This window comes from Primulina tabacum, chromosome 4 (assembly GCF_025594145.1).
Source record: "Primulina tabacum isolate GXHZ01 chromosome 4, ASM2559414v2, whole genome shotgun sequence".
In the NCBI taxonomy this organism is placed as follows: Eukaryota; Viridiplantae; Streptophyta; class Magnoliopsida; order Lamiales; family Gesneriaceae; genus Primulina; species Primulina tabacum.
In genome coordinates, this window is record NC_134553.1 from 41,496,092 (window position 1) to 41,568,180 (window position 72,089).

General features: G+C 36.6%; 2 protein-coding genes across 2 annotated transcripts; one reads left to right on the forward strand and one right to left on the reverse strand.

Moving 5' to 3' along the window:
- Positions 1-8,588: 8,588 nt before the first annotated feature.
- Positions 8,589-9,176, forward strand: LOC142541999 (uncharacterized). The gene has a single exon (XM_075648446.1). It carries the CDS (start codon positions 8,589-8,591, stop codon positions 9,174-9,176), a length of 588 nt encoding a protein of 195 aa, XP_075504561.1.
- Positions 9,177-29,817: 20,641 nt separating this feature from the next.
- Positions 29,818-31,634, reverse strand: LOC142543275 (basic leucine zipper 34-like). Its single transcript, XM_075650438.1, has 4 exons — positions 30,934-31,634; positions 30,616-30,706; positions 30,418-30,544; positions 29,818-30,308 (listed from the first exon to the last, which is right to left on the reverse strand). Exons 1-4 carry the CDS (start codon positions 31,467-31,469, stop codon positions 30,199-30,201), a joined length of 864 nt encoding a protein of 287 aa, XP_075506553.1. The 5' UTR covers positions 31,470-31,634; the 3' UTR covers positions 29,818-30,198.
- Positions 31,635-72,089: the final 40,455 nt, after the last annotated feature.

Genomic DNA, 72,089 nt, shown 5'->3' on the forward strand with positions numbered 1-72,089 from the left:
CAAGTTCAAGCCTTCGAGCCTAGCCCTTAACAAACATGTCCAGACCCTATGAAACCTTCCTAGGACCATAGCTGAACCCTTAGAGCCCTATTGGACCGAGCCTAGTGAGCCATGCATGCACAACCCCCAAACCCGAGCCTGACAAGACTTGCGCGACCTGAGCCCAGCGTTCCTGCCCTTGGCCTTGCAGCAGTATTACCTTAACCAATCTAGGACCACTACAAAGCCCTCTTAACACCCCTGGACTCAGTCCCAGCACAAGCATACACCCAAGCCGCACCCCTCAAGGAAACCGAACCCGAGCCGTAGTTCCATAAAACCCAAAAGAACGTGCAGCCCATTCCCTTGCCTTGTTCCAGCCCTGAATTGTGCCCCTTATAACCCTTAAACCTACTGTATATTGACCCTATAATATTCCTACCCTGGCAGCCCTTTCCCTTGAACAATAACCATCACAACATGCAACAAATATCATGATTTTCCATGTTTATGGCATAAAAACGAAAATAATTAAGAGGATGTCATATTTTTCATGCAAACATGTATATTCACACATAATATGGTATGAACGATGAGCAAGAAAAGATTAATGCGTATCTTTGCGTGTTTAATACACGAAATTCAATTCTTGACGTGAAGAAAATTAGCAGAAAGACGGGGAGGTCTTGCTGCATTTTAAATCCTCAAAATCCACGTGAATTGAGCCCTAAACGTGGTGTGTGTGTGTGTTGCTGCTGTTGGGGAAAAAACCTAGGATTCTAGATGTTTGAGCGTGTGTTTGTGTAGGTTTAGGGCTTGTTAATTTCAAGGTTTTGATATAAATAATTGGATAGGAAATTAGGCCCAACAACCTTAGTATAATAGGCCCATTATAATGTATGAAAATTATTTCATTTAGGAAATTTTTCGAAAATAATAACCAAGCCTCCAAAAAGTCCTTGTTTTCTTCCAAAATCGATTATCGATTTAAAATACGACTCGGCCTGTAAAACAACACCTCAAAAACACAATTTTCGAAAATCACTTATTAAATAATTAAGAATAATTATTTAATAAAAATATTTTCACTTTACGGTCTCAGTCTTCATTCCTCGATCGTGTCTCAAATACCCCTTAAAACACAGTTTTATACATGCTAATAGAAAACCACATTTTTAAACAAATAAAAATGCCCACCACATTTAATCAATGCAATTAAAATAATTTAATTATCATTTTTCTATTTTCCTAGATTTGCATACAGTTGGATTACGTTATCTCCTTTTGGACCTAATAATTCCTCCCTCCTTAAACGAAATTTCATCCTCGAAATTAAGATTTACCGAACAATTTTGGGTAGCGACTCCTCATGTAGGTCTCAGTTTCCCAAGTAGCTTCTTCCTTTGAATGATTTAGCCACTTGACTTTGACCATATGAATGACTTTTTCTGGAGCCTTCTTTCTCGCCTATCCAAAATCTGCATAGGCCTTTCTTCGTATGACATATTTTGAGTCAACTACAGAGGTTCATAATTCAACACATGTGAAGGATTTGACATGTACTTTTGCAGCATCGAGATATGGAACACATTATGCACTCCAACCAGCATGGGTGGCAACACCACTCTATAAGCTAATGTTTCAATCTTCTCTAGAACCTCAAACGGTCCTATGAACCTCGGACTGAGTTTGCCTTTCTTACCAAATCTCGTAACACCCTTCATAGCTGCTACCTTCACAAGCATGTGGTCTGCTACTGCAAACTCTAACTCCCTTCGCCGCTTATCAACATAGATTTTCTGGCTGCTTTGAGTAGTCTTCATCCTTTATCAGATTTAGACTACTAGCTATGTTGTCTAGTTGATCAAGTCTTGTCCTAACTCTCCTCTTTCGCCGACCTCGTCCCAATGTATCGGTTATCTACACTTCCTCCAATAAAGTACCTCGTAAGGAGCCATAGATATAGAAGATTGGTAGCTATTGTTATAGGTGAACTCCATTAGAGGTAACTTCGGTTCCCAGCTGTCTTGGAAATCGATCACACAAGCTCGAAGTAGATACTTCAAAATTTGAATCACCCTTTCAGACTGATCATCGGTCTAAGGATGAAACGTTGTGCGGAACAACATCTTTTCCCCATAGCTGAATGCGGACTCTTCCAGAAGGAAGATGTGAACCTTGGATCTCTGTCCGAAACAATAGACACTAGAATTTCATGCAGTCGGACTATCTCTCGGATGTACAGCTCTGCATACTGCGTCATGGTGAATGTCGTCTTAATAGGTAGAAAGTGCACTGATTTCGTAATATGATCAACTATCACTCAGATGGCATTAAATCCCCTGATAGTCCTTTCCAATCCCACTACAAAATCCACGTAATATTTTTCCATTTCCACTCGAGAATAGGAAGTAGTTTAAGCTTCCCTGTTGGCCTCTGGTGTTCTGTCTTAACTTGCTGGTATGTCAAACACTCGGACACAAAACACAAGATGTTTCGTTTCATGTCCGGCCACCAATACAGTGTCTGCAGATCATTATACGTCTTCGTACTTTTAGGATGAATGGAGTACAGAGTATTATGGGCTTCCTTTGTAACAACTTCTCTTAGTAATTCACCACTAGGAAACCATAGTCGATCTCGATATCGAACTATGACATCCTCCTCAGAATACAGCTTCCAACCTTTCGATTCATCTCTCAGTCTCCATTTCCATAATTACTCATTGGAAGACTTATCCTTCGCAGATTCTATCCCTCAAGGTTGACTGAACTGTCACGGTAGTAAGATTAAGGGCCTCATATTCAACTCTTTCTGGGTGAAGAAGTACTTCAAGCTTTTATGATCAGTGAAAATCTTGCACTTCTCCCCACATAAGTAATGTCTCCAGACCTTTAGAGCAAATACTACTGCTGCAAGCTCGAGGTCATGAGTGGGTAATTTTTCTCATGAACCTTCAACTATCTAGACGCATATGCTATGACTAGATCATTCTGCATCAGGACTATGCCTATACCAAGTTTCAAAGAGTCTGTTTAGAGAACATACTCTTGTTGCCCTGATGGCATCAATAGAACTGGCGCTGAAGTCAAAATTTACTTTAACTTCTCGAAACCATTTTGGCAGCTTAATCTCCAGATAAACTTCGCATTTTTCTTCGTCAAGGCGGTCAGGGGTACTACTGCAATGGAGGAGAAACCTTGAATGAACTTTTGGTAATATCCATCTAGGCCAAAGAAACTACGGATCTCGGTCACACTCTTAGGTACTGGCCACTCTCTAACAGCCTCGACCTTGCAGGGATCGACCTCAACTTCATCTCTAAAGATAATGTGGCCTAACAATGCCACTCTCTCGAGCCAAACTTTTTGAACTTAGCGAACATCTTTCTATATTGCAATATCTGTAGAGCTGTTCTTAAGTGCTGACTATGCTCTTCTCTACTCCTCGAGTAAATAAGAATATCATCCATAAATACTATGATAAACTGATCTAGATACTGGTGAAATACGCGATTCATGAGATCCATAAAACTTGCTGGCACATTTGTCAACCCAAATGGCATCACCATAAACTTGTAGTGCCCATATCAAGTCTTGAAAGCCGTCTTATGAACATTTGGCTCCTTCACTTTCAGCTGATAGTATTCCGAACGAAGATCTATCTTCGAGAAAATCGAAAATCCTTGCAGCTGATCGAACAAGTCCTCGATTCTAGGTAAGGGATACTTATTCTTGATGATGACTTTTTTCAGCTCTCTATAGTCAATGTAGAGTTGCAGACTTCCATCCTTCTTCTTTACAATTAAAACTGGTGCGCTACACGGAGAACAACTCGGGCGAGTATAATCCCTGTCCAGCAACTCCTGAATTTGATCTTTCAGCTCTTTCATCTCGGCTGGTCCTAGAGGATAGGGTGAATGGGAAATTTTCACTGTACTCGATATCAATGCAATAGAAAATTTCACATCTCGGTCTAGTGGAATTACATCAACGCAACAGAAAAAATGTCCTCAAGAAAGACGCTAGGAAAGTCTCTGGCAACCTCAACATCCACCAACTTCTGACTGTCCGGAACAGGTACTGAAGTACTACTCGTTAGAAAGGCTTGGCAGCCTCATCTCATAAGCTTCCTCGCACAGATGCAGGAGATAATGTGTGGCATTTGTTTGTTTCTTACTGCATCAAAGACAAAAGATTTCCTGCTGGGTGGTCGAATGGATATTGACTTCTGCCAAAAATCTATCGAAGCTCCATTCGAAGATAACCAATCCATGCCAAGAATGATTTCGAACTCAGGCATCGAGATTACGATATAATCTGCCTGAACCACATTCCTCAGCAAATGAATCTCCAGGTTCCTCACAATGCTCGTTGTAACCATCTGCTCACTAGAAAGAATGTAAACTCTAAAGCCCAAATCCATATCCTCGGGTATAATCTTCAGTTGCTTGACAAATGCCTCGGATATAAATAAGTGTGTAGCTCCTGAATCTAGCAATCCATTGGTAGCTACACCTGAAATAAATATCCTACATGTGACAAATATACCATCAAATCCAATCGAGTCGAAAACTTAAGGAGGTTTCTATCATTAATCACCCAAAATTCTTGAAAATGCCTAGCTTAACCCAAAGTAAGTCTCGAAATTACCCAATTTACCAAAAATAAGTTTTGAAAATTTGCATCTCAGCCCCTTAAGATTTCGAAATTCTCCAAATTGGCCCTTAAAATTTCGAAAATTGCATCTTTTTCCCAATAAATTTTGAATTAGTCAATTCAGGCCATAACTTCTCTAAATTCATTGTTTTGATCCCTAAAATTCCATAAATTACAGAAACAGCCCCTGAATTTATCGACCTTGTGCACTTAGATCCTTAAAAATCTCGATTTGTGCACTTTGGCCCTTCTAGTTTTCGATTTATTCAATAAGCGCCAATAATTTCGATCCCTTCATTTTTAAGCCTTAAAAATCCTTATTTTGATTCAATTTGTTCCATTATATTTTTAAAGCTCAATTTCTAAAAGTTCAATGGCATCTCTTAAATCCAACTAAGGTAGTGCATGCAACCTAGTTTCTTTTAAGTTCCTTATTATCCCAATCAATTCTATTAACCAATTTAACATTCCATGCAATAAAAGCAATGTAAGAACGTTAAGCTATTAGGTTACCATTGATCAAAGTCGTATCTGGCTCTGCTTCAGCCTCCTCATCATGCATGACAGATGTCCTACCAGTAGTAGGTCCCTTATTATTGGACAATCCGCGGCTTTATGGCCCTCCTCCTTTCAAATGAAGCACTTAAATGATCCATGCATGCATTTATCGTAGTGTGGGTGATTGCACTCTTTGCACAGTGGCCCTTCTTCAGATTTTGGGGCAGCTCCAAACTGTGGTGGCTCTGCTATCATTTCTTTCATTGTCCTTGGGGATTTTGCTGCCTTTGAGCTTTGGGAGGTCCCGTAAACTGCCTCTTGTTTGGCTAAGAGTTCTGCTGGTGCTGCTGCCTCTTGTGCTGCATCTCAAAGGCAATATCTTTCAGTGCTTGTTCAGCTTGGAAAGCACAAGCAGTGGCAGCTGCATAATCCGCCGGTCTCATCTACATCACATCTTAGCAAATAGTGGGTAGGAGGACATCCAAGAAATGCCTCAGTTTCTCAGAGGGATACGAAGTAACAACCGCGATAAAACTTCCTTATGAACTCAGCCAAAGGCGTGTCTCCCTGACAGGGACTCATAAACTCCCTCTTCAAGCATCCTTTGACGTCAGCAGTGAAATAATTCTCATAGAAAATGTTCTTAAAACGCACCCAAGTAAGGGTTGCTAGATTCACACCTTGCCTAGCTCCTTCCCACTAAAGGGAAGCATCATCCCTCAACATATAAGTGGCAGACCTAACTCGATCAGCATCCCCCATATTCAGATAATGGAAATGCACCTCAAGGGATCTGATCCAGCCCTCAGCAACGAATGGGTCGGTGGTACCTGAAAACCACTTCGGACCCACCCTCCTGAACTGATCATACATGTCAAGCTGTGGTCTAGGAGCAACCTGAGCCTGCTGCTCAAAGAAACGTGTCATACCCTCCAGTACTCTTGTAGCAGCATCCCCATTGGGAGGTGGGGGTGCATTCTCTCTACGATCCTCATGAGTATTAGTCTGTCTATCAGTGTTAGGTGCGCATTTAAGAGGCATTAGATCTTTACGTATTCCAAATTCTAATGTAGCCAACACGCAATTAAATCTAAGTATCTAACCAATTAGCTTATAATAACTATTTATCCATCATCTTAAACAAAAACAATCAGTTAAGTTTTCTTCAATTCTGAGATAAGTTATGTGCTTTCAGTCTAGTTACTATCTTCTAACCATTTTTTTTCTTTTTAAAACCATAATTCTGAACCATTATATATATATCAAAATTCCAAAAGTGCAGTGAAAATCATAAAATCACAAACGTCAAACCAAACTTAAAACTAACATTTTTCAAAAGTAGCATAAATGTAAAACCCCTCTAAAAAACCACTCTTGCTACCAAAATGTCATCAAAATCTTTAAATTAATGTAAAATCATAAATGTGCTGAAAAACTAGCAAAGGTCCTCGGGTTATTGCACCATCCGCCCAGCCAGTTCAGTCAATCAACCCTCCTGTCTCAACATCAAAATCATCACCTGCATCATTCACACTTAGTAAGTCTATTGACTCAGCAAACCTTAACCATAGTAACAAATAATAAGTATACATCCACATGCAACAATGAAAATACTTTTAATATAAATATCTTTTCATGAATATGCATAAACTTAAATATTTTCTTTAATTATAAACATTTCCTTTCATCATATACATATACATATATTTTCCCCTTAGCTGAATTCAGATCATTAATTGTGACTTTCATATCAGGTGCTTATCGATTTATCCATCTTACATATTGCCATAGTACTAGGCGGTGGAAACATCAGCGACAATCTCACTCGTCAACTGAGCCTTGGCCTTACATGTAATCGTGTCATTTTGTATACGTATTCTTATTCATATTAGTCACAATCAAATCACCTCCTTCAAATATTTTATCATATCCATCACTTATAAAAATTTATGCATATAACATTTTCTTGAAACCAAGCATGCAACTGATTTTTAACATTTTACAATTTTCATCAGAAAATTCCATAACCTTTCACGTAAACATTTTAACATTCATTATAGCATTCAAGACACTTCCAGGTGTGAAGAAATTATTATTATCCCAAAGTTTTTTTGATTGACAAAGTCAAAACAGCACCTAACTGTTTCAGGAAAAATCCGCAATTTATTTCATCTAACAGTAACACTTCAAAACTGCTTGAAGCTCTACCGCCTACCGCTTGAAGAAGTTTCAACCGTTAGAAGACTTTAAACCGCCTGTTCAAAGTCTTTAAACCTCTTCATTAAGAACCATTCATTGCTCACTTAAAGAAAGACATTCATTGATCGACTCAGGACATTCAATGGTTTTGCACCACTACAAGTCAACAATGTCCTACACCAGTCCCGATAAAGATTTTCATTTATGTCACAATCCCATAACAGAAAGATTACTTAAACATCCTACAAGCTCTGAGGGAGCTAACAGTTATTACAAAAGAATGCTCAGCAGCAACTCTTCAAAGGAACGGGATACAAAGCTACACAAGCAAAGAGAACATTAAATGTTTGTTGAAGAACATTTAATATAGTTGCAGCTGATAGGGACACATCATTCCAGCGATACAGGTTTATGTTATTCATCTTTTCCGACCGTTGGGATGATAGCTTGTAAAAGAAGAGTTGAAGAATGTAGAATCCAGTTCGATCATTTTTAAGCTTTTCAACCATGAGACTGACACACTACTAAAACTTGCATACTCAAATATATGAGTGCAATTAAAGTTCATATACTTCATCGCTCATCAAGCACGCACTCAGCAGAAAGATATATGATCATTCAAGGATCAATTTCGTGCTACTCAAAACATAAAGTTTTCTTTTATCAGTAACCTTTTGGTTATTTGATTGATTGTGTTGTCTGGTGAACCGAGGGTTCTTAAAATCCAGAAGTTTAAAGTGATCACTAAGAGTTCCAAAACAGGCAGTGTAATAAGTCCTGATTGGAGCGAGCTGTTGCAATAAGTTTGTAAAGCCAAAGTCTTTTAGTGAAATTCTTCCTAAAGAAGAAGAAGGGGTGACGTTGGAGTTTTATCCCCGAACATCAATAAAAATCATGTGTCTTTACTTTTCGCGAGCACTTACATTTCGAACCGCTTTTTGTTAACAAACCAGCCAACCAGTTGAATGTATCATTAGAAATTGTGAACAATTTTCCGTACTTTTCAAGTGGTTCATATTTCTAATCATCCAAGAAAAACTTTCAACCGCCTAAAAACAATTGAAAACAAATTTTGAAAGCAAATAATTTTAAAGAGTTTATTAAACCCCTCCTCCCTCCTCTAAACTTTTTCCCGATCCTAACAAGTGGTATCAAAGCGAGTTTTCTTAAATGCTGATATCTACAATCAATATGGCATCATTTAACAAGATTTTTATGTTTTCTAAAGAAGATTATGATGACTGAAAAATTCGTATGCAGGCACATTTAGCAGCACAGAACAATGGCATGGGGTATCTCATCACTGACGGGCCTATGAAGATCGTGAAAGTCAATCCAGTTGTGGCTATAACTGAAGCTGCTCCCCAAATGGTGGAAAAACATCAATCCGAATGGACAGCTGAGGACAAGAAGATGGCGAACCTTAACAACTTCGTCAAAGATATCTTTTATAAAACTCTGGATAAAAATATGTTTGCCAAGATTAAAACTTGCTCCACAACAAAGGAGATATGGGAAAAGCTCACACAACTGTGTGAAAGCAACGAAAAGACCAAAGAAAATAAACTGACAGTTGTAATCCAGAATTTTGACAACGCAAAGCTGAAGCCAGGACAAACTCTCTCCAAATTTGATGAACGGTTTAGTGGTATTATTATTGAACTTGTTTCTCTAGGTAAAAAATACTCTAACCATGAAATTGCCTTGAAGGCAATGAGGGCACTGCCCAGAGAATGGGACGTGAAGACAATAGCAATGCGAGAATCAAAAGATCTGAATAAGTTGGAGCTTCACGATCTCTTTGCCGATCTTAAAGCGTACGAATTTGAGCTAGAAATATGAACTGAAGAAGAACCATCCACTTCTCAACCAACCAATACCCTGGCAGTTACCACTGTGACTCTTCCGGTTAAAGAATCTACAAGTAAGAAATCAGTCGAGCAACTGAGCAATTAAGCAATGTCCCTATTTGTCATGAAATTTGGTAAATTTATGCGTAAAAACCAATCTCAGTTTGTTAAACCATATTCCAAAAGGGATCATACAGATGATGGTCAAGCTTGTTTTAACTATGAGAAAAAGGGGCATTTTATTGTAGAGTGCAACAGGTCGAAGAAAGACGGAAAGAGACCGGTTGATAGGAGATGGTCCATAGATGATAAAAAGTTCATCAAAAAGAAAGAACAAGTTTTAATTGCAGAAGAATGAAAAATCAAATGGGCTGATTCAGATTCAAAAAGATCCATCTTCGATGAATCTTTGAGTGAAAGCGACGATGAGGCAGCAAAATGTCTCATAACATTTTTTAACGTAAAATGACCGTTTTGGCCTTAAAACCCTAACTTTCCAATTTATCCTTGGACACTGAAAGGACAGTCAGAATTCATCCAAACATACCATAATACCTTAAAATACACTCATAAACATTTCTTAGACGTAAACTTGAGCTCCTAGACTAAATTCGTAATTCGAAAACCCTAACCCCGACAAATTCAAGTTCTTCGAACCTAGCCCTTAACAAACATGTCCAGACCCTATGAAACCTTCCTAGGACCATGGTTGAAACCTTAGGATCCTACTGGAACGAGACTAGTGAGCCATGCATGCAAAACCCCCAAACCCGAGCCCTACAAGACTTGTGCTACCCGAGCCCTGCATTCATGCCCTTGACCTTGCACCAGCCTTTCTTTAACCCATCTAAGAATACTAAAAAGCCCTCTTACTACCCCTAGACTCAGCCCTAGCCGACGCCCAAGCCGCATCCCTCAAGGAAACCGAACCCGAGCCCTAGTTCCATAAAACCTAAAAGAATGTGCAGACCATTCCCTTGCCTTGTTTCAGCCATGAACCGTGCCCCTTAAGACCCTTAAACCTACTGTAAATTGACTCTCTAACATTCTTACCCTGTCAGCCCCTTGCCCTTTAACAATAACCTGCACAACATGCAAGAAAAATAATGATTTTCCATGTTTATGGCATAAACATGAAAATAATTAAGAGAATATCATATTTTCATGCAAACATGTATATTCACACATAATATGAAATCAGCGATGAGCAAGAAAAGATTAAGGCGTGCTTTTGCGTGTTTCACGCACGAAATTCAATTCTTGACGCGAAGAACGTTTGCAGAAAGATGGGGGAGCCTTGCTGCATTTTAAATCCTCAAAATCCACGTGAATTGAGCCCTAAACATGATGTGTGTGTGCTTTCTGCTGTTCGAAAGAAAAACCCTAGGATTCTAGATGTTTGAGCTTGTGTTTGTGTAGGTTTAGGGCTTGTTAATTTCAAGGTTTTGATATAAATAATTGGGTAGGAAATTAGGCCAAAAAATCCTAGTATTATAGGCTCATTATAATGTTGGTAAATTACTTCATTTAGGAAAGTTTTTGAAAATAATAACCGAGCCTCCAAAAAGTCCTTGTTTTCTTAAAAAATCGATTACCGATTTAAAATACGACTCAGCATGTAAAAAAACACCATTATCAAAAATCACATATTAAATATGTCATATATTAAATAATTAAGAATAATCATTTAATAAATGTCTTTTCTCTTTATGGTCTCCGGTCTCCGTTCCTCGATCGCGTCTCTAATACCCCTCATTTTTATGCATTCTAATAGAAAACCACATTTTTAAACATAACATGCCCACCACATTTAATCGATGTAATTAAAATAATTTAATTAAGCATTTTTTCATTTTCATAGATTTGCATGCAGTTGGATTACGTTATCTCATTTTGGAGCTTACAGTCAAACTATGAAACATATAATTTCTAACAAAATTGGTCAAGGATCTCAAGATTCAATCCAAAGATGTTCACTCGTTGTTCATCCAACTAGACTCCATGTGAAAGAATTGCGTTTCAACGTCACAACTGTCAAGTTCTCATGATGCTCTCACTTAGAAGTTGGATCTATTTCATGAAAAATTGAATTGCAAGATTGATTCAATTCACACTCAAATTTCAGCTAAGTCAGACACTATGTCGGCTCATATGACTTCAGTTGTGCACATTATGAAGAAATATGTGGTTGTTCCCTGGTGTCGACAAAAAGGGGGGAAGAAAAGTAAAAAGATGAATCTGCTGCAAAAAAAATCTGACAGAAAGGGTGATGAAAAGAAAAAATAGATAGTCGATATCGTTTATAAGATTTATCAGAAATTGTTAAAACAATTTATTCAGTTTATCAATTTCAGAAACTCACTTTATCAAAATTGCTTATCAAAATTTATTCTTGCCTACACTGGTCGTATTGCTTAATTTTTTCAAACACCAAAAAGGAGAAATGGTTGGAACATAGCATTTATGTTTTGGTGTTAACAAATAATTAAGACAAAACGGATCTAAGCTAAACTAAACTCTAAACCAAATGGAACTGACTATGTTCATAAGCTAAACTGGTTTACATAAACTGGATTAGTCAAGCAGAACTGACTCAGACCTAAACTGAAATATATCTTAACATTATTATCATTTTATCAAATCAGAACTGACTCGGACCTAAATTGAAATATATCTTAACATTCTTATCAGTTTATCGTTTATCATCATTCAATTTCAAGGACATCAATTTACATTAGAGGGCTAAACCAATTATTGGATAATTTTTATGTACCTTGTTGACACAGTCAGAATCAACCACATTACATTTTGTATGGATGTCAGGAATGATGACTTGGAAAAAAGGCCCAACAGCTACATATTTGGAACAGATCATTTTTTAAGTTTGCGATCGCTGTAGCTTGGAATCAATAAATTAAAATGAATATCACTTCAACAGACATTATAATGTTACAAACTTACCTAAGTCAACAAAGTTACAAGAACAAAAGATATACACATAAAACAACCAAGATTCAGGATTTCAAATTCAAGCAAAATTGATCATACATTAACACACTTTAAAAAGTACTGTATATGATCATCGAGGATCAGTAAGTGCTATGAATTCTTTGTAACTCATTGTATTCAAGAACAATTCGTATATTTTTTCTTCTTTCAGTTGAGTAGACGAGGAGTTTCAGTTTTCACAGTGTTAAGTCCAAACTGTATTGGGGTTTTGCAAATTGCTTGTAAAGATCAAAGCTTTCTAGTGTGAGCTTTCCAAAAAAGAAGAGTTCTCCGAACATCCAAAAACAAACTTGCGCATATTTACTTTCAGTTTACACAGTCAAACCATTATTTGAAGTGTTCTACTCTGTCAGTTTGGCTGCTTTCCGTATATATTATGTTAGTCGACTGACATTGATAATCGAGAATATCAAGTTCTGTTTCTAACTAGATTGAATTATTTTTTGAACAAATAAATTTTTGGTAGTGTTTAATTCAACCCTCATTCTAAATACTCCAACCAATCCTCACCCATTGAGATTGTCAAATTGAAGGAGTTGAATTTGGTGACTGTAGTTTGATGGAGATCAAACAGATTGCTTATAAAGGAGTTTATAAGTTGATTTCATGTAAAAGAAGAATTGGAAGTTAACTTAACAATTATTAAGTGAGAGAAGTAGAACTGTTTATTTCAGTGAATGAATTCACAAAACAGTCAACCGTCAAAAATGGATCGGTGAAAAATTTTGTCCTACGAAATTTTCATTTTTTATTATATAAACAAGATCTGTATTCTCGATACATCGATGTTGTTTGATCGTCGATCGTGGGTATAATAAGTTCATAATTATTTATTTATTAAATTTAGAATGTATTGATTAAATAATAAATTGGTAGTAGTGACTAATTAGTCCAAATCCTCATGAAACATTCTAGCAGAGCATAGAATAGAATATTTAATTAATTGGGTAATTAAATAAAACAAAAGTCATTTAATCTAAAGCATATTATATATATACTTATGTGTGTGTGTCTATATATATATTGTATCATCAAAATTTGATAACAATTTTATTGTCCATTGTATTTTAATGGATTGGTTCTTGTAGGCACAATCATTTGATACCTAGGGAATCAAGTAAGAGATGCTGCTAGGCATTTAACATGATTGGTTGGGTACTATCAAACTTGAGTTTTGACGTTCTTATTATCAAGGAGTTGATAAATAAAAATGGAGTAACTGGGATATGCTCATATAAGAACATATTTAGTCCTGAATCACATTGAGATGTGAACCTCCGGCTAGTTGTATCATTGAATCATTGAGGGTCACACAAGAGCTAACTTTGTAGATCTCGTTGAGAAGAAAAATAGTTCAATGTGTTGAATGACTTATAAAGGAGTTTATAAGCGCAACTAAAAATAGAAGTACTATAAGAGGATTATAGGAATGTAACTTTTAATTTATAGAAGTGTTCCTAAATTAAAAGATGGCTCAAATAAATAATATATTTGAAAATTGTGATTTTCATAAACATTAGTATGGACTAAATTAAATTAATTAAAGTGTTGAATTAATTAAACAGTAGTAAACCTAGTGGAGTTTAAATAATTAAATTAATTCAAGCGTTGAATTCATTAAATAACATTGAGTCTTGTAGAGCCCAATTGAAAATAATTATTTAACTAGTGGGCTTCAGTAAAATCAAGTAAAGTTTAATTGGTCTCAAATTTGTTTGAAAAATTTAAATAAAAGTCCATGGGCTTTGTAATTTTTACAAGTCCAAATAAATTGTATGCAAGGGAGGTGAAAGCTTGGAGGCAATTTTTTCAATAAACAAGACATGACATGCTCATGTACTTTTCAACTTTTTCAATCACCAAGAAATTATTTTTCCTTCTCTCCTTGCACCCCATATGGCCGAAACTTCATAGCCATTTTTCTCTCCAATTTTTGCTTCTTCAATTGTTGAAAAAGCATACTCTTCTCAAAGAAAAAACCTCTAATTTTTTAGTGCAAAATTAGAGGGGATCTTCCTTGTTAGTGGTGGACCTAATTTGAAGGAATTTGAGCAAGGAGTGCTCTTGGATAGCTTGTAGATTGTCTACCATCAAGAGCTAAGTTGTTTACAACTTAGTTGGAGCCAAAACATCAATCCTTGTGAATGATAGGTAAGAAATTCTAAACACACTATGTATGACATATTTTTGTGTTTTTGTGTTTTGCTACACATCATTGTGGGTGCTCGGTTTTCTTCATGAAATTTTTTTTTTTTGAAATTCCGTTGCGTTTTCGGGCACCGTAACCGATCCCATTTCAACATCATGAAATTTTAGATACCTACACTCAGAGGCTTGTTTCAATCTACATATGGATTTCTTAAGCTTGCACACCAATTGCTTCACCATCACTAGATGAAAATTCTATTGGTTGTTTCATATAAACCTCTTCCTCTATATCACCATCGATAAACACCATTTTTACATCATTTTTTGCAACTCAAGATCAAAATGTAGAACTTATGCCATAATTATTCGAAGAGAATATTTCTTAGAAAAAGGATAATCAAAATGTGGAAATAATGCCATAATTATTCGAATATAATCTTTCTTAGAAAAAAGGATAAAATGTCTCCCTATAGTTCATTCCTTCCCTTTGAGTTAATCCATTAGCAAAGAGTCTTGCTTTATATCTTTCAATGTTTCCTAATGAGTTTTTCTTTGTGTTGAAGACCCACTTACATCAAATGTTCCTCGCACCAGTAGGCAACTGAACAAGATCTCATACTCTTTTTTATGGCATCAAATTCATTTCTTCCTTAATGGCATCATATCGTAATTTCAATTCACTACAACTTATGGCTTGTGAAAATGTTTTAGGGACATTTTCGACTCCTATGTTAAAGTCTGATTCTTGCAAATACACAATATAGTCACTAGAAATTACTGATTTTCTTATTCTAGCAGATATTTTTAAGTTGTTATATTGGGAAGCTTCTTGAATTTCTTTGGTCAACAATTATTTCTGCTTCCCCATTAACAGTTTGATCGACTAAATTTCCATCAGCATCTTGTGGATCTTGATCAATTCATTGTTAGTCACCCATTGGGGCTTAAGGGGTGCGAAAACAGTCAACATATCACTTGAATAAGAGGGTTGACAATCAATGTGATCTTCAAAAATTACATCTTGTGGATTATCACTCTCACTAATCAAGTCATCCTCAAGAAATTTCTCATTTCTTGAATCCACAATTCTAATGTTATGAGATGGACAATAGAATTTTTACCATTTGGGTTTTTTGGGTATCCAAGGAAATATCTACTTATGGTTCTTGGATCAAGTTTCTTCTCTTGTGGATTATAACCTCTTACTTCAGATGGGCATTTCCAAATGCGTATAGGTTGCAAGCTCATTTTCCAACCTTTTCATAATTCAAATAGCATCTTTGGGACAACTTTAGTCGGAATTCAGTTTAATATATACACTGCCGTTCTAAAAGCTTCAATCCACAAGGTTTCAGGAAGTTTGGAGTTACTCCTCATACTCCTAACCATGTCATTAAAGTTCGGTTTCTTGTTTCAGCCACAACATTTTGGTCTGGAGAACCAAGCATTGGTATATTGGGCAAAATCTCATTTTCTTGAAGAAACTTCGCAAATGGCCCAAGATCTTGTCCATTTCAGTGTATCTACCATAATATTCACTAACTCTATTAGACCTCAAGATCTTAATTTTTAATCACATTATTTTTCTACTTCGGCCATAAAAACTTTAAAGACATTTAACTCTTTTGTGCTTGTTATGAAGCAAGTAGATATACATTTATCATGAGTAATCATCAATGAAAGTGATGAAATATTTCGGACTTTATATGTCCATGTTTGGACAACATATATCCGATCTCTAAAAAATTGATACTACTCTTGACACTGTTTTTAGACTTGTAGGTCTGCTTACCCTTAATGCAGTCCACACGACTCTCAAAATTATTAAAATCTAAAGTACTAAGTAGTCCATCATTTACTAATTTCTTAATACTCTCTAAGGAGATATGACACAATCTCTAGTGCCACAATATAGATAAATCCTCATTTATAACATATCTTTCAAAACTTGCTTGAATATGCATAGTGTTTGCTATCATTTTGTAAGGAAATCGAAAAAAAGACCATCAATCATTGTATCATTCACAACAAGGTTTGACTTATTTTTATAAATTCATAAAATTATCCAAAAATCGAAATGACATTCATATGGTACAAAAATTGAAATTGAAATTAATTTCTAGAAAAACTTAGAACATAAATTTTTTTCTCCAAAACCAAAATAAAACCAGTATCCAAAACTAAATTGCAAGTCTCTATAGCCTCCACATGTGAACCTATCTTGTTTCCCGAATAGATACTCCGCTCACTTCTAACTGGCCTCCTTAGGCTTTGCATACCCTGAAAGGTGTTGGAACATTTCATGTTCGTAATTTTGATTTTGATGTTAACAAAATTTGTTATTATATTTCTAACATATTTATTCACGTGTGAAGTTGCAAACAAGAAGAAAACTGAAACTGAATTTATCCAAACTGAATTAATGGCGAGTTTCTGTTTTTTGATAATATCTCTCAGCTGGATGATTCAATGACAATAAACCACCTCAACTGATCAGAAAACTCAATTTAGAACAAGTCGTATTTCACGTCAGTTGGGCAAAATGGGCAGTTAGCATAAAGAAATCTGATAGTTGAGAGCACAAGCCCTTATGTGAGGATGTATTTTGATATGTACACTGTAAATGATAAATCCTCACACACAATTACTCACACATATACATGAGAGTTGAACATCAAAGTTTAGTTGAGTAAATCTTCATACAAAGACATTAAAAATTGTGTTTATAGTCTTGGCATAAGAGACATTAAATATTATGTAGATTGTGAGGTTGCAGTCTACAATCGAGAGTGTGCTAGGAGTTTCAATTAGGCAAGATATAAGTCTTAAGTTGAAATGGGTTTGTACAAGGTGTTGTATAAATCAAAGTCTTCTTGTGAGTTCTTCCCAAAGGGAAGAAGTGGGTGACGTAAGAGTATTTGAAGTTTCCGAACATCCATAAATAAATTTGTGTTTATTTATTTATTGCATCTACTTATCATCTCCATTGTTTTAAAGATTTATTGTTGAAGCATTTTATGTGTTCTTCAAATATCAAAATATTTCATACCAAGTGTTTGATAAAATACATCAACTAAAATTTTACTCATTCAATTTGAATATATTTTAAGTTCTTTACAAAATATTTAAATTTTTATGAATGATTATTTCGAGTGTCTTCCGCTTAGTTTGAAAACTAAACTCGATTTAATTTATAGGTATTCAATATTTCAAGAATTGAGCTATTGTAGCTCAACGATTTTCCCCCAAACTGATCCCATCAATTGGTATCAGAGCGGGTTGTTATTGAAAGAATATTGAAACTAAATTGATGTTTAAAATTCGAAAATCAGATTTTATAAAACATATATATGCGAAACTGAATTTTCGTATAGTTTGCAGCAATTGTAGGAAAAATGGCATATATCCTTGCTCGATTGTCCAAATGATGAATTGATTTTTGCGTTGCAAACTAGACTCGTAAAGGATTGCAGCGGCATAAAATTTGCAGCCTACTCAAGTTCTAGAAAAATCATTTTATTCACTGAATGCAGATCATTAGCGCCACAACAGAAAATGAGCCATGAAGAAAATTGGTTAACACTCTTCTAGTTTTACAAATTTCAAACTTTCAAAAATATAGGGAGAGAACTCATTATAATGTTAATTGAGAGATTATTTTTAAATATTGAGCGGGAGAAAATTTTATGCCTAAAATGTTTTGAAAATATGACGTTTTCTTTCACACAAAAGGAGGAGAAATATATTAGTTGAATCGATTGTTTACCCAAATTATATGATCATAAAAAAAGAGATTGTTGGAACATTTCATATTCGCAATCTTGATTTTGATGCTAACAAAAATTGTTATTTTATTTCTTTACTCACGTGTGAAGTTGCAAACACAAGAAGAAAACTGAAATCGAATTTAGCCTAAACTGAATTTCTTGCGAGCTTCGATGTTTTGATAATATCTCTCAGTTGGATGATTCAAATTACAATCTGACAACTTGAATGATCAGAAAACTCTATTTGGAACAAGTCAAATTGCACGTCAGTTGGGCAAAATCAGATGTTATCTAGGCCAAACGGATCGCTGAATGACCAAACTGATTGCAGGAAAACAACAATCTGTTGGGTATGAGCAGTTGCGATATATTGGCCATATCTCTCAGCTCAGTTATTGGAATGAAGCAAATTATGTATGCGTTGGAAAGATAAAATGATGATTTACAAATCATCTTCAGAAGTCAAAATCTGAATTGAAGCTTAAAATGCTGATAAATTATGATGAAACTATTGGTTCTGCACAAATTGAAATCAACCTTTGATTTCAGCACACCAACTGAAAATGAACTAGTTCAGCTGCTGACTAGTTGAACTGAACCACTTGACCAGTTTAGGCTCGAGAAAAAGTCCAGCAAGATGAATTCGACCGTTGTAATTTCAGAAACAGTACAAAAACTTTCCAAATGGTCATATTCTTGTATCTAATGTATATATCATTGTTGGGCTTATAAATACAATATCTTGAAGATCAAACAAGATCTTTCGAAGGGGATTCAAAGCATGGGCCGTTAGCATGAAAAAATATACTAGTTGAGAGCACAAGCCCTTGTGCAAGGATACATTTTGAGATGCAAACTGTAAAGGATAGATTCCTCACATACAATCACTCACACATATACATGAGAGTTGAAATTCAAAGTTTAGTAGAGTGAGAATATGTGCTGCAGCAGAAAATAAGTCATGAAAAAAATTGGTTAATCACTCCTCTAGTTTTATAAATTTCAAACTTTTAAAAATATAGGGGGGATAGCTCATTATAATTTTAATGGAGAGATTATTTTTAAATATTGAGAGGGAGAAAATTTTGTGCTTAAAATATTTTGAAAATATGACTTTTGATTCACACAGAAAGGGGGATAAATATGTTAGTTGATTCAATTGTTTATCCAAGTTTTGTAATCATCAAAAAAGGAGAGTTTGTTGGATCATTTCATGTTCGCAATCTTAATTTTGATGTTAACAAAAATTGTTATTGTATTTTTAACATATTTACTCACGTATGAAGTTGCAAACACAAGAAGGAAACTGAAACTAAATTTATCCAAACTGAATTTCTAGCGAGTTTCGGTGATTTGATAATTTCTCTCAGCTAGATGATTCAAATGAAAATCCACCAACTTGATTGATCGAGAAACTTAATTTGGAACAAGTCGTATTGTATATCAGTTGGGCAAAATCAAATGTTATCTAGGCCAAACGGATCGCTGAATGACCAAAATGACTGCAGGAAAACAACAATCAATTTGGTATGAGCAGTTACGGTATTTTAGCCATATCTCTACATAATTAATTGGAATGAAGTGATTCAGTATGCGTTGAAAAGATAAGACGATGATATACAAATCATCTTCAGAAGTCAAAGTATGAATCAAAGCTTAAGATACTTATAAATGATGATGAAGCTACTAGTTTTGCACAAACTGAAATCAGCAAACTAGTCAGCATCTCAACTAGTTCAGTTTCAGCTTGTGTGACACAAGCTGAAACTGAACTAGTTGAGCTGCTGACTAGTTGAACTAAACCACTTGACCAGTTGACCAGTTTAGGCTCGAAAAATGTCAAGCAAGACGAATTTGACCATTGCAATTTTAGAAACAGTACAGAAACTTTCTAAATGATCATATTCTATTATATAATGCATATATCATTTTTGGAGCCTATAAACACAACATCTTGAAGATCAAACAAGAGATTTGAATTAGATTCAAAACATGTGCAGTTAGCATGGAGAAATCTACTAGTTGACAGCACAAGCCCTTGTGTGAGAATACATTTTGAGATGTATTGTAAAGGCCCGTATTTCGTATTCGTAATTTTGCGGAATTGTTAAAAATTTTCTAAATAAATAATTATCTTGTCCCATTTAATTAAAGTAAACATGTAAATAATTTTAACTTTAAAATAACAGCGGAAGCAAATATTGTTTTCAACCAACAATTTAAAAATAATTCAACGTAAACATCAACTTAAAAATAATCCAACGTATTAAAACTGAGTTTGAATAATAAAAGGTGCATAAATTAAATCATGAGGTCATCGGGTTTACTACTGCTGCCCAAGATCGCTCACTGGTCTCCGCCCGCGGTCTCGACCTCATCAATACCTACAACAATCAAGTCTAGTGAGTCTAAAGACTCAACATGTATATATCGTGAATAACAAGTAAATATATCATAAAATCGCATGCATCATAAAAATAAAGTATCGTAGAGCGTACGGTGAAAATCGTATCATGAATAATTATAACTACGTGCATATCTGAAAATTCATACGTAAAAGCTTTGCTCAATAGAGCTCTGTCATAACATATCATAATTTTTCTAGTAGAGATAATGTTTCTAAGCTAGTGGCCCATAACATAGCGTAAGCACCTGATCAGACTAAACCACAGTATACTGGGCGGTAGAGATCAATCACAGCCCTTGGACTGGATGTCCGTACCCATACATAATCATAAACCGGTCGTAAGTCACCGGGCGGAGAGGTCCTCGGTTGTTCCTACCGACTTCCAAACCCATAAGCATAAGGTGGCCACAAGATATATAGCATATATCTCAAAAATAAACATTTTATATTTTTATGCACGTAATATAATTATAACCTTATTTTTACCGGATGAGTTGGATCGCTCTCAGGCTTGCTGCGACTTACTACTAATATGTGACACATGAAATAAATCTTAACTTGACACAAACTTAACAATAAAACCAAAAACGAGACGATTAGAACCGATAACTTGATTTTTAACCATGGCTTTGTACCAACCCGAACCAACATTAAACCGACGTTTAACCATGATTAAAAATACCCCAAACATACTGAAAAATATGCATAATAACTGTAAAACACGAAAATGGGTGAAAGGAATCCAAAAACATAAAACACTCTTTCGAGAGTCATTTTGGCACCTTTCACCGTAAATTCTCGTACGACCTCTAAACTCGACCGAATCACGAACTGCCAAAAACATGACTTTTCTAACTCATTAAGGTACTGTCCAGTCCAAGGCCATGAGCTAAAAGCCAGCCAAGAACTCAAACCAACCTCATGAACCGAACAGCAAGTTGCTATCAAATTACAGTAGGAGCAGCTTGTGTATTTGAGGGGAAATTCTGAAATTTAATGACCAAGGGCTTGAACCACCACCCAAAGACTCTTACCAACATCCTAAGACATGGCTTGGACCATGGCTAAGGGCTAGAAGCCAACCACAAGCCGAGCCAATACCTAGGACAATGCACAGCTCAAACCGAGAGCACCCAGAAATTATGTGCTGTAGTATTCGAATGAATTTGTTGTCTTATTTCGTTTCAGTGGCTATATGATCAACCATGGCACGATCTAGACCTGAGGGAGTGTTGTATGAACCATGGATATAGGTTAGAAGCCAGCCACAATCCACCCAAACACACAGAACCCGAAACTCATCACCCATATCAGAAAAATGAACCATGGGACATGTGTGTGTTTTGTTTTAAAAATTCGATGGGACCATGAACCAAGCTTTGAAAGAACACCTTGGTCACGTTCTAGACATGATAAGGAAGGGTTCTAACCATGGCTACAGTCCCTAGGACAGCCATGATTCGAACTCCCATCCCAAACAACCAATTGACAGAATTTTTGACAAAATCTGCACTTAATGGAATTGTTGCTGTCCATTCTTTGTACTGAGTGTATGGACTGAAACAAATGGACTAACGACACTCTAACACCCTCTGAAGCATGCCTATATGAAGCCTTGACAGCCTGGAACCGAAGCAATCATCTGGACTCAGCAAAAACAACTCAACCGTGAAGATAAATACCAAGGGCCGAGATGTTGTACAGAATTTTCCGAAAATTTCTTGCTGTCATTTTCATGTTCTTGCTTGAATCATACTTACATAATGGTTTAAACATATCTATAGAACTTGATTGAAGAGCAAAGAAACAATATATACATGCCTGGAATTTGTTTTGAAGAAAAACAAATCAAAACGACAATACGACGCGACGGAACCGAGTTGGATATCTTCCTTTCTTTTCTATTTTTCTGCTGATGTTCCTTCGATTTCAACTGCTGTTTTTCTGATGTTTTCGAAGTTTAAGGTTGTAGGAAGTGTAAGGGATGAAAGTGAATGATATAGGAGGTGTTAAAGGTGCTATAAAACACATTAAGTTGGAGGTTACAAGTCAAGGGATTGAATGGGTTTTTGACATGCGCTTTGGATTCCCTTAGCTGCCGATTCCCATTTCTATTTTTTTTTTTGCTGTATAATTCGGTGACTTACTTAGTAATTAGTTGGGGAGAAATAAGGTGTAATATTGTGTTTGAATTACTACTAATTAGTGAATTAAAAATGGGTAATTGAATACACCATGAAGTCCATTTAGAGGTGATTTGAATGGAGAGTTACCAAACTTTTGAAATGGTTTATGGTTTGACTATAATGTTACTAATATTGCATGTACAATGTTGTTTAAAATCTAATATTTTAAATATTTAAGGTTTTAAACACTCCTACCATACATTTTAGTTAAACTTTTGGCAGAATGTATAGCATGATGTTTCATCTATGATTTATAGATTGATGGATAGTCGGAGGGAACTACCTAGATACTGGAGGATATCCAGGAACTGTAGTGCTGGATTTTAGCACTAGTGACCTGATGTTTTGTCACTTTATGAATTATTGTACAATAATAGCGATTAGATGAATATCGAAATAGTTTTGTTCGAGGCATTGTACAGTGAGTACTGCGGATTTCCTCTGAATGGAAATGATATTACGGTGATATTTGAGATTGAATTTGATAACAGCTGATGATATTGATTGGGTATGAGCTGTTGATTGGTATATACGGATGTTGTATAGCCAGTATTTGCAAACAATTTTATCAGAATGGTTTGATAGAATGAATTTGCTGAAGTAACCTCTATTATACATTCCTTCCTTATCTGATTTGATTGCCTGTGATTTCGAGGACGAAATCATATCTTAGAGGGGGAGAAATGTAATGCCCGAGAATTTGATTACCGTAATCGGAAATGATTTGGGTATATTTACCGTAATCTGAGATTAATCTGGGATGATTTCTTGATTAATTGAAGTGATTATAGACGGAACGGAGTGGACCGGGAAAGACGAGAACAGACGCGAAACACATGTGCGAGGGTGTGCCTTCGCGCACAGGCGCGGCGTGTAAGCGCGCACATGCGCGGAATGTCCAGAACCTTGGGCGCATATACGCCGAGATGGGCGCGCATATGCGCGAGTATTGAAACGCCGAGACAGTAGGTCTCGCGCATATGCGCGACTTGGGTGCGCGCATATGCGCGAGCAGTCCAGAAGCCAACGTTTTGGAACAGAAGCTTTGGCGCATATGCGCCGGATTGAGGCGCGCATATGCGCCAGTAGTTGCGAAGCCTATGCGAGTAACTCCAGAGAGACTCGCGCATATGCGCGGAGATGAGTCGCGCATATGCGCGAGGCGATGTGCAGGATACGCGCGGAGACCGAGTGTCTCGCGCATATGCGCCGATTGGGGTCGCGCATATGCGCGAGACGTGTGCTATAAAGATTAAGCCACTCGTCTTTTTGCATGTACGTGGGTGTATATATATATATACAAACGTAAATCTTCAGGGAAAAACGAGAAAGAACCGAGGGAAGAAAACTCCAAGTTCCTTTCGTGTGAAATTTGAGGGTTACGCAAAAATCCGCCCGTCTGATTTTGAATCTGAGTATAGTACTGTGTTCCTATTAACGCAGGCTACAATTGGACCTAAGTTTTACTACGTTTTGATATGTTTTAAATTATGATGTTGTCAGAATTGAATGAAATTCATATATGATGTTCTTGACATGTTAGACATCATAGAATCGAAGTCCGATTAAGAAACGGACTGGTTATGGAATTATTATGATTTTCGAAGTCAATTTGATTGAGAATCGATATCAGATTTATATCATCGTTGAGATTATGATTTCTACCAATATTAGTTATGAGTTCTGGTATTATCTCTGTGGTATTGGAATTGACGGGGTTATCGAGACTGTATTGTTATGCCGTCGAAACATCCGTAAATTGATATTGATCAGACTCGGTATTGGTTGAGATGGTATTGTGGAATCATATGTCGATTGGCATTGATCAGATTATGTTTTGATTTGAGTATTAATCAGAACATGTTTTGAACTGAGTCATGTACTGATATTGTATCTATTCGATTGTCATTATCAGATTGGGTATGGACAGAGTTGACTTTGATACTTCGTCTTCGTCGGACCGAGAAGATAAATGTATAAATTAATGTTGAGTTGGGATTGCACAACTCGAGTGAGGTTTGGCTCGAGTTTCCCTAAATCACATACTTTACCTTATTGTATTGATTTGATTGATATACTTGTTCTCTTGATTGATAGACAGCAGGTATTAGACGAGTAATCTTGTGACAGAAGTGCCTGATAGTGGTGGGATCGCGACAGGCACATTGCACAATATCACAAGATAGTGTATTGGCGATTGTGTCAAAGTCTGTCACCGGATGTTTGGCTATCGATGTAGATAGAATTATAACTTCTTCTATTACTGATGATCGATATTATATCGATGTGGATAGAATCGGAGCTTCTTCTATTACTGGTGATCGGTACCGTATCGATGTGGATAGAATCATAACTTCTTCTATTACTGATGGTCGATATCATATCGATGTGGATAGAATCGGAGTTCTTTCTATTACTGGTGATCGATACTATACCGATGTGGATAGAATACGAGCTTCTTCTATTAATGGTGATCGATACCATATCGATGTGGATAGAATTGGTATTTCTTTTATTACTGGTGATCGATACCCTATCGACTTGGATAGAACTGGAGTCTTTTCTATTACTGTTGGTCGATATGGGAATGCTAACTTCTGGAAACCGGGATCCCTAGACTAGGATTGAGTCTAGTCTTAAATGTGAAGTCATGAGTCTAATTGATAGTTATATTGATTCATATTGATTTATGTTCCTGATGATGGTACATGTTTAGAATAGGATTTATTCTTGATATGGATTTATATTCTGATTTGAATACATGTTAGACATATCTGTTATATGCTTTTATATTGTTTTTATGATTGCATGTATACATGATTTATACTGAGAATGTAATTCTCACCGGAGTTATCCGGCTGTTGTCTTGTTTGTATGTGTGCATGGCAACAGGTGGGATAGGATCAGGGTCAAGAAGAGAAAGAGGCTGGACTAGATAGCGTGGAGATCCGGGCTTCGAAGCAACTTAGGATTCAGCACTGAGATATAGTTGAACCTAGTTGAATTCTTGTAGATAATACAAAATTTGTATACTTATGTTTAATATGTAATTTGAATTGAATTACATTACGTTTCCGCTTTGTATTTTAAAAAAAAAAATTAGACCCTGTTTAGCTTAATTGATAATTAAATCACAAAGATGATTAAGAAGATGATTAGCGTCCGGGTCCCCACATGTTGACTTTATCTGATAGCAGTACAAAATATAATATTTTTCTTCTCTGTTACATATGTTCTGCTTGTGTACGAACTGTCAGTCTGTTGGCTGATACTACAACTGATATCGTGGCTAACTGATCAGGAGTCAACTGATCTGCGGATCAGTTCAGCTGGATATTTTTAGTTCAAACTGATCTCGTTTCAATTTGAGATACTTCAGTTGATGAAGATTGTTCTAGTTCACTTAAGCAAAGTCTTCAGTTCTAATTATTAATTCGTTAACTGAACTTTAAGTCATCGGTTTTAAATCTTCTTTCAAATACGATTTGTCCGATCAGTTCGGTTGTTCAGTTCTCTTGCGGATTTAATTGTCAAACTCTGAAACTTATAATATTCTAACACAACTTATATCAGAGAAATTAACAGGTTGTACTGCAAAAATTTTAATAAACATTCTTATTAATAAAAAAAATTTGAAGAAAATTTCATATTTTACCCAATTTAAATCATGTAATAAAAATCTAGTAAAATAAAACTTGTATGTAGGATAAAGTTTTAATTAAATTAGATTTTATGCAATTTTATAATAAAACTATCAAAATAAATTTTTTTAACTCCGGTAGATAAATTAAGAAAAATTATTTTGAAATTTTATCTTAATTAAGAACATAAATATAATAAAAGTCCATGTAGGATAAAATTTATTGTATTTACATAATTAATTATAAATTTTGATCATAATATGATCGAAATCCACTTAATGTATAATTTTGCATAATTAATGGTATTGTGGCTAAAACTTAATTATTAAAAATTATATGTTACATTGAACAAAATTTTGGCTTCACTTAATTTTTTATATAATAATTATTATTAACACAATCAACACTTTCCAAGAATGATCTCATGAAAGATTGGTCGGTTTACGACCTCTTTAAAAATCAAACTTCTTATATAGTGCAACGTTCTCAAGAAGATTAATGGGCTCTAAGGCCTAGCATCAACATCTAATTAAAACTCTCTCACATTATGTTTTCATGTGTATTTCATAATTAATATGACTTAATTATCCATATTATGGATCTTTATAAGGAAAATTTTAGCTTAATTTCTTCAAGAAAATCATGGACCCAAATATAATTTAATTTAAACAATTTCTTCATTTGCATAAAAAAATTTAACATAATTTTAATTGTATGCAATATAAGAAAATTGTAGGACCGAGCGCTTACAGGTTTACCAAAAGCTATAGCTACTGGTAATGGTGCAACTCAAATCTTTTAAATCGCACAGCAGCTCGAGCACCACGGTTCGATCGCTCCTCCAAGCAGAGACAATTATTGCACCCAACAATCTCCCTCCCAATAATTGCACTCCTTGCAATCAACGAGAATTGAACCCGTGACCTTGGCTCTGATACCAATTGTAAGATCGAACGCTTACTGCTTTACCAAAAGCTATAGCTAGTGGTAATGGTGCAACTCAAATCTTTTAAACTGCACAACAGCTCAAGCACCACGGTTCGATCGCCCCATCAAGTAGGGACAATTATTGTACCCAACAGAAATAAATCACAATTTTTCACATATCTTATCCAAATAATTTAAACATGAAAAATATCCATGATTTTGGAAAAATAATATTTCAATCTATCAAAAATTTTAAAGAATCAAAATTTTAAAAAATTGTACAAGCCAAACAAGCCCTAAAATTTCGAAATTAAATACCTTTAGTCCTAAATCCAATTTGCAACGCTGCCACCTTCTTCGACGAAATCACCGGCCATTGACCATCTCTCATCGACAACCAACCAATTTTTGACCATTCCATGCACCCGAGAAATTCCTGCAACTAGCTGAAAAATTGAAAAATCATCCCAAAATAGCGTAGAACCAGCGATCTGATTATTCCAAATTCCGACCAGATTACGCGATTCACGGTCGTTTGTTAGTGTCATCGTGATGGGAACATCCTGACGATGCTTTCCCTTCCATAGCCGCTCCATGAATAGTCGGAGATTGCTCGGATTCTGGGCCAATTTGGAAAGAAAATTGCATAATCTGAAGATGTGGTTCTCCGGCCTCCTCCTCGTCTTAATACTTCGACCAGTGGTGCAGTTTTGGTCGCCTTGACGTATGCTATCAGCCGGAGCTAGATTTTGTACGGGGACGATTTTGGTAATTTGAAAACTAGGGTTTTTTTTTTGTCACTTTTTGGTTTAATTTCGAAAATTGTACAAAAAATAAAATATTTGATTTTCAAAAAAAAAATTGCTTATTCGTATCAAGAAGAAATGGAATTTCCTCTGACACCAAATGTAAGAACTTTATTCATGTTTCAAACTTAATAACATGATCCTCAATGCGAAAAATAAAACGAATATTATATTCATTCATTAAAAAGGAAGAATGCCTTGAATACCTCCGTTGAATTTCTTCAAGTTCTTTGAGAGTCTTCTAAGCGTTCCAACCTCACAATTCATGGTGTTGTGTAACTTTTGATGTGTATACTTAGGGACCTGAAACGTCACTATTTATAGATGTTCTCTAGCCATCACAAAGAAAGTTGAGATTTGACGAATCTTGATGATGTTTATTCGGAATATGGTAAATAAATCTCAAGATATGTATCATATTAATACATAATATTTTTTATTTTATTCATTTGAATATGAGACGTCTCTCATATTTACTCTTAATAAAATATTTTGATTATAAATTATTTTATGGACTTAAATAAAATAATCTTACACTTCGATCATGCTTCCAATATGGCTAGTTATTGCTTCTCAATAATGAACCTTTTAATAGTCATATGAATTTGTGACTCAAAGATGAAATGACCTTGACACGTACAATTCAAATATTTTAAAATGTGTAACATTTCGGGTACCTTACCTTTTTTTCCTTTCAAACAATTGATATCATTAAAGCAATCCCCACATGGACACACTTCAAATCCATGGAGAATTGAGAAGTAGAACGTCGAGGGTCACTACAAGAAAAACGCAATACGATAACGGATAGCTTTTTTAAAATTGTTGTAACTGAGGGTGTTGTTTAAAGTGCGTTCAACGACAATGGTTTAAAACTGTTGTTGTAGCTATCATTTGCGACGGATTATTGAATTCGCGACGGATTTTACCGACATTATGAAAAATCGTCGCTAATTATAAACCGTCGCTAAAATTAGCAACGGTTTCCATAGAGTCCGTCGCTACTTTTAGCGACGGTTTAGCGACGACTTTGATAAAATCATCGCTAAATATAGCAACGGTTTAAAAAAAATCGTTGTTGTTTGTCTAAAAAATACGCTAATCGACAACAGTTTTCTAAAATCGTTGTCGATTGTCCAAAAAAACACGCTAATAGACCGTTGTCTTTGACCCTAAACAAACGCTCAAAGACAAGGGTTTTTAGAAAACCGTTGTCTTTGACCCCAAAAAAATGCTGAAAGACCACGGTTTTTAGAAAACCGATGTCTTTTGCTCAAAATAACACACGTAAGACAACGATTTTAGAAAAAATCGTTGTTAAAAAGTATACGACAAAGGTTTTAGTGAAAAATCGTTATCGTAGGTGCGTTGTTGTATGTCAAAGTTCTTGTAGTGGGTGAATATAATTTAATTGGATCACAGATCCGACCCGTAATGTCCAACAGTATGATTGACATTATGGAGAATTTGTTTCGTTCATTTAAGAAGATAGGTAAAGATACAAATTTTAACCAACACAATAAATGCCATTTTGTTAAGTAAACAATTATATATAAAAAAATCTATTAGATATATAAAAGTGCATATTGAAGCCGGTGATCTCTATATATACCTAACTATATACACACACACACATTTATATATATAATTCGAACACAAGGATTCGAAACAAACACATCGATGTATAGGTTCTTCCGATTCCCCTAATTTGATCGAAATCAAACAAAATTATTGGACAAAATAAATATAAACACAAATCTGATTAAAATTTAATTCACAAGTACACAAATTTACAAAATGAAAATTGACAAATGAGTTATTGAATAAACTTTTTGTAAAAAGGAGACATGCATGTTAGTCCTTTGGCCTAGTCAGTTAATATTCAATAAAAACAATAAAACCCTTATCCATGCACGTTAGGGGAAAAATAATATAATTATAAAAAAACTAAAATAAAATAATAATAAAATAAAGTCATATCCAGCTGTCCACGTGTCATCACATGATCCAATCATCCGACAAAAAAAGTGTCCCCCCACCCCCCCACTACCACATTAGATTGGAAAGACAGACATATCACGTGATCCCATGCACCCATTAAGAAGACCATTATTCCTCCTCCACTACTGCGGCGGTCCGGTGGGGCTGGAGTCGTTGCCCATCTTCTTCATGCTCTGTTCATGATATATTTTTCTCAGTCTCTCTATCTCCTTCTTCAGTGCCTCTTGATGAGCTGCCATTATTATCATGAAATCAATCAACTAGAGACATTTATTATGGTTTATTTATTTGTTATTTCTTATACAAACAAAGTTTTTTTTTTTTAAATATATAAACATTACCATCTTTAAAAATTTTGTCTTGAGCCAATGCTGCTATCCGCTGCTTAAGTGCGCTATTATCCACATTGAGAAGGAGCCTCTGATGGTCCAAAAATGCAACCTTTGGGGACAATGCCGACACTTCGGTCTGCGTATTTCCGTTTTACGAATTATGTAATCAAAATCAATTTTTGTACATTAAAAAAGAGATGTATGAACCTGCAATGTTGTTACACTCCTTTCAAGCTCAGAAATGTATTGCAATTTCCTCACTCTTGACCTTTGAGCTGATTGCCGGTTAGCCAAGATTCTGATTAAGATTAATGTAGATGAAATAAATAAATAAATATAAAGTTAAAATTTAATCTTCAAAATGGATTAATAATGAAATTAATTAAGGATGTTAAATTCCAATATTTTTATTTGAATAAAAAATGGATTATAATGAAATTAAGGAACTTAAATTTGATAAGTAATAAATGATGTTTGTAGAAAGGTAGTGAGTGCATGGAGAAATCAAAGTAACTATTTTTTCACCTCTTGATTCTTTTGGGATCAGCGTTGTTTCCGTTCCCAGATGCGCTGTCACAGGATTTACCAGGCGGCGGCGCCTCCTTCTGTGGTTTAAAGCATGAATTATCCTCTTCCCCGGGCTCATTCTTTGGCTGCAAACGGTGGATCTCCCGAGGGGTTTCCTTGGCTTCGTTTTCGCTGTTCTGACCCGACGGCGTCGACGCATCAGAGTGAGATCCCGAGGCAGGACCCGCGGCCTCGACATCATCGGAAAACATGCTCCGGAGCTGTTCGTCATCCAGCTTCTCGAACCTGTCGTTATTATTCGTGGCGTTGGAGCTATGGGTCTCCTCCAAAAACGGAGGAGCCTCCACGAATGCAATGGGGTCGCTCACTGTTCTCCTGTGGGCGTTGCGGCGGGTGGTGGAGAAGTCGAGGAAATCATCCACCCAAGAACTGTGCGCCACGGCAGAGGTGGGCAGCGGGGGCATCACTTGGAAGGAAAACGGCGGCCAATTCTGAGACATTGCGATAGGAGCTTTGGGCGGTAGTTGTTCCATGCATTAACTAATACAAATTAGCAATAAGACCAACAGCAATTAAGGCAAGATATGTACAAGATTGAGCAAAATACTTTCAATGTTTAGGGAAATTTTGAGTGGTGTTCATGTTTAGGGACAAATGTGCAGAATGATCTATCTATATATATAAGGGTGTACTTGCCAGTTGCTACGGCCCATTCGTTAAATGGCGCACCAGCGTCCCAATAAAAGTACTATGTTCCGAGTTCGAATCTCAAACTTATAATCTCAGTAAATATTTACAGTTGTTTCTCGACAAAAACTTATTCTAAAAAACAAAATTAAGATTATTTTTATATTTAATAATGTTCCGAATTTAGGATAAAAATACAGAAAACTTGATTGTCTTTTCGAATTATTATTCAAATAGACCTATCGGATTAGACAACTTAAAATGTTTGATAACTGTCTATATTAATTATGTCGAAATTATGATTTTAAGTCTTGTGTTATTTTATTATATTTAGTTCATACTACTGTCATATCGTATTTAATAAAATATAAATTTTTTATATAAATAAAACTAATTTTTCCAACTTTATAAAAAAGTGTCATCGAAAATTCGGTATGTTGATTGTCTGTAAACTAATATTAGTATTACGTATCTTAATTAGAACTTCGGAGAAATGTAGTGATGCTATCCTTTAATTTTGCTAACATATATTCCCAGATTTGATTTTTATTTTTTTAAAATTTTGATAGAAAAAATAACATATGATTTTTATATATCTTTTCTATTTTTTTATTAGTAACTGTTTCACTCAGTCGAAATAAAGAAGTCAATTTAACAGTAAAAAGTTATAATCTTCATTTAAGCACTATCTCAAATGATATAAATATTTTTTATAATAATATTTATAATCAAATATATTAATTATATTATATAAAAAAATATAATAATTATTCAAAGGCTAATACTTGCTAATTTTAATAGTTAATTATGTAAAATAACAATTCTTGCATGGTAAAATACTAGTATGTATGTATAAAGGCAGGACCAAGCTAGTCTGATTGGCTTATCATCTTTCTTTAATCGTAAATTTTAATATAAAATATATTTCAAAAAATTTAATATAAAATCTAATTTTTCATAATGAAACTTTAATTTTTTTTCCCTCAAATCGTTTGTCCTTAATTATGTGTAGACATATGTAAGCAACATCAGAGAACATGGGATCATGAGGTTTGGTTTTGGATATGTTAATTAATATTTTGTTTTTTCATTGTTGCTCAATTTGAGGTCCAAAGCTTTGAGAGTTAAAATGATAGCGTGCAATTAAAAAATATTAAAATGATTTTTAGTTGTTGAGTGTTAAACTACATTTGTTATTATGTACTTGTGAAAATAAATAAATAAATATATATACTACGTATAAGATTTTGATAACATGTCCACCACTCATTTCTGTGCCCACCACTGAGATGACACTCACCTGTTGGACGTAATGAATCATATCAAATTGTATACAAAGTAAACAAGTGGGATCAAAATGATTTTAGCCTCTGATATATAATAGTGACCAAAATTATAATTAATCCCAAATTTCCTAGTCTCTAGTTTGATGTTGGCCAAACCCATGAAGTATCATGAGAATTAAAAAATAATAGATATAATTCTATCTTAAGAGAATATATATTCATGGCCACCATGTTAATTCTCAAAGTATAAAATGTCATGGTCAAAGAAAATTATAGAAAAAAACTCCATAGATCAATTTGTTGGATGGATCTCTGACATGATTCGACTCAACTATTGAAAAAGTATAACTTTGTAAGATAAAAATATTAATTTTTATGAAATTATAAATTAAATCAATCAATCTACGAGAGACTTATTTAAGAAAATTTGATATAATTAATATATATTTTTAAAATAATAGAGGTCAAATCTACTATTTTTTTTATAATTAGGTGGTCCCAAAGGTAATAAGTTGAGAAAAAAAGTTAGAGCTTGTTTGAAGATAATAGGTCACATGGGGAGTGGGGGGAATAGCACAGCACAGCTAGCAACAGCTGGTGTGGACTCAACGGTTTCAGTGGAAAGTAGAAATAGTTTAATTGCTGGGGAATCAGCCACCACGTGCCCATGTGGCTTTTCCTGCCACGTCACTCGACCCGATCGACTTCAATTATTATTTTAATCAACTTTTATAAATTATTATTCAATTTTTCCTTTACATTATATATATATATATCAGTTTAGTCCCTCTTTGTTTTGTGATTTCAGATATTTAATACAAATATGTGAGGGTTGCAAGTCCAGATTTTGTACGGAAAATTATGATCATAAGCTATGAATTGTGGTTGGTCATGGACTCATGGTACAATATAACACATCCCGGTCGATGATGCCATACTTTACGTGGTGTTAGATAAATACTACCATAAATTTGTCGATGAAATATCTAAATGTGGGATTTGTAATGTTATAAAGAGATCGAACGACATTTCCAGCTATAGATTCATGATGGTCGTCTTTTTTCGAATACTTGATTCAAATATCTGAATCACAAATCAATTTCAAGTGTATATTGAATTTCCTTATAGTTGATCGAATAAATCATTCATTCTTGGAAACACTTTATGTAAATGTCGGTAATTTATGGATAACCCTATTGTCATATCTTTTTTCCGGAAAAGAGTATACGCGCTCGGCACCTTCTATGTTGATTCGCTAGGGTGTAGGTATTCTTTGTTAGGTAATTCTTGATATTGGGTCTTTAGCTCTTAGAGGTGTGTTGGGTGAGTTGAGTCGGCTTGATCAATAGTACTATTCAAAAATTTTTCAACCCGAACTCTGCCAACTAAAGCTCTTACTGCTGCTGTTGTTGTTACAAATGTCTCAACTACTGCTGCTGTTGAGACAATATCTGAAAGGACTACTGAACAAATAAGCAACGATGTCATGTCATTATTTGCTAAAATATTCTCAGGATTTATGAAGAAGAGCCACAAAACCTATCACGATCCCATTGAAACTTCAAGAAGGAGTCACCATCTGGTGATATGATCTGTTTCAATTGGAAAGACTGGTCATTTCATTTTAAACTATCCTAAGCTCAAGAAGGATGATTACAAGAAAAAATAACATAAACGAAATGGCAAGAATTCCTAAAAAGATCGCAAAGCAATGATTTCTAAGGAAATAAAAGCAAGTGGATATATTTTATTTTTGGATGTTCTAAATCAGAAAGTCAATCGAGTCACAGTGATGCTGAAGAAGTTCAGTGTCTCATGACAGATATTGATTCAACCGCGGCAGTTGGTGAGGCATTTGATTTCAACTCCGAAGGATTTACATGTGATAATCTTGTTCAAGCACTACATGACATGGTTAAGGATTACTCAAAGCTATCTCAATCATTCGAAGAAGTCAAAACTGAAAAAACCAAACCTTAACTGATCAAGTAAAAAAGTCAAATTATCTACAAGAAGACAGTTCTAATGATCTTAAAGCTGAGGTGATTAAGTTAAAGATTGAAAATAAAAGAGTGAATGATGATTAACAGGCACTACTAATTGAAAATCAGAAGTTGTTGCTAACTGTTAAATGCATGTAATAAATCTTATGTTTCATTAGTAAAGATGCAAGAGCTACAAAAGCAATCCAGAGACAAAAATGTTCTTGGATTCAGTAGTCATGAAAGCAATTCTGAAACCAGTACTAAGTCGAAACTGAATATATGCAGAGAGAAATATATCCACTTTGTTAAATCTAGTACGACATATTAAAACAATGAACTTAATGTTCAATTTGAGAAACTGATGAAACTTAAAATTAATAATTTATTATATGTTAAAACCTATATTTTAAAATTTAAGTTTCATTAAATTTATAAAATTATGTTATTTTAGTATTGTTTGTTTATATTTAAGTGTCTTACTAAATATGTTTTATTTTCAGGTTTTCTACGTGTTGGTAAAATAATGATAACTCAAGCTACAAAATTCAAATGGAGGTGATTCAAATATGTTTGGAATCCTTGAGAAATTATCTACAACTTTGCAGAAGACATGATTGCCTAAAAAGTTCATGAAGATGATCAAATTGTGCAAATATCAAAAGGAGGACATATTTACTTTTACTATGACCAGCTTATAGCAAAAAATCATAAATAATTCAATATTTAACCAAATGAGGTGAACCAGGTGGCCAAATTCATCTACAGACAATTTCCTACATGTTTTTTATTTTGAGCCAAGTCAAATTCGGTGCTTAAAGTCGTGGAACATAGCATTGAAAGAAGGGCCATTGAATTGAAGTTTGAGGAGACAAAAACTACTATTACAACTACATGGCATTATTAAAATTTTTGATCTTTTCTCTCATTTGGCCTATAAATAGAGGCATTGTGCTAGCTTGAGAATCATTCTATCTCATTGTAAAATATAGTGTGAGTGTGTATCAAAGTTCTAAGTTCCAATATTTTTCTTTCATTTTCTTAACTATGAGTGATGATTTTAGTGTTGATCAAAAGTAAGCTCATGGAAAGCTAATCTATTATGTCAAGGTGAAGAGGATGAATTTTTGGTGAAGTAAGATTGTTTATATTTTGTATATTCTTTCTTTATTTCATTTCATTTAGCTAATTTCTTTTTATTGTAGGTATAAAAATGAATTATTTTTTGTTATCAATTTACATCAAATGCTTGATACCATTGAAGTGCTTATCTTGATTTGTTGTTTAATTTTGATACAATAAATATTTCATCAATTATTATTATTGTTATATTATATATATGTGTATATATATATATATTTATATAATTATATCATATATTTCATTTAGACGATAGCGTGGCTCTGCCGGTTGTTCTAAATGCAATATTATGATTTAATACTAACATCTAACAATTTAACATTTACTTTATCGCAACTAACTTTTATTTTTCGCATCTAACTTTTACTTTACTGCAACTAACTTTTACTTTATCGCAACTAACTTTTACTTTTTTGCATTTAACTTTTACTTTTTTGTATTTAACTTTTACTTTCCCGCAACTAACTTTTACTTTATCGCAACTAACTTATTAAATCCTATATTTCATTTAGGCAATAGCGTGGCTCTGCCGGTTGTTCTAAATGAAATATAATGATTTAATTTAACATTTACTTTATGCAATTATATATTTATATAGTTATATATATAATCATAGGTACCATATATAAAATATCGGTTAATTCGGTATTTTCTATAGTGGGAACTATATTATATTATATGTATGTTTAATTATTTAATTTTTCTTGGAACCATTATTTATGGTGGTTTTCTTTGTTTTACTTTTAGTTAAACAATATTACATTAAACCAAGAATAAATCCTTGAGCCTTGATAAAATTTATAATTTGTAAACTTCATTATTGAATTTGGTAATTTATAAATTAATAAATTTAAACTAAAAATAACCTCTCTGTGATCGATCTCGTACTTACGAAATATATTACTTGCAGACAACCTACACTTGGGTGAATTATAATTTAAGTAGTAGCAGAAACCTATAAATCAGACGAACAAAGACATACATTTTGGTGTTGGTTTTATTAAACATGAGAGGAAAACTCATCTGAACCCTAGTTTCAGCTGTGGATCCGGTTCAGTAGCAAAATCCTCAACAAAGACTAAACACTACCGATACTATAATTTTAGGCAACTTCAGAAGAGATATAGATAGGAAAAGAAGAAAAACAAGGGATAACAACATAATAGAGTGCATTTTGTTAAGAATAATATTGAATCCTTTGTTGAACACACTCATGAGGCCACTAGAAGTACAAAACCATAAAATATTATACAAATGTGGGTTTCCTAAGGGAATAATCAATTTTGGACCCAAATAGACTGGGTATCAATTACTAAAATTTGCGTCTACACGTAGAGAAAAGACTTAAAAATGATATCAGAAGCTCAATCTGGTATTTAGAAAACTGATTTTCAAGACATATAACTGGTCAACCAAACTAATTTTATAAGTAATCAATTGCAGTGGCCCGAAAATCAAATTAGGTGAGAATTCTAATGACCAATTGGTAGATCTAATTTTACTAACGGGTTTGTTAATGTTTTGATTGCTGAATATGGAATCTTTTTCTAATTTCTATATGCCTATTATGAATCTGCACCAGTCCAGGGATCTCAAACAAATGAGGGACCTGGGAGAGCGTCGACTCCAACTACCGTAAAAAGAGTAATCTTTCTCGATAAAGTCGGTTAGGTTCCATTTGTATACTTTGTAGAATTTGGGTCCCATGCTATTCGGGTCAGAGCGTAAGCTAGAGATGCTTTCGGGTACTAGACTTTCGTCATCTAGGGTACATCCGAGTCGATTCCATGATTATAAGTTCATTCCACCTCACAAAGAGAATCGCAGTGACCAGGCCCGGATGACTGTTTATCCCCAACCTAGAGTAGCTAGATGGGAAGTAAAATTAACCCTTGTTCAACTTATAATACTTTGGAACAATTAGAATATTACAAAAATGAAACCCCTCCCTCTCTATACTATGCAAGGGATGGAAGGGCAGAGGCCTTATTTCCTTGCCAAGCTACATGAAACAGATTTCAACTCTGGGTAACGATAAGATTATCCGCAGAAATGTTATCATTAATGATGTGTTATTAGTAGAAATTTATGTTATAACTTAATAAGTATCAATCAACTTTTTGACATTGGATATTCAGTAGCTTTCCAGAAGCACATATGTATAGTTAAAGATACTCATGGTAATACTGTTTTACAAGGTAATAAATATGGAAACACTTACAAAGTTAATAGGAATATTGGTCAACCTGAGCGTCCTACATGTCTTGTGGCATCTCTAAATGACAAACATTCTATGGCATAAGAATCTAGATCATCTGATTTCAAATCTATCAAAAATCTTAGAAAACATAACTTAGTTATCAGTTTATTTGATATTAATTTAATTAAGAATCATATTTGTTTTGCATATCAGTTGGGTAAATATGTAAGATCAAGATTCAAGAACAAATGAAGTAAATCAACATAAAGATGCTTAGAGATAACACATATGGACCTCTTCGGACCTATCTCTGTAATGATTTTAGGAGGAATGAAGTATACTTCAGTTATTATTGATGATTTCTCTAGATTTACTTGGGTTATATTTCTTAGTGGCAAAGAACATACCAATGGGCATCTGATCAAGCTTCTGAAACAAGTCCAAAATGAAAAATCTATTTCAATCAATAGAGTTAGAAGTGATAATGACACTGAGTTTACTAACAAATTTTTTTTATATAAATTTGAATGAACAGAGGATACAAAATGAATATTCGGCAGTCAGGACTCCCTAATAAAATAAAATAATTGATAAAAGAAACAAAATTCTCAAAAAATCAGCAATAACTATACTTCCAGATGCAGAAAAGCAGTCAATAATGCATGTTATACAAAAAACAAAACCACGGTCAACAAAAGACATGGAAAGACTCCATATGAAATATGGAAAGAGAATAAGTCTAATGTGTCTTATTTTCATCTATTCGGATGCAGATGTTATGTGCACAACAATGGTAAAAATCACTTATCTGCATTAGATTCAAAATAAGATGCTAGAATTTTTCTTAGATATTCAACAGTTAGTAAGCCTTTAGAATATTTAATAATAGAAACTTTAATGTTAAATAATCTGTTCATGTTATTTTTGATGAAATTGTCATTGCTCCTGAAAATTCCGATATCTATACTTTGAGCAACATATGAGACATGATTTATCTTGATATGGATAGTGAAGATGGAATAGCATCAAGAGGGAAATATTATCAAAATCTAAAACCAGAAGTTCCCGAGAAAGAACTAGTTGTTGAAACTCGGGAGACTCCAAAACCTGTCATAAAAAATTCATAATTTGCTCATGATACTTCAGAACAACCTGTTGACCGATCATATCAATAAGAAATTTATTCAAAACCTAGTTATAAATGGAGCAAGACCCATCATTCCTCACTAGTCATTGGTAATCCATCAGCACCCATCAAAACCAGAAGACAAATGATAAATGAATACATGCATTCTGCCTTCATCTCTTAGATGGAATCAAATAAGATTGATAAGCTCTAAGTGATCCAAGTTGGATTAAAACAATGCAAGAAGAGCTCAATCAATTCAAATGGAATGAAGTATGACTTCTGATACCTAGGCCAAGTCATCAATCAATTATTGGAACCCGACAGATATTTAGAAACAAGTTAAATGAGGAAAAAATAGTAGTAAGGAACAAAGCAAGACTAGTGGCTCGAGGATTCAGAAAAGGAAAAGGAGAACATACTATTATGAAACATTTGCTCCAGTATACAAACTTGAAGCCGTCACAATATTTATAGCTTTTACTACATTCAAGAATTAAATAGATGTGAAGAGTGCTTTTCTATATGGTCTACTGCAAGAAGAAGTTTATTGTGAAAGGCCTAAAACTCCTTTCTTGAAAATTTGCGGAAAATTAAAAATTTTCTTTTTAAAAGAACTTAAATGGCCTCATTCATAAAATCACTGGTGAATCAAGTTCAATATTTCAAAATATTGCAGCGGAAGAAAATTAAAGTTTTGCCAACAACAACGATTTAAAAATATCCAACGACTGATAAAATTGTTTGCGGAAAAAAAAAACAACTGCTGCTCTGGGGTCCTCGGGTGCCACTACTGCCGACCCAAGCTGGCTCACTGGTCCCCACCCTCGGCCCTGGCCTCATCAGTACCTACAACAATCAAGTCTAGTGAGCCTAAAGACTCAGCATGCATATATCGCAGGTAACGAGTAAAAATCTGAATTTAAAATATGCATGAGTTAACATATCCTGTCCTGAGGCATACTGAGAATAATCTGTACTAAGCAATTATAATACGTGCATAACTGAACTGAAAATCACTGTAAAAATATTTGCTCCTTGGAGCCTGTACTGAAATATCTGGTAAAATTTTCTGTTGAGATTATGTTTTACGCCTGTGGCCACTGCACTAAGCTGAACTGATCGGTAACTGGCTACCGGGGAGGCTGAAACTGAACTGAGCTGGCCGGTCACTGGCGACCGGGTGGTACCATACTGAACTGATCGGTCACTGGCGACCGTATAAAATAACACTCCCACATAGTGAATGAACCACAAGCCATATCGCATAAATCTCAAAAAAATAATCATTTTCTATTTAATGCACGTAAAATAATTAACTGGCATAATGAAAATGTCCCGTAATTTTACCAACTGGATTGGATTGGATCGTTCCCAGGCTCGCTGCAACCTAACTGTGCCATGAAAAATATGCAATAGCTTAAACTTGACCAACTACGCAATTTACGTTCAAAAGATGCGACTATGACGCCTAATGACTTCGCATTTAATCATGACTCCGAGCCAACTTGAACCGACACTGAACCGACGTATAGTCATGATTAAAATACGCTGAAAAATCATAAAATAATGCTCCTAAAATGATAGGGTCGAAATCTAGGTGGAATGGAGGCCAAAACACGAAACGCTCTTTCGAGAGTCAACTTGGCACATTGCACCGTAAATTCTCGTACGACCTCAAAAATGATCCAAATGACAAACGGTCAAAAACATGACCTTCCTAACTCAATGAGGCACTGTACAGTCCAAGGCCATGGGCTAAAAGCCAACCAAGAACTCGAACGAGCCTCTGAACCGACACAGCAACTTGCTGTAATTTCCAGCAGCTGCGCAACTACAAGACTTGAGTTGGTTTCGAGACTATCGGCCATTAGGGGAGTGAACCACCGACCAGAGACTCTTACCAACATCCCAAGGAATGATTTGAACCATGGCTAAGGGTCCTAGGCCAGCCACTATCCGCATCACACCATAACTCAACCGAAGGGTCCAACCGAGAGCAACGTGCATGCGTGTGTAGTGTTTATGCTATGATCGATGTCTAGTGTCGTTCCAATGGCCATTTGATTGACCATGGCACGATCTAGACATCTAGGAGCATGATATGAACCGTGGATAAGGGCCATAGGCCAACCAAGATCCATACCAAGCAACCAAAAGAAACGAACCAAAAGCTGTCCAACCGAAGTAGCCGAAGGGGTATAGGGGCTGTTGTGATGTTTTTATTAAAAACCGATGAACCATGGACCAAGCCACCAAAAGGGCAACTTAGTCACGTCTTAGACTTGCTAGGGAAGTGATCCAACCATGGCTATAGGCCCTTGGGGCAGCCAAGATCAGATCCTTCCTCCATGACAAGAAACTGAATTTTCGAACAACATTTTCTGCACCTATGGGGACTTGCTGTCATTCTGAATTTCCAGCAAGCATGGGGCTGGTTTGAATGGACCAACATGGTCCTAATGCATCCTACTACATGTATATAAGCCGCCTTGGGAGCCTGGAGTCGATCCAATACCTGAAACTCACAAAACAAAAGAAACCGTGAAGCTTGCCAAGGAAATCGAAAATTCTGCATGTGTGGTTTCAAAATGTTTTGACATGGATCTCGATTTTTACTTGAATAAACATGATCATGTACTGAAAAATAAATGATAATATGACTTGATTGAGGTTTGAAAGAAATCTATACATGCCTGGTTTCGTTTCGAAAGAAAACGAACGAAACAACGACGACGCGGCACGGAGGAGGTGGAGCGCTTCTCTTTTCTACCTTACCTTGCTCTCGATTTTTCTCTCTTCTTTTTGGCTAGGTACCTCACGATTTTTCTACTGCAAATGAGTGTGAATTCACTCTGAATTTTCGAAAAGGAGAGGGGGGGAAAAATGGTTAGGAGGGTGAGGGAAGTGGGTGCAAGATTTAAGGAAGATCCAAGACCAAGTCTTCCCAAATTTGAATTTTGAATTATGGTTTGATATCAAATGAGTTGGTGGATGCTTCTAGGAGGTAGTGGCCGAATTCTCTCTTGATTCTAGACTAGGATATGTCCATTTATTTAATTAAATTGTGCTCCCAAAAATCCTAAAATTATCCTACTAATTACATGCAAAGAATTGGTCAAAGTTGATGAGTTGGAAAATGAATCTTCTAGCAACTAAGGGTGGCCGAAAAATGCATGATAAAATAAAGGGAAATGTTGACTATCTAGTCAACTAATAATCCTTGAAAGCCTTACTAATCCTTTAAATAATTTAGTGAGCTAACCCCTTAATTAAATAACTTAAATGAGTTCATTTCTTAATCACCTCAAATAATTAAATTAAATCCTCAAACCTCCCTTTCTAACTTAAATGAACTTGGTTGCTAGCTAAATTAACTTCTGGAAATATTTCTCGAATCTTAAATTCTATCTCAAAACTCCAACTCCGGTCCGGCCTCACTGAAATAACTGAAATGCTAAAAATCAAACTACTGAACTGAAATAATAAAATAATTAACTTCAAACAAATGCATTTAAAATAATCATGCAATGAAGTCAATTAAATTTAAAAATCTAGAATTATGCACGGCTTATACGTCTACTGACTTACGGGTTCTACAATCCTTCCCCCCTTAAATAAATTTCGTCCTCGAAATTAGAACTCACCGAATAACTCAGGGTATCGACTTCTCATCTCCGGCTCAGACTCCCACGTAGCTTCCTCCTCTGAATGGTTGAGCCATTTGACTTTGACTCGCTTAACCAACTTGTTCCGAAGTTTCTTCTCCTGTCTGTCTAGGATCTGCACGGGTCTCTCCTCATAAGATAAGTTCGGAGTAAGCTGCAACGGCTCGAAATTCAGCACATGCGAAGGATTTGCCATATACTTCCTCAGCATGGAGACGTGAAAGACATTGTGTACTCCGGCCAGATTCGGCGGAAGAGCCACACGATACGCTAGCGTCCCAACTCTGTCGAGGATCTCAAACGGTCCAATGAATCTCGGACTGAGCTTCCCTTTCTTGCCAAATCTCATGACACCCTTCATAGGTGCCACTTTCACGAAGACATGATCGCCCACTGCAAACTCTAACTCTCTCCTCCGCTGATCGGCATAACTCTTCTGTCGGCTCTGAGCAGTCCTCATTCTATCACGGATCTTGACTACTACATCTGCTGCCTGCTGAACAATCTCTGGACCCAACTCTGCTCTTTCTCCTACTTCATCCCAATGAACAGGAGATCTACACTTGCGGCCATACAGCGCCTCATACGGAGCCATACCTATGGACGACTGGAAACTGTTGTTATAGGTGAACTCTACCAATGGTAAGTTCGACTCCCAACTCCCAGAGAAATCAATGACGCAAGCACGGAGAAGATCCTCTAAGATTTGAATAACTCGCTCCGACTGTCCATCTGTCTGCGGATGGAAAGCTGTGCTAAACAGCAACTTCGTACCCAAAGTCGAATGCAAACTCTTCCAAAACGAGGAAGTGAATCTGGGATCTCTGTCGGATACGATAGAAACTGGAATACCGTGGAGTCGGACTATCTCTCGGATATACAGTTCTGCATACTGAACCATGGTGAAAGTCGTCTTAATAGGCAAGAAGTGCGCTGATTTGGTAAGACGATCTACAATCACCCAGATAGCATTCGATCCTCTGGCTGACCTCGGCAATCCGGTCACAAAGTCCATGGTAATGTTCTCTCACTTCCACTCGGGAATAGGAAGAGGCTTGAGCAAACCTGCTGGTCTCTGATGCTCGGCCTTCACTAACTGGCAAGTCAGGCACTCGGATGCAAAACGCCTGATGTCCTTCTTCATTCCTGGCCACCAATACAATAGCTGCAGATCTTTGTACATCTTCGTACTCCCAGGGTGAATGGAGTACGGGGACGTATGGGCCTCTGATAAGATGTCTGCTCGGATAGAATCACTGCTAGGAACCCATATCCTATCTCGGTATCTCACAATACCGTCGCTGACTGAATACAAAACACTGCCCTTGGCTTCATCTCTCTTCTTCCACTGTGCCAACTGCTCATCTGCTGCCTGACCGCTGCGAATACGGTCAATAAGAGAGGACTGGATAGTCAAGGTAGATAAACGAGGAACTCTACCTCGAGGATAAGTCTCAAGATCAAACCTCTGCATCTCAATCTGAAGAGGTTTCTGCATCGTCAAATGAGCCATCACTGCGACTTTCCTGCTCAAAGCATCCGCAACTACATTAGCTTTACCCGGGTGGTAGCTAATGTCACAATCGTAGTCTTTCACAAGCTCCAACCAACGCCTCTGACGCATGTTCAGCTCCTTCTGCGTAAAGAAATACTTGAGGCTCTTATGGTCGGTAAAGATCTGACACTTCTCTCCATACAGATAGTGCCTCCAAATCTTCAAAGCAAAAACTACGGCCGCTAACTCCAGATCATGGGTAGGGTAATTCTTCTCGTGGATTTTCAGCTGTCGAGAAGCATACGCTATCACTCTCCCATGCTGCATCAAAACTGCACCTAAACCAAGCTTCGAAGCATCGGTATAAAGGACAAACTCGCCGGGCCCTGATGGCATGGCCAAAACTGGTGCTGAAATAAGAGCTTGCTTCAAAGTATCGAAGCTCTTCTAACACTCCTCGCTCCACACAAACTTCACATTTTTCTTTGTCAGTGCTGTGAGTGGAACGGCGATAGAGGAAAATCCTTGGATGAATTTTCTGTAATATCCTGCTAGCCCAAGGAAACTGCGGATCTCGGATGCATTCTGAGGCACAACCCAATCTCTGACTGCTACAACTTTTGCGGGGTCTACCTCAATACCACTGCTAGAAACAATGTGGCCCAAGAACGCCACCTTCTCTAACCAGAATTCGCACTTACTGAACTTTGCGAATAATTTGTGCTTCTGCAATGTCTGCAACACTGTGGTCAGATGCCTGCTGTGCTCCTCCCGATTCTTGGAGTAGACGAGAATGTCATCTATGAACACTATCACAAACTGGTCGAGGTACGGCTGAAATACGCGATTCATGAGATCCATGAAGATCGCTGGCGCATTCGTCAGACCGAACGGCATCACAAGGAACTCGTAGTGACCATAACGAGTCCTGAAAGCTGTCTTCGAAACATCAGCACCTCTCACCCTCAACTGGTGATAACCAGAACGCAGATCTATCTTGGAGAAAATCGAAGCTCCCTGCAACTGGTCAAACAGATCCTCAATCCTCGGCAGTGGGTATTTATTCTTCACTGTAACCCTGTTCAACTCCCTGTAGTCAATGCAAAGCCTCATCGTGCCATCCTTCTTTTTCACGAATAAGACTGGCGCGCCCCATGGAGAAAAGCTCGGGCGAATGAACTCCTTGTCGAGAAGTTCCTGGATCTGCTTCTTAAGCTTTGCCATCTCTGTCGGTGCTAGTCGGTACGGCGCTTTGGATATCGGAGCCGTACCTGGCATAAGCTCAATGGAAAACTCTACCTCTCTCTCTGGTGGCATACCAGAGACGTCTTCGGGAAAAACGTCTAAGAAATCTCTGACAACCGGAACATCTGAGGCTGACTGGCTGGGTTCCTCGGGGACAGATAAAAAGGTTGCTAGAAATGCCCGACACCCTCTATGCATGAGCTTCCTAGCCTGAACATAAGGAATAATGCGCGGTAAAGAAAAGTACCTGTCCGGCTCAAATAAGAACTGCTCCATTCCAGGCGGTCGGACAAGAACGGATCTCCGCTGGAAGTCTATCAACACTCTGTTCCTCAATAGCCAGTCCATCCCTAGGATGATGTCAAATTCCGGCATCGGTAGCACAATCAGATCCGCATAAACAAGATTACCGTGCAGCTCAAGGTCTATATCTCGGATAACATTGGTAGCTGCCATCTCCTCGCCTGACGGCAACACTACTGAAAAGGCTGTATCTAGCCCAATGGTCTGGATCTTGAGAAAGTTTGCAAAGATCTCCGAAATAAACGAGTGAGTGGCCCCTGAATCTATCAAGGCCTTGGTAGCGGAACCAGATATAAAAATTCTCTCTGAAAGAGCGGAGCTCTAAGTTGAATCCCACTACAAGATCTAAACTTATAGACATGCAAAGGTCTAGGTTCCTCTAGCTTAATTTCCCCGAAATAAATCTGAGTAGAGCATGCAATCCTATAACAGTTCTAAGTTCAAAATCTAAATCCCGATTCCCAAAACGCGGAAATTCAAATAATAACTTAAAGTTTAAAGGTACCTGTCAACAACATAGTCTCCGGGTTGGTTTCCGCGGCATGGAGAGCAAAAACTCTGCCTTGGGTAGGCAGATTCCTCTGAGGACACTGCAGCAACATGTGGTCTGGACTGCCACACTTAAAACACCTTCCTGAGCCAGCCATACATGCTCCAGGATGGCGACATGAGCACCTGGGACAGACTGGGTGCTCCTGAGTCCTCGGGGCTGGGCGTCCCCGCTGCTGCTGCTGCTGCTGCTGGCCTCGGTTCCTGGGCGATCCATGAAAAGGTCTCTTATTCTGCTGCTGATGCTGATGAGGAGGAGGGCGGTGCGGTGCCTGGACTGGGCGCTTGCCCTGGCGATCCCTCTCGATATCCCGCAGATCCTGCTCTGCGGCTAAGGCCTTGGAGACGACAACCTCATAAGTAGCAGGGTCAGATACCCTAACATCCCGGCGCAAGATCAGCCGTAAGCCCACCAGGAAGTGCATCAGCTTGGCTCTGGCATCATTCGCTATCAGGGGCACAAAGTGACAGCCCCTCTTGAACTTACGGATAAACTCCGTAACCGACATATCCCCCTGTCTTAGACTCATGAACTCGGTGGTCAGCCTGGTGCGAACCTCCTCAGCAAAATACTTGGAGTAGAAAACCTCCGTAAAGCGGGTCCAAGAAAGTGTAGCCAATGTCAGGGCTATCGAAGCTCCTTCCCACCATAAGCGGGCGTCTCCAGTGAACAGGTAGGTGGCACATCGGACTCGGTCTGCGTCCCCCAGCTCCATAAAATCGAAGATAACCTCGAGGGATTTGATCCATCCCTCGGCAACCATGGGGTCAGATGCCCCAGAGAATTCCTTCGGGCGCATCTTCATGAATCGCTCATACACAGCCTCGGGCCCTGTCGGCCTGGCTGCGGCTGCGGCTACGGCTGCGGCATTGCCCCCCGCAAACTGTGCGAAGAACTGTGCCATCCCAGCTAACATCTGGGCACTCATGTCCGGTGGGGGCGGTGGAGGAGGTGGTAGGTCTCCCTCTGGTCTACGCTCCTCCCTGTCTTCTCGACGAGGCTCCTCCTCTCTGTTGCGCTCTAAAATGCGTCTAGGGGGCATACTGTTCCAACATAACCCATACGTAACTAACATGCATAATTCCATAATTTATTTTAAATGAACTCTGAAATACTGAAAATCTGGAAGCATGCTGACAAACTAATTCATGCTTTAACTAAAATGCTGAACTGAAAAACTTACAGACCAAAGGCGTGGCTTCGTGAGCTTCTCGCGGTAAGTAGTAGTGAAACCCTATACAGAACCACCGCTCTGATACCAACTGTGAAGGGCCTAAAACTCCTTTCTTGAAAATTTGCGAAAAATTAAAAATTCTTTTTAAAAGAACTTAAATGGCCTCATTCATAAAATCACTGGTGAATCAAGTTCAATATTTCAAAATATTGCAGCGGAAGAAAATTAAAGTTTTGCCAACAACAACGATTTAAAAATATCCAACGACTGATAAAATTGTTTGCGGAAAAAAAAAAAACAACTGCTGCTCTGAGGTCCTCGGGTGCCACTACTGCCGACCCAAGCTGGCTCACTGGTCCCCACCCTCGGCCCTGGCCTCATCAGTACCTACAACAATCAAGTCTAGTGAGCCTAAAGACTCAGCATGCATATATCGCAGGTAACGAGTAAAAATCTGAATTTAAAATATGCATGAGTTAACATATCCTGTCCTGAGGCATACTGAGAATAATCTGTACTAAGAAATTATAATACGTGCATAACTGAACTGGAAATCACTGTAAAAATATTTGCTCCTTGGAGCCTGTACTGAAATATCTGGTAAAATTTTCTGTTGAGATTATGTTTTACGCCTGTGGCCACTGCACTAAGCTGAACTGATCGGTAACTGGCTACCGGGGATGCTGAAACTGAACTGAGCTGGCCGGTCACTGGCGACCGGGTGGTACCATACTGAACTGATCGGTCACTGGCGACCGTATAAAATAACACTCCCACATAGTGAATGAACCACAAGCCATATCGCATAAATCTCAAAAAAATAATCATTTTCTATTTAATGCACGTAAAATAATTAACTGGCATAATGAAAATGTCCCGTAATTTTACCAACTGGATTGGATTGGATCGTTCCCAGGCTCGCTGCAACCTAACTGTGCCATGAAAAATATGCAATAGCTTAAACTTGACCAACTACGCAATTTACGTTCAAAAGATGCGACTATGACGCCTAATGACTTCGCATTTAATCATGACTCCGAGCCAACTTGAACCGACACTGAACCGACATATAGTCATGATTAAAATACGCTGAAAAATCATAAAATAATGCTCCTAAAATGATAGGGTCGAAATCTAGGTGGAATGGAGGCCAAAACACGAAACGCTCTTTCGAGAGTCAACTTGGCACATTGCACCGTAAATTCTCGTACGACCTCAAAAATGATCCAAATGACAAACGGTCAAAAACATGACCTTTCTAACTCAATGAGGCACTGTCCAATCCAAGGCCATGGGCTAAAAGCCAACCAAGAACTCGAACGAGCCTCTGAACCGACACAGGAACTTGCTGTAATTTCCAGCAGCTGCGCAACTACAAGACTTGAGTTGGTTTCGAGACTATCGGCCATTAGGGGAGTGAACCACCGACCAGAGACTCTTACTAACATCCCAAGGAATGATTTGAACCATGGCTAAGGGTCCTAGGCCAGCCACAATCCGCATCACACCATAACTCAACCGAAGGGTCCAACCGAGAGCAACGTGCATGCGTGTGTAGTGTTTATGCTATGATCGATGTCTCGTGTCGTTCCAATGGCCATTTGATTGACCATGGCACGATCTAGACATCTAGGAGCATGATATGAACCGTGGCTAAGGGCCATAGGCCAACCAAGATCCATACCAAGCAACCAAAAGAAACGAACCAAAAGCTGTCCAACCGAAGTAGCCGAAGGGGTATAGGGGCTGTTGTGATGTTTTTATTAAAAACCGATGAACCATGGACCAAGCCACCAAAAGGGAAACTTAGTCACGTCTTAGACTTGCTAGGGAAGTGATCCAACCATGGCTATAGGCCCTTGGGGCAGCCAAGATCAGATCCTTCCTCCATGACAAGAAACTGAATTTTCGAACAACATTTTCTGCACCTATGGGGACTTGCTGTCATTCTGAATTTCCAGCAAGCATGGGGCTGGTTTGAATGGACCAACATGGTCCTAATGCATCCTAATACATGTATATAAGCTGCCTTGGGAGCCTGGAGTCGATCCAATACCTGAAACTCACAAAACAAAAGAAACCGTGAAGCTTGCCAAGGAAATCAAAAATTCTGCATGTGTGGTTTCAAAATGTTTTGACATGGATCTCGATTTTTACTTGAATAAACATGATCATGTACTGAAAAATAAATGATAATATGACTTGATTGAGGTTTGAAAGAAATCTAGACATGCCTGGTTTCGTTTCGAAAGAAAACGAACGAAACAACGACGACGCGGCACGGAGGAGGTGGAGCGCTTCTCTTTTCTACCTTACCTTGCTCTCGATTTTTCTCTCTTCTTTTTGGCTAGGTACCTCACGATTTTTCTACTGCAAATGAGTGTGAATTCACTCTGAATTTTCGAAAAGGAGAGGGGGGGAAAAATGGTTAGGAGGGTGAGGGAAGTGGGTGCAAGATTTAAGGAAGATCCAAGACCAAGTCTTCCCAAATTTGAATTTTGAATTATGGTTTGATATCAAATGAGTTGGTGGATGCTTCTAGGAGGTAGTGGCCGAATTCTCTCTTGATTCTAGACTAGGATATGTCCATTTATTTAATTAAATTGTGCTCCCAAAAATCCTAAAATTATCCTACTAATTACATGCAAAGAATTGGTCAAAGTTGATGAGTTGGAAAATGAATCTTCTAGCAACTAAGGGTGGCCGAAAAATGCATGATAAAATAAAGGGAAATATTGATTATCTAGTCAACTAATAATCCTTGAAAGCCTTACTAATCCTTTAAATAATTTAGTGAGCTAACCCCTTAATTAAATAACTTAAATGAGTTCATTTCTTAATCACCTCAAATAATTAAATTAAATCCTCAAACCTCCCTTTCTAACTTAAATGAACTTGGTTGCTAGCTAAATTAACTTCTGGAAATATTTCTCGAATCTTAAATTCTATCTCAAAACTCCAACTCCGGTCCGGCCTCACTGAAATAACTGAAATGCTAAAAATCAAACTACTGAACTGAAATAATAAAATAATTAACTTCAAACAAATGCATTTAAAATAATCATGCAATGAAGTCAATTAAATTTAAAAATCTAGAATTATGCACGGCTTATACGTCTACTGACTTACGGGTTCTACATTTATGTAGAACAATATTTTGATTTTGTAGATCGTTCATTTAAAAATCATGTTTTAAACTACATAAAGCTTTGTTTGGACTTAAACAAGCACTAAGAGTATTGTATGACACTCTTTACCTGTTTCTTGTTAATGATGACTTTACTATTGGAACAGTCAATAAAACACTATTTACGTTTGTAAAAAATAACACACTCTTAGTATAAATGTTAGAATCAAAGTTTCGGAGTTTGAAAAATAAAGTTTTTGAAGGTTGCCGAACTGACCCGCTCAACTGAATTAATTCAAACTGAAACTACCTAAATTGAAGTTGTCCGAACTGATAATTAATGAGTTAAATAATATGAGACAATCAAACTGATCAAAGCTAACTGAATCTATAAATATAACTGAACTATCAGTTGGAACTGATCACTCATACAGTCAGTTCAACTGATCTGCTATATAGTCAGCTGATAATTAGTTTGACACGTCATCAGTTAAAGTGCAGCTACCAACCGACAAATCTTATGCAACAGACTACGACTAACAGAATGAGCGCCGCATAGTAGACTGCCACTGTGTACTATTGTCAGAAAAATGTTGACATATTCAGAAAGGACAAATCAACGGATAAGTATTAATTAATGCATTCAATGTTACTATTGGAAGCAAAGCTTATAAATAGCCGAGTATTTCAACTGAGACAAAAACTTTTGAATCATCACTCTGATTAATTTTTGAATTCAGTTATACACGATCAGTTAAGATATTTATACAGAAAAGCTCACTTTTCACAGAAAAATTCATAGTTTTCAGGATATCATCTGAGCTAAAGTACTAGTACGTTACATTGTTGTATTTGATATTCTAAGATCAGTTTGCTAAGAAAGAAAATCAGGTGTATAATGATAAATTGTAAAGGGAACTAAGAGTTTCAGTTTGGCAGTGTTTAAGTCCAAACTGAAGTGAGTTATTACAGTTTCTGTAATTAATCAAAGTATTTTAGTGGAAAACATATTTTTGTGATAGAAGGGGTGACGTAGAAGCATTTCAAGCTTCCGAACATCCATAAAATCTTTGTGTTCATTATAGCTTTCGATAGAGCGACAAGCGCTTGGTCCTACAATTGGTATCAGAGTCAAGGTCACAAGGTTCGACTCCTAGTGCTCTTGACTCAGGTTCAATTCCCATTGATTGCAATGAGTGCAATTACTGGGATGAAGATGTTTGGTTCCAATAATTGTCCCTGCTTTGTAGAGCGATCAAACCATGGTGCTTGAGCTACTGTGCAGTTTAAAATATTTGAGTTGCACCATTACCACCAGCTATAGCTTTTAGTAAAATGACAAACACTCGGTTCTACAATAAATATATGTTGATATTATTTTTGAATCAGCTATTCCCAAACTTTGTGAGAAATTAGCTAAGATGATGCATGATAAATTTGAAATGAGTATAATGGGATATCTGGCGTTCTTCTTAAGATTACAAGATAGACAACTTGATTCTGGAATTTAAAAAATCATATGAAGTATACCAATGAGTTACTGAAAAAGTTTGGTATGAAAACATGCATTGCTTCCCCAACTCCAATGAGTTCATCAACCAAACTTGATAAATATGAAATGGGAATTCTAGTAGAGGTAACTATGTTTCGAGACTTAACTGGTTCTTTGTTGTATCTTACTGCTAGTAGACCTGACATAATGTTTGTAGTATGTATATGTGCTAGATTTCAATTTGACCCAAAGCAATATTATCATATAGCTACTAAACATATATTGAAATATTTAAAGTTACTCAAAATGTTGGTATCCAGAAGTTTCTACATTTAATCTTATGGGCTATTCAGATACAGACTGAAGGATCGAGTGTGCTAGTGCCTTAAAAGGCATTTCAAACACTATAATCTCCAATGAACTGCAATAGCTCGTGTTCTAAGAATATTAACACCGATGAATTAAATCGAGTTTGGTTTAAAACCAAGCATAAAAAACTCGAAGTAATTCTTCGTGAAGAAGACTGTTATATTAGAAAACATTTTATCTCATGTAAACTGAATAACCGAAAAAGGGTAGATTAGTTTCTGCATTCTTCAGTTCAGTTAAGGTGACAGCTGAACTTACGGATACTCTAACTGATCCAAACAGTTTGAAAACAGCAGTAAATCAGTTAAATTCACAAGATATGTTTATTGATGTTTGGAGACTTCAATTGCTCCTACGTCACCGCTTCTACCGCATCGGATATGATCCACTAGAAGACTTTGATTTATACAATACTTTATACAAACCCACTCAGCTAGGACTTACACTACTGCCTAAACTGAACTCCTAGCTACGACTGAAGGCAACATCTTCTAGCCAACACTTCTTTAACGTCTATGTGTCAAAGACTACATACACAAGTTTAACGTCTTTGTGCAAGACTGTATTTTAGTGGTTGAGCTGAAAAAGGATGTTCTCACATACTGAGAGAAATAAGCTTCTAAACTAAGCAGATAAAACGTTAAAGTGTTCCTCTGGCCTGATTTCTTCTGAAAGCTGATGTGCAATGTGCGTGCTCTTTCTTTTCTCTCTTGTTTGTGTTGAAGCTTTTTGTGTATTTCGTTCTTTTTCTTCTGCTTCAACTACTTCACTTATTTTTTGAGTCTTCACTGATCTTCCCTTTATATAGGCAGGAAAACTGAACGTACAGTGAGACTCATTTATTGTATTTGTTGCATCTTGAATTCATGTCTTGGACTTTGTGTCTCGACTTTCCGACTGCCTTTCTGAAACATTTTGTCTTTAATGCTCTGATGCAACGTCCATTATTGTCCTTTCACTAGACAATGGCTTTGTACCTTCACGTACAGCAGTAATCCACTGAAATAGTTTGTCTTCATCTATAACTGAAAGATTCTGACAGATGCTTCGAACTAGTCAGCTGAACTGATCTTCAGCTGGGCTAGTGAAATCAGTTGACTCGTCAGTTGAACAGATTTCACTCTCGTTCATTTGAACTGATCAACTGGGTTTCTTCATCAGTTGAACACTCCTTTGGCTGGACAGTCTTCTGAGGTTCTTCTGCTGAACTACCTATCAACTGGACAATCAGCTGGATTGCTCAATTCACGTAACAGTTAGACTGATTCAATTTGTGCGATCAGTTAGGTCTTCAGCTTGCGGTGTAAACAGCTCGTGAGTGATCCTAGCTGCTGCACACTAAGGTAGATTATTAGTAACACAAATTAACAAGTTTTGTTATCATAAAAATCAAGATTGCGAACTTGAAAAGTTCCAACAATCTCCCCTTTTATGATGATTACAAAAACTTGAGCAGTTAAGCGCTATATATTCAGTTGAAGGGTTAGTACATTCAAACATCGTCAAAAGCTCCCCCTTTATAACTGAATTTAAAGAAGTTTTGAAAACAAACAAGAACTCCCCTTCCAAAACTGAATTGAAAACCTATTAAGAGATATAACCAGTATTAAGAAAATACTTTTCAGTTGATGAACAAAAAAGAATTTTTCTCAATAACTGAATTTTAAAACTGATTGAAAATAATTTCAGTTTGATAAAAAAAAAAAAACTCCCCCTCAGAGACTGATTAAAGACCCATATTTGAAAGATATTTATTAAATCATTCTTTCAAGGATTATAATCATTCAAGCAATGTAGACAAGAAATATGGAATTATCCATTCAGTCACAACGAAACACAGCTGAATAAACATGATGTTTATTTAAATAAATTTCCTTGCAGTTACATCTGAGTACATATATCAGTTGAACAAGAAAAGTTACTACAACAGTAGCATATTTTAAACAACATCAGATATTAGTTGGTTTATGCGACAGAACTAGATATACCATCAACTGGTTGCTTGACTGCTTGAAATGCTGCATCGGTTGTGAGTTCAATTTTCCAGAGAAACGAGTTAAACTGCTTGAACTTGACTTCTTTGCAGACTAACTGTCGAGCAGACTCTAACTAGGCTCAACTGGAATACAGCTGGTGATTTAATCAACCAACGTCCCAGCATGGATGAGTTTCGTCTGAAGAACAGCTGACCTAGTAGGCTTGCAACTGAAAACTTGTTCAATGAGCAATTTAGCTGTGCATCTTTGCAGATGATTCTCAGTCCATTGCAGGCTGATTAAAACCCCAAAGTAAAGAATCTAGAGAAATGGCTACAACGTTAGTTGCAGAACCAATCTTCTTAACTCTTTACTAAAGAGCGACATATAAATATTTTCAAATAGTTTTGAAAATAGTATGAAATACTTTTAAATAGCTTTTAACACTATTTTAAAGTAGTAAATTTTAAAAACACAGTTTTCTTAAAATGTTCTTCTGAGAACAACCCGCTCTGATATCAATTGAAGGATCGAGTGTGCTAGTGCCTTGGAAGGCATTTCGAACACTATATTTTCCAATGAGCTGCAATAGCTCGTGTTCTAAGAATATTAACAACGATGAATTAAATCGAGTTTGGTTTAAAACCAAGCAGAAGAAACTTGAAGTAATTCTTCGTGAAGAAGACTGTTATATTAGAAAACATTATATCTCATGTAAACTGAATAATCGAAAAAGGGTAGATTAGTTTTTGCATTCATCAGTTCAGTTATGGTGACAACTGAACTGACGGATACTCTAACTGATCCAAATAGTTTGAAAACACCAGTAAATCAGTTAAATACACAAGATATGTTTATGAATGTTCGGAGACTTCTACTGCTCCTACGTCACCGCTTCTACCGCCTCGGGTAGGATCCACTAGAAGATTTTGATTTATACAAGACTTTGTACAAACCCACTCAGCTAGGACTTACACTACTGCCTAAACTAAACTCCTAGCTACGCCTGAAGACAGCACCTTCCAGCCAACACTTCTTTAACGTTTATGTGTCAAAGACTACATACACAAGTTTAACGTCTTTGTGCAAGACTGTATTTGAGTGGTTGAGAGTGTTTGTGTGTGAGAACTGAACAAGGATGTTCTCCACACTGAGGGAAATAAGCTTCTAAACTAAGCATATAACACGTTAAAGTGTCCCTCTGGGCTGATTGCTTCTGAAAGGTGATGTGCAATGTGCGTGCCCTTTCTTTTCTCTCTTGTTTGTGTTGAAGATTTTTGTGTCTTTCGGTCTTTTTCTTTTGCTTCAACTACTTCACTTGTTTTTTGAGTCTTCATTGATCTTCTCTTTATATAGACGGGAAAACTGAACGTACAGTGAGACTCATTTATTGTATTCGTTTCATCTTGAATTCGTTTCTTGGACTTTGTGTCTCAAATTTTCTACTGCATTTTGAAATGTTTTGTCTTTAATGCTCTGATGCAACGTCCATTATTGTCTTTTGACTGGACAATGTCTTTGTACCTTCACGTACAGCTGGAATCCACTGAAAGAGTATTTCTTCATCTATAACTCAAAGATTCTGACTGATGCTTCGAACTGGTCAGCTGAACTGATCTTCAGCTGGGCTGGTGAAATCAGTTGAATCGTCAGTTAAACTTATTTCACTCTCGTTCAGTTGAACTGATCAGCTGGGTTTCTTCATCAGTTGAACACTCCTTTGGCTGGCCAGGCTTCTGAGGTTCTCCTGCTGAACCACCTATCAACTGGACAATCATCTTGAGAGCTCAATTGACGTAACAGTTAGACTGATTCAATTTGTGCGATCAATTAGGTCTTCAGCTTGCGATGTAAACAGCTCGTGAGTGATCATAGCCGCTGCACACTAAGGTAGATTATTAGTAACACAAATTAACAAGTTTTTTTATCATCAAAATCAAGATTGCAAACTTGAAAAATTCCAACACATACAATGCAGTTTTGAAATTGGACTTAAAAAATACTAGTGGTTTTTGTCAATTTCTTGGTGATAGGTTGATCTCCTGGTTTAGTAAAAAACATATTTCAATTGGTACTTCTACTATGTAAGTCGAATATTCAACTGTTGGAAGCTGCTGTTCTCAAATGCTTTGGATTCAACAACAATTAAGAAATTATGGGTTCACAGCCTCTAAATTGCCTATTTACTACGACAATACAAGTGCAATAACCATCACTAACAATCCATTATTGCACTACAGAACCATGAATATTGACATCAAACATCAAAATTAGAGTTCAAGTGCAGAAAAAGAAATTTTCTTGGAACATGTGTTTATAGATCAACAAATAGCGAACATCTTTACCAAACCATAATTCCAGACAAGTTTTGTTATTTTTGCAATGTTTTGGTTTTCATTGACTAACTTAATCATTAATCTAGGGGGAAAGTATGGATAAGACACTATAAAGTCTTAATGTATTAAATAAATTTTTTATATTGATAAGACAGTGCTTCTTCTGAAAACGTGTCGATTTCTCCAGAATCCTCCTTTTCAGAAGACTTTATCATATAACATATAAAATTCATAATCAACTGACTTTTGGACAACCTACTATTTTCACTTTTCAAAAATATTTTCTCGCGCTTTTATTCAATTTGTCAGTTTTTCAAACCACCTTTCCTAAAATTTTGAAAATAACCGCAAACATACTAATACGTGTCCTTGTGTTTCTAACTTACAACTGTACATTTATTTTAAAATCACCGGTTCAAATTTTTTACCTTGCACCTTTCTTAAAAATTTATGTTTTTCTCTAAAGCTTTTACATTATTATGCAAATCTTTCTTTCGATTTCTCTAACCTTCAAATCATAGAAATGTCCAACACATATAATCTTAAAGCTTACCAAATCTACTTTGCATCTGCCTACGCTGTTTAAGATGCCAACCTCGTGGCCATGTTCAAAGCTTTGAAGACATCTAGCCTCCGTTCATTTCTGGAATCTTCAACAATTGTTTACAAAAGTCCGCTTCTGGATTTTTATGCCAAAGCCTATGTCTCTGCTAAAGGAAATATTGTTTATTCTCACTACAACAAAACTATAATCATTGATAAAGAACTTCTCAGTTCTACTTTCTCATTTCCCACATCTATGATTGTTAATTTCTCAGTCATCTCAAAGGAAGAAATGGCTGCTGCTTTGAAGAACTTTTCGGCTTCAGGAGAAGATATGTCTCCATATTTCTTCAAGAAACTACTAAAAATAGACTTTCAAGTCTTGGCTGATATTTTTTTCAAAGCTACTTGATAAAGGCTGGAACCTTTGACTGATTGACAAAGGAAATTTCCAGCTGATGTCTGTCATTACTGGTGGAACTGAAGTCAACTAGACCTCTGTACTATTCAAATCTCTTTCTGAAATGGTCCAGAAGAAGAGTTCTACTGTCTGTGCTGTGCAGATAAGAAACTCCTCAAGGATGCTGGTTTTTGATTCACATCTGAAAATGATGGCACTTCCACTGATATGCTCGATGCTGATAATGTGGTTGTTCTTCAATCCAAACATTTTATGCCCGAATTTCTTACTGCAGAGAAGGAAATAGCGGATAAACAAGAAGTGTAGAGCCAAAAATCAGTACACATAAAATCCATGCATTTAATTAAATTATCAAACTATTTATTTAATTTTAAAATGATTTTGACGATGCATGATTTGTGAAATGACATTATTTGTAAAATTAATTATGTTTATGTGATGCACGTTAAAATGTTTTCTAGAGTTTCATGTTTCAGACGATTATTCGATGCGATATCAAGGAAATGAGACCGGCGATGATTTTTGGCGATTTTAAAATGTGGTATTTTATTTTAAGTTAGGAATGAGGCATTTTAAATGATTTATTAAGTTTTAAGTATTTTAAAGCCTAATCTATTTATTTAGTGATTTTAAGATTTTAAAACATTTAAGGTTTATCAATTGTGTATTTTAATTTTAAATATGAGATTGTTAGCAAAGTTAATAGGGGGTTAGCATTTTAATTAGCAGTTTAATTGTGTAATTAAGCAATTTATTTCCCTAATTAATCTAAAACACACGCACACACCCATTTTCCCACACAATCACTCACGACTCACACACACACATCTCTTGCAATTCATTTCATTTAGTTTTGAGAGCAAAACCTAGGGTTCTAAGAACTAGAAGTAGCTGCCCCATCCTCTGAAATTTTCAGCAATTCACATTAATTTTGTTGCAAAAATTCATGCCACGTTCGTCCCGGATCAACCATCGCATCTTCCCCGTTTCGGTATCGTTATTTCAGAATTTTTAAAGATCAAAGACATGTATATTTTAATGTTATCGTTATTTCAGAATTTTTAAAGATCAAAGGCTTGTATATTTTAATGTTTCTCCATCGATCTTAAGTTATGGATCAAAGTCATAAGTTAGTAAATCAATGGGTAATGATTACGATAGTCATGATTAAGTTATGGAATTTAAGGTGCATGATAACATGTTAACATGTTAGCATGTGCAGCAATAGCCCAAGCGAGATCCAACGAATCCCTCAACGCCATGTAAGTATGTTCGACATGCAAAAGAACATATTTTTTGGTTTTGAGGTATGCTAAATGTCTTGTGACCAATTATGAACGGATTTGGAAGTTGGTGAATGTGGCCGAGGACCTCTACACCCTGGTAAAGCATGACCGGGTTTAGATCAGGATTGGAAAGTGGTAAAGCATGATCAGGGACCAATCCACCCGGTAAAGCATGACCGGAGATCTCATGTATGTGGTAGTGGATTTTTCTTGCCAGCCCAGTACTGTGGTTTAGTCTGATCAGGAACATTTATGTATGGGTCACTTGCTTTGAAACATATCTCTACGCAAAATGATGAAGTTTATGCATGTTCAAGTATGTATGATGCAGGAATAGTTATGAAATTTTTTATGATGATGGCACATCTATGTTTATGTATCAAGTTCAAGTTTAAGTATGTACGTTCGACTTTAAAGATGCATGTGGTTTTATTACATATTACTTGTTATTCCCAGTTTATACATGTTGAGTCTTTAGACTCACTAGTTGATCGATGCAGGTGAGGACGAGTATGAGGAGACGAGGGGCGGGGACCAATGAGTCGGCTCGGTCTGCGCAGGAGGCTAAACCCGAGGACCGCCTATGTTTTAAGAACTTTATGCATGTTGTTTCAAATACTCTGATTTTCTACGAGATTTTTTACGTTGTTTAAATGTTTACTTTTTGGCAAACTTTGTTTATAACTGTTTGTATTTCACATAATTTTAGACGAACATATTATTGTATTGCAATTTGAATGATTACTATTTATTTAAGAAAATATTTATTTTTTCGCAAATTTTAAAATAGTTTAAAAGTATGGTACATTACAGTTGGTATCAGAGTGATGTTCTTGTAAACGGTTATGCCTACTGCCAGTTGCGAAAAGCTCACGAAGTCACACCTCAAGTCTGTAAGTTTTAATGTTTTAAATTCTTTTATGTAATAAGCATCAAATCATGATTTCAGCATGTACATTTTTAAATTCAAATTACATGCATCTTATGATATTAATATTATGTTCATGCATATTGGGTTTACGTGTTGGGTACATATTAGAACAATATGCCTCCCAGACGTAAGATATTGCGTGGAGCAGGCGATGAGGATAGAGAGCTTCAGGATGGGGAGAGGGCCACTCCTCCTCGTCCACCCCCAGATATGCAAGCTCAGATGCTTGTAGGGATGATTAAGTTCTTCGCACAGTTTGCAGGGAACCAGACTGCAGTAGACACAGGGGCGAGGCCTAGACCAGAGGCAGTCTACGAGAGGTTTAGGAGAATGGATCCGAAGGAGTTCTCGGCGACTACTGACCCGATGATAGATGAAGGATGGATTAAGTCCATCGAGGTGATTTTTGCGTTCATGGAGCTGCAAGATGCAGACATGGTCAGATGTGCCACTTTTCTACTGACAGGAGACGCCAGATTGTGGTGGGAGAGCGCATCTGTCTCAGGAAACCTGCAAACACTGACTTGGGATGGTTTTAAGGAGTTCTTCTACTCCAAGTACTTAATTGAGGAAGTACGATCCAGACTGACTAGGGAGATCATGGGAGACAGTAGCATTGCAGATTTTGTCAGGAAGTTTGAGAGGGGGTGTCACTTTGTACCCCTAATTGCAAATGATGCCTGGGAGAAGCTGGGGCATTTTATGGATCGTTTGCGGACGATCTTGCGTCGTGATGTGAGGGTTGCTGGTCCTACTACCTATGTCGTGGCCGTATCTAGAGCCTTGGCGGCAGAACAGGACCAAAGGGACATCGAGAGTGTTAGGCAGGGCAAGAGACCCTATCATGCACCTCAGTAGCAGCAGCAGCGACCCCAGTTTAAGAGGCATTTCCAAAGATAGCAAGGGAAGAGGCCATTTCAGGGACTACCGAAAGGCAAGGGTCCTATCCCTCAGCAGAAGGCTCCTCAGAGGCTGGTTGAGCACCAGGTGTGCCCGAAGTGCCACAGCTAGCATCCCGGACAATTTTATGGGGATCGAAAAAATGCTTCAAATGCAGAGCCAGCAATCATGTGCTGAAGGACTGCCCTCAGTGGAGGCAGCCGACTCAGGGGAGAGTGTTCGCCAATCAGGCAGAGGAGGCGAACCCAGACACAACCATGTTGACTGGTAACTTATTTAATTCAGCACCGTATTACCTTTCCTTTGGATGTTTTGAATTTTATTTGGGATTATTAGTGTGCTAGTTATTATTGTTGGTGACTTGTGTAGATGTTTTCTATTATGCATGATGTTAAGATTAGAATTTTGGGATATAAGTTTTTTGTGTTATGCTAATGTCTCTCAACAAATATTTCATAAAGAGAGTCACCACGAAGGCCTTGATAGATTCTGGGGTCACTAACTCTTTTATTTCGGAGACGTTCGCTAGTCATCTGGACGTCAAGTCTATTGGACTCGACGTGAGCTATTCAGTGACAGTCCCATCCGGGGAAGAGTTATCAACTACTAGCGTGTTCAGAGACATTGATTTTGAACTGCAGGGCCACCTATTGTATGCCGATCTGATTGTGTTGCCGATGCCAGAATTTGATATAATCTTGGGAATGGACTGGCTGACGAAGAACATGGTTCTTATTGACTTTCAGAAGAGGTCGGTGTTGGTAAGACCGTTGGGCATGGAGCAGTTTCTCTTTGAGCCAGATAGATGAAGGAGTTTCCCTCGCATGATCTCTTGCATGCAGGCTCGGAGACTTATCCATAAGGTATGTCAAACCTTCTTGGCCAGCATTATATCAGTACCTGACATGCCCACTCCGTCGATATCTGATGTACCGATTGTCAGAGATTTTCCTTACGTCTTCCTAGACGACATCACAGGCCTTCCACCAGAGAGAGAGATGGAGTTCGCCATTGATCTTTTTCCAGGAATTGTGTCAATCTCTAAGGCACCGTACCGTTTAGCTCCAGCTGAGATGTTAGAGCTCAAGCAGCAGATTCAGGAGCTCCTAGATGAGGAATTCATTTGCCCTAATTTCTCACCATGGGACGCACCACTGCTCTTTGTAAAGATGAAAGATGGGAGCATGAGGCTGTGTATCGACTACCGAGAGCTAAACAAGGTAACGATCAAGAATAAATACCCACTTTCAAGGATCGAGGACTTATTCGATCAGTTGCAGTGAGCTACAGTGTTCTCAAAGATAGATCTACAATCAGGGTATCATCAGCTGAAGGTAAAAGATGCAGATGTTCATAAGACAGCCTTCAAAACCAGATATGGGCATTACGAGTTCTTAGTGATGCCGTTTGGACAGACGAATGCTCCATCAATTTTTATGGACCTCATGAATCGAGTATTTCAGCCCTACCTAGATCAGTTCGTCATAATGTTCATTGACATGAGGAGCACAGTCAGCATTTGGGTACAATTTTGCAAGTCTTGCAGAGTCGCAAGTTGTTTGCAAAATTTAGTAAGTGTGAATTCTGGTTGGAGAAAGTAGCGTTTTTGGGTCATATAATTTCTAGTAGTGGCATTGAGATTGATCCAGGTAAGATAGCAGCAGTTAAGGAATGAGTTGAACCGAAGAATGCATCAGAGATCCGCAGTTTCTTAGGCTTAGTAGGCTACTACATGAAATTTATTCAGGGATTTTTTTTATTGTAGTGCCACTCACTTCATTGACTAAGAAGAATGCTAAATTCATAAGGAGTTGAGAATGTCAGAAGATCTTCGATACTTTGAAGGAAGCTCTTACTTCAGCACCAGTGTTAGCCATACCATCAGGGCAAGTCAATTTAGTGCTATACACCGATGCTTATAAGCTCGGGTTAGGCGTAGTTTTGATGCAGCATGGTCGGGTTATAGCTTATGCTTTCAGACAGTTGAAAGTACATGAGAAGAACTACCCGACTCATGATATTGAGTTAGCTGCCGTTGTCTTTGCATTGAAGATATGGAGACATTATTTTTACGGCGTGAAATGCCAGATATTTACTGATCAGAAGAGTCTCAAGTATTTCTTCACGCAGAAAGAGCTGAATATGAGACAGAGACGGTGGTTGGAGTTAGAGAAAGACTACGATTGTGAAATTTGCTACCATCCGGAGAAAGCTAATGTTGTCGCAGATGCCTTGAGCAGAAAAGTTGCAGTCGTAGCATAGTTGTCAGTGCATAGATCTCTTCAGTCAGAAATTCAAAGATTTGGTTTAGAGGTTTATCCTAAGGACAGGGCTTCTAAGCTGTCTAATATGACAGTCTAGTCTTCTCTGCTAGATCGAATCCGTAGAGGTCAGCCTTCGGATGAGCAGTTACAGAAATGGAGACTGAAGGATGAAGCCAAGGGCAGTTTGCTCTACACGGTATCTGATGGTATTGTGAGATACAGAGAGAATATGTGGGTGCCTAGTGTTGATTCGATCAGAGACGATATTCTGTCAGAGGCGCATGCATCTCCGTGTTCCATCCATTTAGGAGGACCAAGATGTACCAAGATTTACAGATCCTGTTTTGGTGGCCATGTATGAAGCGGGACATCAGTCGATTTGTGTGTGAGTGCCTCAGTTGTCAGCAAGTGAAAGCAGAGAATCAGAGGCCAGCAGGAATACTTAAGCCACTCCCTATCCCCGAGTGGAAATGGAAGAACATCACCATGGATTTCGTTGTTGGTTTGCCGAGGTCAGTCAGAGGATCCAGTGCCATTTGGGTTATAGTGGATCGACTTACCAAATCAGCACATTTCTTACCGGTGAAGACAACTTTCTACATGACTCAGTATGCCGAGCTCTATATCAGGGAGATAGTCCGATTGCAAGGGATCCCAGTTTGTATTGTGTCGGACAGGGACCCGAGGTTCAGATTATCCTTTTGGAAGAGTTTACATGCAGCCATGGTAACGAAGTTGCTATTTAGTATTGCATTTCACCCTCAGACAGATGGCAAGTATGAGCGAGTGATTCAGATTTTGGAGGATTTGTTGAGAGCTTATGTGATCGATTTTCACGGGAATTGGGATCAAAGCTACCTCTAGTGGAGTTTACTTACAAAAACAGTTTTCAATCATCTATAAGTATGGCTCCCTATGAGGCACTGTATGGAAGGAAGTGCAGATCGCCGATTCATTGAGATGAAATCGGTGAGAGATCAGAACTTGGTCCAGAGATTGTTCAACAGACTGCAGATGTAGTGGTCAAGATCCGAGACAAGATGAAGACTGCCCAGAGTCGCCAAAAGAGTTATGCTGACAAGAGAAGAATGGATCTTGAGTTTACCTTAGGAGATCACGTATTCGTGAAGATAGCACCCACGAAGGGTGTTATGAGGTTTGGTAAGAGAGTCAAGCTTAGTCCTAGATTTATTGGACCGTTCGAGATTCTTGACAGAGTTGAGACAATAGCTTATCGTGTAGCCTTACCGCCGAATTCGGTCGGTGTACACAATGTGTTCCACGTCTCGATTATGAAGAAGTACCTAGCAAATCCTTCGCATATTTTGAGCTATAAACCGTTGCAGCTTGCTCCAAATCTGTCGTATGAGGAGAGACCTGTCCAAATCCTAAATAGGCAAGAGTGGAAGCTTCGGAACAAAGTGACCAAGTTGGTCAAAGTTGGTGGTTGAACCAATCAGTGGAGGAGGCCACTTGGGAGGCTGATGCAGATACAAGGAATCGCTACCCGGAATTGTTTGGTGAGGTTTAATTTCGGAGACGAAATTTATTTAAGTGGGGGAGGAATTGTAGAGCTCAAAATCAGTACACGTAAAACACATGCATTTAATTAAATTATCAAACTATTTATTTAATTTTAAAATGATTTTGGCGATACATGATTTGTGAAATGACATTATTTTAAATTAATTATGTTTATGTGATGCACGTTAAAATGTTTTCTTGAGTTTCATGTTTCAGGGGATTATTTGATGCGGGATCGAGAAAATGAGACCGACGACGATTTTTGACGATTTAAAATGTGGTATTTTATTTTAAGTTAGGAATGAGACATTTTAAATGATTTATTAAGGTTTAAGCATTTTAAAGCCTAATTTATTTATGTTGTGATTTTAAGATTTTAAAACTTTTAAGGTTTATCAATTGTGTATTTTAATTTTCAATATGAGATTGTTAGTAAAGTTAATAGGGAGTTAGCATTTTAATTAGCATTTTAATTGTGTAATTAAGCAATTTATTTCCCTAATTAATCTAAAACACACGCACACACCCCTTTTCCCACACACTCACTCACGACTCACACACACACATCTCTTGCAATTCATTTCATTTAGTTTTGAGAGCAAAACCTAGGGTTCTAAGAACTAGAAGCAGCCGCCCCATCCTCTAAAAATTTCCAGCAATTCACGTTGATTTTGTTGCAAGAATCGTGCCACGTTCGTCCCGGATCAACCCTCGCACCTTCCCCGCGTCGATATCATCATTTCAGAATTTTTAAAGATCAAAGGCATGCATATTCTATTATTTCTGTATCGATCTCGTTATATTATGTGTTGAGATGTTTATTATGCGTGAAAATCCATGTATGTTGTGAAAAGTTTGAGCAAAAATGTTTGAAATGGTTTTTAGATAAAAAATTTTAGATCTCAAAACGTGTCTGCTGTCATTTCGATTTTTGTGAAAAATCGGTTGATTTTCTGGAAAAGTTTTCAACATATAAAACATAATAATTTTTGATACCTTCGATTTTACAGTATTTTTGGACAAGAATCGAGTGAGTTATGATAATTTTTGTGGGACTGCTCAAACTGCGTTTTTATGAAAATGTGTTTTTGACGTGTTCTTGAGTTTCTTTTGTTGCAAGCTTCTTTGGGAATTGCTGAGTGGTCATTGCTGCATTTATGAGTTTTGAATGGGGTGATCATGTGAACTTTGGTGTGTTGTTTCGGGTTAGTAAGTGTGAGGATGTTTTAGAAGTCATAGGAAAACTTGTGTGCATATTTTGGGTGGAATTCGCGCAGGACTAGCGCTGCCTCGCTGCAGCTTCGCACCAGGCAGTGCCACAGCACTGCAGGGTAGTGCCTAGGCGCTAGTCTAGCGCTGCACTGCAGTGCCTAGGCGCTGGTCTAGGTATTTTTCGGGATTTGAATTTGGGTGCTCTTGCTTCTTTTGGGTGCTATTACGTCGTTATGTCCTAGCATACTAAAAGTTAGTTTAGATGTTATGAAGTTTGATTGGGGAACGTTGAACTATGTGTTAAGCAAGGTCCGTGTCTTCCATTGTTTGGGGAATTTCGTACTTCATGTCGGGTTTGTTTCGGGGTTGAGTCGGGGGTCAGCATGATGTTTACCACGGTCAAGCCTCGAGTGTCCTAAAAAGTCATAAGTTAGTAAATCAATGGGTAATGATTACGATAGGCATGATTAAGTTATAGAATTTAAGGTGCATGATAACGTGTTAGCATGTGCAGCAATAACCCGAGCGAGATCCAACGAATCCCTCAGCGCCATATAAGTATGTTCGACGTGCAAAAGAAAATATTTTCTGTTTTTGAGGTATTCTAAGTGTTTTGTGACCAATTATGAACGGGTTTGGAAGTCGGTGAACGTGACCAAGGAACTTTCCACCCCGGTAAAGCAGGACCGGATTTAGATCAGGATTGGAAAGCAGTAAGGCATGACCAGGGACCAATCCACCAAGTAAAGCATGACCGGGGATCTCATGTATGTGGTAGTGAATTTTTCCTGCCAGCCCAGTACTGTGGTTTAGTCTGATCAAGTACATTTATGTATTTGTCACTTGCTTTGAAGCATATCTCTACGCAAAATGATGAAGTTTAGGCATGTTCAAGTATGTATGATGCAAGCATGTTTATGAAAAGTTTTATGATGATGGCACGTCTATGTTTATGTATGATATTCAAGTTTAAGTATGTATGTTCTACTTTAAAGATGCATGTGGTTTTATTACGTATTACTTGTTATTCACAGTTTATACATGTTGAGTCTTTAGACTCACTAGACTTGATCGATGCAGGTTAGGAAGAGTATGAGGAGACGAGGGGTGGGGACCAATGAGGCGGCTTGATCTGCGCTGGAGTCTAAACTTGATGACCTCCTATGTTTTAAGAACTTTATGCATGTTGTTTCAAATACTCTGATTTTCTAGGAGATCGTTTACGTTGTTTAAATGTTTACCTTTTGGTAAACTTTGTTTATAACTGTTTGTATTTCACATAATTTTAGACGAACAGATTATTTTATCGCAATTTGAATGATTAATATTTATTTAAGAAAATTTTTATTTTTCCGCAAATTTTAAAATATTTTAAAAGTACGGTACGTTACAAAAAGTTACTCAAAAGCAGAAGATGATCAGGAGGAAACTTGTCATCGTAATCAGTGATTCTGAGCAAATTAACCGAATATGAAGAGTCCTATGCTCCCATTCAACCTCTTTCTAAACAAACCCCAGTCTAGAAGAGATTCAAACCTACCAACTGAATCAAGAAAATAGAAGCCATCTTTGATTTATCCTCCACCCCAATCCTTACTGAAGATGATAATCTAACCATTCACCAAGTTTTCAAATACGTTATTGCCACTATTACTATTGAACCACAAGTCCCCAAAGCCACTTTACCCAAAAACGATCAAGCTCCTGCCTCAGAACCAAAAAGATCAAGTTCTTAAAGTTCAAGTTCACTTCTTATTGCACCCAGACCAGTAGGGAGAGTGGGTATTCGAGATCCGCTTCCAGAATCCACATGTTATGGAATCAAGACTCCAGTTTCAATCGACAACGGCAAAGGAAAAATGTTTCTTCTTCGCGAAAACCCAATGGAAACATGCCACAAATCATCTGTTCAGATGACCATCGATCTTCACATGGAGAAAATCAAAAGATCTGCTGAAGAAGTGATTTCTTACTTCAATGACTAGGTAAAAATTCACACAGTCCAACATATTTCATCATTCAAGACCAAGGGTGCTTTCGCCAAGGCTCTAAAATATGAAAGAATGGTGTTTGCTACTATAAAAATGAAGTCATCCATTGAAGCAATGAACATAAGAAATTACATCTTACTGAAGATCAAGATCAGAAGCTGAGTGAGGCACTGGCTGTTCTTAATGCAGATCATGATCTCTAAAGTCCAACTGTCTTTCATGATCAAGCAATGATCACTCAACTGTCTTCCAACTTTAGAACTTTAGAGATGGTTGTCCTGCTTATTGAATTTTTTTTGAAATAAGATGTTTTGGTTGGGATTCCAGAACCTTTTAAGGTCAAGCCATTTGAGGAACATACCAAAACCCCTCCAAGGGATGAGGTTTCCAGTACTCTCGCGCATTCAAATTTACAAGATGTTACTTGCGTTGATATTGCTGCACCTATTCAACCATCTTGTTTTCCACTCTTGTCTGTTTGTGAGTTTTCAGTAGTAGAAGAAGTAATAAATTCCATTGTTCCTGAAGCTGATGCAAAAGTTACTATTGCTTGCTGCTCCCTCTTCTGCTAATGATGTGATAACTTCTGTTGAACTCCCAAATGTGTCCATCAACCTCGAGAATTAAGAACCATTTGTTGATGCTATTGTAACTCCCCAAGTTGAAGATTCTGTGTTTTCTGATCTTGAAATGTTCTTCATCGTACATCAATAAGAAATTAGGGAAATCATGACTGATGATCCTAGATCTACTATAAACCCAGATTTCGTTCAATTTTTTACTGAACCAGAACTAAATCTTGATCCTGGCATGGTTTGCACTCTAGACTGCCAAAATACACCTCTTTTGATCACTCAATGCGTGTTGATGGCCTAGCAGAGATAAAAAGCATATGAACGTAAAATCTTCATCTGCTGGGGATCAAGCTGCTCTAGAAATTGAGATGGAGGATGTTAAGCACAGTTAAAATAAAATCATTGATGTTGTCAAAGGCATCACTTTTGAGAAAGCTACTGCTGAATCTGATTTTGACATTACCAAAGATCATCTGGCAAAAGATGTGACTAAGATGACTTTTCAGCATGCAGGTCTCAAATAAAACTTTGTAAAACATTAAGCTGATTTTCTATTTGCTCATACTGATATTTTATCTTCTGCTACTACTCGTACTAACTCCCTTCATTCACTTGATTCCAAAGTTTAACCCTAGATGCTAAACTCAATTATCAATCTCAATCTCTTCAGTCTTTGGATAACCTCATTGGCAACCTTTCTAAACACTTATTTGAATTTATTCATTGGGTCAAAGCCAGTGCTACCAAAAGGGAGAATAAGATGCCAAAAAAATAGCATAAGCAAAAGATGCACAAGATCAAATTGCGAATGAAGAAAAGGAAATAAATGATGAGGAGTAGACTGAATATCATGATTTTTTTTACTTTGTTTTATTGTTTTGATCTTGATATTTTCATCTTGCTTATATATTCTTTTATCTTATATTATTCTTTTTTATAATCTTTTGGGTTTTGGCATCACCAAAAAGTTATAATCGTTAAGGTCATCTTAATTGTGGTGCTTCTTAAGAGAAAGCCATAATACTTATTAAGAAAAAACTTCAATAGATAGTCAAGATCAAACTTTAAACAAAACTAGATTACAACACTTCATAACCAGAAGTAGTAGACTTCATGCTAGTAACAACATATCAGACTAACAAAAAATCATATATTCCTTAACAAGAGACCAATAATATTTGTTTTGTTTGTACTTTTCATCAGAGGTTGACAATATGACCGTTCTGTACAAAATTACATTTCATTTAATACAAGATCATTTATTACTCTCTTTAATAAAGTCTACCTTTGAATCAGGTACTGTTAACAGGAAAAATAGTCTTTATATATTGAATGTTAGAGATCAACTATATAAAGTTCTCTCGAGGATTGACAAAAGATATTCCAACTCTCTAACTCTGGATTTATTGTGTTCAATCTTTAAAAAGACTTGAGCTTCTTAAAGCTTCAGAAAACTAGCTCACACTTTAAAGACATGTTGGATCCAGAAAATCATTTTGTGTTATATTTATTCACAATTATTCATTGTATCATCTACTATAAAATGTGAAGTATTTGTAATATGTGGAAATAATCATTCATAGATCCAAATCTATTAAAGTGTTGTGTTGTAATACTAGGAGTTTCAGTAGGCAAGTGTGACACCTACTGAATTGGATTTGTACAAGTGTGTATCAATCAAAGTCTTCTAGTGATACCTTCTGTAAATAGAAGAAGATGAGACGTAGAAGGGTGTTTTTTTTTCAAACTTCCAGTTACAAGTTCATTGTCTTACTGTCATCAAACTGCATTTAGTTTCATTAAAGTGTTGTGGATTATTTCCACACTTATAAAAGCAGTCTGCTGCACTTCTCAAGAACGAGACTAGATTCTAACTTTGTAAATATTTCAGAAGCACACTTCTCATAAAAAAAAGTTGAAATTTGAATTGTTTATTCAATTATCTTTCGTTAAACATTTGCTCTCAATACTCGTCGAACTACATTAATTAACATGCGCTGAAAATAACTAAAAATATATTAATAGTTGATACAAAATTAAAATTGAGACAACTATATGCATTGGCGATAAACATCACGTCAAATACAAATGCAACCATTTTCCTAATGAGCTACTTCCATGTGCCAAGGCTAAATACATTTTTTTTATCATATAAATCTTTGGATTATGTAAAAATCCCACCCAATTTTGAGGGATCCATATAGTTCAAAGTATGTTTCCTCCGATAAAAAATATTATTAAGAGGGACCTATATCATTCATAAAATATGTTACATCCAATGTAGCATATTATTAATCGGAAAAGCAGAAAAAAATTACGTTATTATGTGCAATTTTTTCCACAAACTAGGTTTTCCATATTTATTCTGATTCTTTGTTCGAACACTGGTATGATAATGAGCATTACTGGTGTGATGTTGGACACTGTTTATATAACGGTATCTATTGCTGATAAATTCGATTGAAATTGACAATTTTGAAGAAAATCGGATAAAATTGTTGGTGTATCGTTTTCTCGCACCCAAAACACAGCATAATTTTAAAAATTTTATTTTGACATTCAAAATGTTCTTGTGCATCCTATGATTTAAATAAACATTCATATGATATTTAAGTTAATTTATTTTTGTGTATATAACACCGACTCTAACTATTTTGGGTCTTAAGTAGATATAGCACTTCTAGTAAATACCTACGAATGAATATCTGTAACGTCCCGAAAATTTTAAGGTCCACGCGAACCACATGCATGCAATTATTAAATTATCTTGTATTTTAATTAAATGTTTTAATTGCATGGAATAATTATGTTGTGCATAATTGCATGTTTAAAATATACTTTTCTACATGGTTGTATTAAAATGTATTTTTTTAAAGGTTATTCGAGTTGCGATCGAGGAACGGAGACCGAGGGCTGAAAAAAATAGAAAATGTTTTTAATAAATAATTGTTTTTAAAATATGATTGATGCTTTTTAGTATTTTTGAAAATGAGGGGTTGTGAGGTGAATTTAATACGCCGGGACGTAAATTTTTATCGGTGTTGGTTTTTCAACTAAAATATGAGCGTTTTGGCAACCCGGCTAATAAATTCACATGTTTAATTAAACAAAACATTGTTAATATTTTATTTAAAATCCTAATTAGACTAATGAGCCTAATTTAATGGCTTATTAGGCCTAATGCCTAGTTAGTAATCAAATTAGTATTTAAAGTTTTAAATAATTAAAAACCCTATTCTAGCAACAACAAACTCTCGGCCACTCTTTTAAAAATTGAGAAGACTCTCTTCAAAAAGCACACATATACGGCACACACACAGACCGCAATTGGGAAGGATTTTCGTGAGGTT

What these genes read in the sequence shown, in the direction of transcription:
- LOC142541999 (XM_075648446.1), top strand. Translation starts at nt 8,589, where the DNA reads ATGCAGGCACATTTAGCAGCACAGAACAATGGCATGGGGTATCTCATC.
- LOC142543275 (XM_075650438.1), bottom strand. Translation starts at nt 31,469, where the DNA reads ATGGAACAACTACCGCCCAAAGCTCCTATCGCAATGTCTCAGAATTGG. An exon ending in GATCCCAAAAGAATCAAGAG is followed by an intron (nt 30,707 to 30,933) that starts GTGAAAAAATAG and finishes AATCTTAATCAG; the next exon opens with AATCTTGGCTAACCGGCAAT. An exon ending in AGACAAAATTTTTAAAGATG is followed by an intron (nt 30,309 to 30,417) that starts GTAATGTTTATA and finishes TAATAATGGCAG; the next exon opens with CTCATCAAGAGGCACTGAAG.